At 46.5% G+C, this 69,018-nt stretch overlaps 2 protein-coding genes across 3 annotated transcripts; one reads left to right on the top strand and one right to left on the bottom strand.

The window, feature by feature from the left end:
• The first annotated feature begins 43,753 nt into the window (after positions 1 to 43,753).
• On the top strand, positions 43,754 to 53,995 carry LOC137097217 (zinc finger protein 436-like). 2 transcript variants are annotated; one of them, XM_067469444.1, is made up of 2 exons: positions 43,754 to 43,861; positions 47,769 to 53,995. In XM_067469444.1, the coding sequence occupies exon 2, from the start codon at positions 47,991 to 47,993 to the stop codon at positions 48,927 to 48,929; it is 939 nt and encodes a 312-aa protein (XP_067325545.1). In that variant the 5' UTR covers positions 43,754 to 43,861; positions 47,769 to 47,990; the 3' UTR covers positions 48,930 to 53,995. The 2 variants fall into 2 exon arrangements, with proteins under 2 accessions (XP_067325545.1, XP_067325546.1); XM_067469445.1 differs by having other exon boundaries at positions 43,762 to 43,855.
• Positions 53,996 to 59,489: 5,494 nt separating this feature from the next.
• Positions 59,490 to 66,566, bottom strand: LOC132775584 (zinc finger protein 135-like). The gene is made up of 2 exons (XM_060776300.2): positions 66,442 to 66,566; positions 59,490 to 61,914 (listed from the first exon to the last, which is right to left on the bottom strand). The coding sequence occupies exon 2, from the start codon at positions 61,761 to 61,763 to the stop codon at positions 60,648 to 60,650; it is 1,116 nt and encodes a 371-aa protein (XP_060632283.2). The 5' UTR covers positions 61,764 to 61,914; positions 66,442 to 66,566; the 3' UTR covers positions 59,490 to 60,647.
• Between the last annotated feature and the right edge of the window lie 2,452 nt (positions 66,567 to 69,018).

Genomic DNA, 69,018 nt, shown 5'->3' with positions numbered 1-69,018 from the left:
TACTCTGTGCTGGGAAATCATCTCCCATATATTGGCACCTTTATAGCATAGTAGTAATATTGTGATGAGAACTAACCGTGACAGTTCTGAGCTACACTTTTATAGTCAACACTCACAAAAGTAACAGAAAAAGTACTATTTGGGTCAGTTAATGATGATCTATGTGGTCTCTTCCAACTCTGTTATCCTAGGATTCCAATATCACCCCTCCTAGTCACTTTTGCCATCAACTTCTGGTCGATAAACATCCCATTTTATCATACAGTCTTTCACTTGCTCATCTTCCAACTGAAATGTAAATATATCATATATATGTATTTTACCAATATTACCAATTATCTGTTCACAATATGTGCGTAACCGACCCTTTTGGATTAGTGAGAGAGTGCTTCATGTTAAACTCTTCTACACCAATTATGTAACTTCCAATAAAGAACACCCCAGGCGCCATCATGCATTCTGCCATACGTAGCTTCATAGAATGCAGTTCAAAGCAGTTCAATGATATTCTACAGTATTGCAGATGGGGCCTGGTTGCAAGGGTTGCCTAAACTGTTGTTGACATGGAGGCAGCCTCAGCTGATCACAAACACTCTGATGCCATGAATGATGATGATGATGATGTCACTATCGGGATGACCTTCAGGTCTGAGCAGAGGTGGCAGCTGGGAGGGAGAGAGGCTGGCCACTTGCCAGGCAGCCAACTCCTGTCCAGTTGTTTCTTTGGATCTGTTACAGATGTGGTTATATGCGGCTTGACTACACTACATAGAAAACCCAGATGTACCTTGAATTCAACATATCTGCTATGCACATGTATTTTTGGTGAGTATTCTAGGTTTTCCCGGTTGAATGCTACTTTGCCCCATTTAGGCAAAGTCTGGGGATGCTCCTTCTTCCCTATGGCATGGGAGTCTCATTCTGACATTAGCAGACTCGATTGGTGACAGACAGGCAGTCGCGCAGAGCTCCATGGCCCCCAAGAAATGGTGGTGGTGGTGGTGGTGACACAAAGGATGATGATGTCCCAGTGTGGCCAAATTGGAAATATGACATTTCCTTTGTGACGTTTCTGATCCGTTCCTGGTTAATTGACCCGCGATTGGGGAAAGAAGGAACCTTTCCCAAAGTTTTTAGTGCTGTATATTTTAGTAAAGTGGAAACATTTGGCATCTTTTACATTAATTGTTATTTAAAAGAACAGAAATACAAACATGCAAGCAAGCAGAATAAAGACTCTACAAAGGAAGAGGAAGAGACAAAAATGTTTTTCTATATGCAAAACTAAATGACAGCCAGGAACAGAACTCTAAGGCGATCATCCTAATCTATCCACACTGCTCAGAAGTCCCATAGAATGACTCTGTGAGACGGAGCCCCCAGCCAGTGGCGCAAAGGGTGAAACCCTCGTGTCAGCAGCAGGACTGCTCTTTGGGAACCAGACGCCTTGTGCCGTGGACTCAAGCCCTTCCTTCCTTCCTTCCTTCCTTCCTTCCTTCCTTCCTTCCTTCCTTTCTTTCTTTCTTTCTTTCTTTCTTTCTTTCTTTCTTTCCTTCTGCAGGAGCACAGCTTGGACTACAAGCCCCACAAGCGTCACCAAGGGTGAGGCAAAGCTTTCAGGCAAAGCTCCAGGCACATCAACACCCACCCCGCCCCCCATGGGACAAGTATGTCTGGATAAGTGGTACCATGAAGATCTGTATCATGAAGAAATGCTCACACGTATGGCTGAGAAAGACCCAGGCCTGTTTGGCTGCCAACGATGCAAGGAGAAGGATGCTGCAAGTGGCTTCCAACTGACACCAGAGCTCTTGGGTTGCCCCGTTCCTCCTCAGGTGAGTCAAAGGCAGCACAGGACAAAGGTTGTTCTAGTAGTCTTTGGTAGTCTTTGCATTTCCTTCTCTGGTTCATTAAAGCAGTTTGAACTGGTCTGGCTGGCTTCCCGGCATGGGGTCTCCACTCCTCTTCCCTGCTGGACTTCTGATCTGGGAAGGGAGCCAGGTGGGGGGCAACAGGCATCCTCATATTTTAGATCTGGGCCCAAAATTGGGTCCTTCACCAAGTTGGTGAAGCTGCCGTGTGTCATGTGATGTCCTTCTTCTCATTCTCCTCAGGTGAAAAGCCTCACAAGTGTTGGGATATGGCAGAGATATCAGCCAGGCTTTCAGCCGGATCAAGCCCGGTCGGAAACATACTCTGTGCCAAAGACTTGGAGAGTCTTGGTGAATTTGCGGAGACAACAGGAGACAACAGCACCAGGAGTGAGAGCCAGGTGGAATCCGAGGAAAGCAAGAGAACCACGACTACGATGCCAAGGCGTTTGGCCTTTTTCTTCTTCTTCCTGATGGGTTGCCCAATGCCCAATGTTCCTCTCCTCAACCGCCTGGATGTTGGATCCCCTTCTGGCTAGATTTCAACTCAACAGGAAATCACAGCATTGACCAGTCGTGAACAGAACTGAACCCAAAACATCTTGAGATGAGAGTAGAAGGCCATGGTTGAAGGAAGACAGGCTGAACCGTCCTCTTTTTTCTGCTTTTTAATTCTTCCCACCAGTTTGAAATCCCAAAGACTTGAGATGTGTGTTCAGTTGTGGCAAAAGTCTGACTGTTCAATCCCCCTCCCTCCCACCCTTTCCCCTCCCCCCTCCCCCTCCCTCCCTCCCTCCCCTCCCCTTCCCTCCCCTCCCCCTCCCCTCCCTCCCCCTCCCTTCCCCTCCCTCCCTCCCTCCCCCTCCCTCCCTCCCCTCCCCTTCCTTCTCTCCTCCCCACACCTGACACACCACACACATCACACAGAACACTTCATCACACAGAACACACACATCAGGTCATACATAATACACACGCCTCATACACCAGACAAACCACACACATCACACATCACACATCACACACCACACACATGTCACACAACATGCTATATTCCTGCTTCTTGGCAGAATGGGGTTGGACTGGATGGCCCATGAGGCCTCTTCCAACTCTTTGATTCTAGGATTCTATGAACATGCCCATTTCATATCACCCATTTCATATCATATGCAACACACAGAATACGAACATCGCACAGAACACATACCACACGCATAGTACACACAGTTCATACACCACACAAATTGTGCACATTATACTGCACACTCATCACATACACCATGCACATCTCACACACGTTGCCCATCTCAGATCACCCATCACTCTTTTCTCCCTTTTTCTTTTTATATTTTGCTTTTTTTCTGGTTTTTTCCCTCTCTTTTACCTTTTTTCTTCTCACACACTATACACATCTCACATACCTCACATTCTCACTCATCTGCCTCCTTTCCCTCCTTTCTGTCTCTTCTCCCTCCTTTCCTCTCTCTCCTCTCCCTCTTCCCTTTGCCCTTCTCTCTTCACTTTTTCTTTTCTCCTTCTCTTTTGGCCTTCTCCTTTCTTTTCTCAGGCCCCTCTCACGCCTCAGTCTACCTCTTCTTCACCTCAGTTTCATACTTTGATCCAATTCTCGCCTAGGTCGTTAGAGTTGGTAGATTTCACTTTCTTGCTCCAAATTCTTTTCCCAATCAGTCATTTATGTAGTGTGTCCAATATTTGCTGCTCACTTTGTGAAGCAATCTTCTGTTGTTTGGGTTCACTGTCTCTCTTTGTCTCTGAGCCACCTTTCCCACCCTCGATCTCTCCTCTGTACCGCTTCCACGGTGGGTATTCAGAGGTTTTTTTTAAAATGAAATCTGCTTTTCTACTTTCCCCAAATTCTTATCAAGGAGGATCTTACAAATCGGTATATTGTTATATACCGATTTTATGGCATTTATGAAGTAGTGCCCCATATCGAATTCTTGCATGAGTTAGATGAAGGACTTCCAATTTATGTTGTTGAAGGCCTTCTCCGCGTCTAGCGCTAAGAACGCACATTCTTCATCGTTGTTCTTTTCAGAATGACGTTTGTCATGGTTCTGACGTTATCATTCATTCTTCGTTATGGGAGGAAGCCCCATTGTTCTTCCTTTATCCATTAGAAAGTGCTTTAGTCTTTCTACCAAGATATTAGCAAATAATTTATCATCAATATTCAATACTGAAATTGAGCGGTAGGTTTCTTTTACATCCATCTTCTCTTTTGTTTTCTCTTTCTGTTTCTCTTTTCTCTTTCTCTTTTTCCGTATCCTTTGCTTTCTATTTTTTCCCCTTTCCTTTCTTTCTTTCTTTCTTTCTTTCTTTCTTTCCTTCCTTCTGTTTCTCCTTTCCCCACCCTTCCCCTTCCCCCTCCCCTCCCCTCCCCTCCCCTCCCTTCCCCCTCCCCTCCCTTCCCCTTCCCCTCCCCTTCCGGTCCCCCCCCCTTCTCCTCTCCCTTCCCCTTCCCTTTTCCTGCCACTCTTCAGCTGCCTACTTGCAGAATTCAAGTTATAGATTCTTCTTCGAAGAAATATAAGAGCAGCTGAAAAGGAAGAGACTAAAAACAAAGAAATAAACTGAGTATTTTGCTATTAAGAACTGATGTTGTGTGATGTTGTGTCAAAATGGGAGCAACCCATGCGCAGAAACAGACCTTCCTTCTGAAATGGTGGTTGGTGCTTGAAGTGTGGAGGGATTGACATCGAGGGCTGCAGAGACCCCCGCCTTCAAATTGGTATAAAAACCGCAGCGGAGAGTTCCACAGTTCCTGGGCTCCGCAATTGCAATCCACTGATGAAATGTGCCTCCAGCAGCCAGCCCAGGCAGGGACGAACAAGCCTCCATGCCTTTCCTTTCCTTTCCCCAAGCCCTGACATTGTATCTTATCCCCCAATAAAAGATCCAAAATTGCAACTTCTAAACTTTCCCGCTTGCCACTTTGTGTCCTTGGCTTGACTGAAGTGTCTAATGCATGAAATGAACCCTTTCTAGGCTCCGGGGAACCGCCAGCCTGCCTGGGGCGCCTTTCTGGTGTCCCAGGGATGCAGAATCTATACTCACAAAAATCGTGGAGACAGGGTTTTCCCTTCCAGATCTCTGTATCCGCCAAAACTTTAACATAGCGGATCGGGTCCATTTTAGTCTCATATTTTTCTGCACGAAATTCCAAACATAACTGCTATCTCGTTTTTCCCTCTATGGATCCCTACGCCTGAGTAACAACCTTTAAAGTTCCAGGAATATTTTCCAGCTCAAAACAGCTGATTGTCAAAATCAGCTGGCTCCCTCCGCTCCATTGCCGATCGGCTGGGCTTCTCCTCGTCTTTGCCGGCCTCCCACCCGGGGACTCGGTGTGGATACCCCATGGGACTTCGGAGAGGGTCTGGCCAGGAAGGCCCCCTCCCTTCGGGTGAGTTCTAGTTCACCAAGGACTCTCAAGGAAGCCAATCGCAGCATGGCAGGGGGGAGGGGCTGTTTCTGCGGGCTCCAAGGACTCCAGCCTCCCCCCCCCTTGTGCCCCCGCCGATCATGAACTCTCTGGCGCTTACCCTTTTGGGGCATCAACGAGCCCTTTTCCTCCCCATGAACTTTCCGAGAAACACAGGACTAAAAATATTCATTTTCATAATAAAATTGCTTTATTAACTTTTGGGGAAGGGATGGGAATAAGTTTAATCAATGTACTATGTATGGAATGCTTATGAATGTGTACCCCTTGCATTACCCTCTGCCCCTCCAACTTTGCCCCACTAAGGGAATTCAGAAGCGGAAAGGCCTGAGAGCGCCCAGCGGCCCAAAAGGGGCCATTTCGCCCCACAATGAACCCCCCCCACACTATTCAATCATTTTTTGCATGGAACAATAGGTCAGGAAGTTTCTCTATTTGTCCTCGGAGCATGGCCCACAGATAGATCTCTTCCTCCGGTCAAGGCTTAATTTGCCAATCACAATAGGGGCCAGGCTGCCCACAAGGGAGTCCGTGCCCAGCCTAGATCATATCTCTTGGAAATCATTAAAACAACATATTTGCTCAGTTTCGGCCAGGAAAGCTCAGATTGATTCAATCCCCCTTTATCCCCCAGACAATAGATTGGCTTCCCTGCTGGCCGAAATTGCCCCCGGACGCGTAAAGACCCCTTTGTCAAGCAATCATTTTTCCTCCTCCATTGTTCCATCTCTCCTGATTTGCCGGCTCCACGAAGCGAGGATCGCTGTGATTGGCCGAGAGCAGGGGCGGACCGGCAAACCTCTCCCAGCTGTTCGGCCATCAACCAATCACAGCGAAGCCGGGTGAGGGAGGGCGGGCGGGGATTTCAAAGTTGCGGAACTTACTGAATGTATAAAGATGCCTCCAAACTTTGTATTTTCATGCTTGTGGTGGAATAATTCCCACAATTGCATCCGATATCAGCTGAATCGCTAATCAAAGCCTCGGTCGCCGCTTCTTCAACCTCTTGGTCGGGAAAATCATTTTCTATCTGTCGCTTGGATTGGCTTCCTGAAAGTCTGGCCGAGAAAGTAGCGGATCCTCTTTGGTGTGATCCAGGGGTACCCTCCTCACGAGGAGACCCATCTAAAATTGCTGACTTCCAGATGGGTATGTTGTTTTTGTGATGTCTGTTGACAAAAGCATTTCCTTTTATTGTACAATGTACAGTGACAATAAAGTTATTCTATCATTCTAAAGACTTTAAGGTTTCTGTGGTTATTGGACCATTAAGTGAGAGGCAGCCAATGTGCTTCTGATACTCTGGTGTAGGTATGTGGGGGATTTGCTCTGAAATGTCCCTGTTTCTGGAATGACTGAGGACTTTGTGTCTATGGAAAGAACAGTAGGACACCCGTGTGATAAATCACTAAGGAGACCCAGCCCAAGCCCTTTCGGCTAGGAAGGAAGACCAGGGAAAGCCCCCTCAGAAGACGGCCATCCAGCCTGTTTATGTAGCTCCAGGGAATGAGATGCCAGAGACCCCCAAAGGGAATTTGGTCCAGCCCCCTCCAGCCAGCAGAGAAACTTACTCCCTACAGAAGAGGAAAGCTGGAATTCTTGTTCCAGTGGAGATGATACTATCAGAATGTTTATAACTTGCACAAAGTGTAGGTTGATTTGAATTAAATAACACTAACATGGATCCTATTTCTCAAATTAATTGGCGTAATTTGGCACAAATAACCGATATGCCCAAATCTGAATACTGCTGGAGTTGCAGTGGGATAGATTTTGTCATTTGGGAGTTGTAGTTGCTGGTATTTCACTACAAACAAAGAGCACTCTGAACTCCGCCAATGATGCAATTGAACCAAACTGGGCACACAGAACTCCCATAACCAACAATATATAATGGAAGGGTTTGGTAGGCATTGACCTTGAGGTTTTGGAGTTGTTGTGCTGTCGCACGCTGGGCCTGCGCATAAGACTGTAGGCAGGACATAAATTCTGTGTGCCCAACGGGATGCCGGAGATCCAAATACATTGTATTGTCATATCTGTTCTCTGTGGCTGGAAAATCAGCTCCCATATATTGGCACCTTTATAGCATAGTCGTAATATTGTGATGAGAAACTAACCGTGACAGTTCTGAGCTACACTTTTATAGTCAACACTCACAAAAGTCACAGAAAAAGTACTATTTGGGTCAGTTAATGATGATCTATGTGGTCTCTTCCAACTCTGTTATCCTAGGATTCCAATATCACCCTCCTAGTCACTTTTGCCATCAACTTCTGGTCGATAAACATCCCATTTTATCATACAGTCTTTCACTTGCTCATCTTCCAACTGAAATGTAAATATATATATATGTATTTTACCAATATTACCAATTATCTGTTCACAATATGTGCGTAACCGACCCTTGTGGATTAGTGAGAGAGTGCTTCATGTTAAACTCTTCTACACCAATTATGTAACTTCCAATAAAGAACACCCGAGGCGCCATCATGCATTCTGCCATACGTAGCTTCATAGAATGCAGTTCAAAGCAGTTCAATGATATTCTACAGTATTGCAGATGGGGCCTGGTTGCAAGGGTTGCCTAAACTGTTGTTGACATGGAGGCAGCCTCAGCTGATCACAAACACTCTGATGCCATGGGTGATGATGATGATGAGGTCACTATGGGGATGACCTTCAGGTCTGAGCAGAGGTGGCAGCTGGGAGGGAGAGAGGCTGGCCACTTGCCAGACAGCCAACTCCTGTCCAGTTGTTTCTTTGGATCTGTTACAGATGTGGTTATATGCGGCTTGACTACACTACATAGAAAACCCAGATGTACCTTGAATTCAACATATCTGCTATGCACATGTATTTTTGGTGAGTTCTAGGTTTTCCCGGTTGAATGCTACTTTGCCCCATTTAGGCCAAGTCTGGGGATGCTCCTTCTTCCCTATGGCATGGGAGTCTCCTTCTGACATTAGCAGACTCGATTGGTGACAGACAGGCAGTCGCGCAGAGCTCCATGGCCCCCAAGAAATGGTGGTGGTGGTGGTGGTGGTGACACAAAGGATGATGATGTCCCAGTGTGGCCAAATTGGAAATATGACATTTCCTTTGATCCGTTCCTGGTTAATTGACCCACGATTGGGGAAAGAAGGAACCTTTCCCAAAGTTTTTAGTGCTGTATATTTTAGCAAAGTGGAAACATTTGGCATCTTTTACATTAATTGTTATTTAAAAGAACAGAAATACAAACACGCAAGCAAGCAGAATCAAGACTCTACAAAGGAAGAGGAAGAGACAAAAAAGTGTTTCTTTCTATGTGCAAAACTAAATGACAGCCAGGAACAGAACTCTAAGGCGATCATGCTAATCGATGCGACCCACACTGCTCAGAAGTCCCATAGAATGACTCTGTGAGACGGAGCCCCCAGCCAGTGGCGCAAAGGGTGAAACCCTCGTGTCAGCAGCAGGACTGCTCTTTGGGAACCAGACGCCTTGTGCCGTGGACTCAAGCCCTTCCTTCCTTCCTTCCTTCCTTCCTTTCTTTCTTTCTTTCTTTCTTTCTTCCTTTCTTTCTGCAGGAGCACAGCTTGGACTACAAGCCCCACAAGAAGCACCAAGGGTGAGGGAAAGCTTTCAGACAAAGCTCCAGGCACATCAACACCCACCCCGCCTCCCATGGGACAAGTATGTCTGGATAAGTGGTACCACGAAGATCTGTATCATGAAGAAATGCTCACACGTATGGCTGAGAAAGACCCAGGCCTGTTTGGTTGCCAACGATGCAAGGAGAAGGATGCTGCAAGTGGCTTCCAACTGACACCAGAGCTCTTGGGTGGCCCCGTTCCTCCTCCTCAGGTGAGTCAAAGGCAGCACAGGACAAAGTTTGTTCTAGAAGTCTTGGGTAGTCTTTGCATTTCCTTCTCTGGTTCATTAAAGCAGTTTGAACTGGTCTGGCTGGGTTCCCGGCATGGGGTCTCCACTCCTCTTCCCTGCTGGACTTCTGGTCTGGGAAGGGAGCCAGGTGGGGGGCAACAGGCATCCTCATATTTTAGATCTGGGCCCAAAATCTAAAGTTGGTGAAGCTGCCGTGTGTCATGTGATGTCCTTCTTCTCATTCTCCTCAGGTGAAAAGCCTTACAAGTGTTGGGATACGGCAGAGATATCAGCCAGGGTTTCAGCCAGATCAAGCCCGGTCGGAAACATACTCTGTGCCAAAGACTTGGAGAGAAAGGTGAATTTGCGGAGACAACAGGAGACAACAGCACCAGGAGTGAGAGCCAGGTGGAATCCGAGGAAAGCAAGGGAACCACGACTACGCCAAGCCGACATTTGGCCTTCTTCTTCTTCTTCCTGATGGGTTGCCCAATGCCCAATGTTCCTCTCCTCAACCGTCTGGATGTTGGATCCAATTCTGGCTAGATTTCAACTCAACAGGAAATCACAGCATTGACCAGTCGTGAACAGAACTGAACCCAAAACATCTTGAGATGAGAGTAGAAGGCCATGGTTGAAGGAAGACAGGCTGAACCGTCCTCTTTTTTTCTGCTTTTTTATACTTCCCACCAGTTTGAAATCCCAAAGACTTGAGATGTGTGTTCAGTTGTGGCAAAAGTCTGACTGTTCAATCCCCCTCCCTCCCACCCTTTCCCCTCCCCCTCCCTCCCCTCTCCCTCCCCTCCCCTCCCCTCCCCCTCCCCTCCCTCCCCCTCCCTCCCTCCCCTCCCCTTCCTTCTCCCCTCCCCACACCTGACACACCACACACATCACACAGAACACTTCATCACACAGAACACACACATCAGGTCATACATAATACACACGCCTCATACACCAGACAAACCACACACATCACACATCACACACCACACACATGTCACACAACATGCTATATTCTTGCTTCTTGGCAGAATGGGGTTGGACTGGATGGCCCATGAGGCCTCTTCCAACTCTTTGATTCTAGGATTCTATGAACATGCCCATTTCATATCACCCATTTCATATCATATGCAACACACAGAATACGAACATCGCACAGAACACATACCACACGCATAGTACACACAGTTCATACACCACACAAATTGTGCACATTATACTGCACACACATCACATACACCATGCACATCTCACACACGTTACCCATCTCAGATCACCCATCACTCTTTTCTCCCTTTTTCTTTTTATATTTTGCTTTTTTTCTGGTTTTTTCCCTCTCTTTTACCTTTTTCTTCTCACACACTATACACATCTCACATACCTCACACATCTCACTCATCTGCCTCCTTTCCCTTCTTTCTGTCTCTTCTCCCTCCTTTCGTCTCTCTCCTCTCCCTCTTCCCTTTGCCCTTCTCTGTTCACTTTTTCTTTCCTCCTTCTCCTTTGGCCTTCTCCTTTCTTTTCTCAGGCCCCTCTCACGCCTCCGTCTACCTCTTCTTCACCTCAGTTTCATACTTTGATCCAATTCTCGCCTAGGTCGTAAGAGTTGGTAGATTTCACTTTCTTGCTCCAAATTCTTTTCCCAATCAGTCATTCATGTAGTGTGTCCAATATTTGCTGCTCACTTTGTGAAGCAATCTTCTGTTGTTTGGGTTCACTGTCTCTCTTTGTCTCTGAGCCACCTTTCCCACCCTAGATCTCTCCTCTGTACCGCTTCCACGGTGGGTGTTCAGAGGTTTTTTAAAAAAATGAAATCTGCTTTTCTACTTTCCCCAAATTCTTATCAAGGAGGATCTTACAAATCGGTATATTATTATATACCGATTTTATGGCATTTATGAAGTAGTGCCCCATATCGAATTCTTGCATGAGTTAGATGAAGGACTTCCAATTTATGTTGTTGAAGGCCTTCTCCGCGTCTAGCGCTAAGAACGCACATTCTTCATCGTTGTTCTTTTCAGAATGACGTTTGTCATGGTTCTGACGTTATCATTCATTCTTCGTTATGGGAGGAAGCCCCATTGTTCTTCCTTTATCCATTAGAAAGTGCTTTAGTCTTTCTACCAAGATATTAGCAAATAATTTATCATCAATATTCAATACTGAAATTGAGCGGTAGGTTTCTTTACATCCATCTTCTCTTTTGTTTTCTCTTTCTGTTTCTCTTTTCTCTCTCTCTTTTTCCGTATCCTTTGCTTTCTATTTTTCTTTTTCCCTTTCCTTTCTTCCTTCCTTTCTTTCTTTCTTTCCTTCTGTTTCTCCTTTCCCCACCCTTCCCCTTCCCCCTCCCCTCCCCTCCCTTCCCCCTCCCCTTCCGCTCCCCCCCTTTCTCCTCTCCATTTCCCTTCCCCTTCCCTTTTCCTGCCACTCTTCAGCTGCCTACTTGCAGAATTCAAGTTATATCTTCTTCTTCGAAGAAATGTAAGAGCAGCTGAAAAGGAAGAGACTAAAAACAAAGAAATAAACTGAGTATTTTGCTATTAAGAACTGATGTTGTGTGATGTTGTGTCAAAATGGGAGCAACCCATGCACAGAAACAGACCTTCCTTCTGAAATGGTGGTTGGTGCTTGAAGTGTGGAGGGATGGGTATGTCGTTTTTGTGATGTCTGTTGGGGAATTCATTTCCTTTTATTGTACAATGTACAGTGACAATAACGTTATTCTATCATTCTAAAGACTTTAAGGTTTCTATGGACCATTAAGTGCTACCTTATGGGACCATTAAGTGAGAGGTAGCCAATGTGCTTCTGATACTCTGGTGTCTCTATGTGGGGGATTGGCTCTGAAATGTCCCTGTTTCTGGAATGACTGAGGACTTTGTGTCTATGGAAAGAACAGTAGGACACCCGTGTGATAAATCACTAAGGCCACCCAGCCCAAGCCCTTTCGGCTAGGAAGGAAAACCAGGGAAAGCCCTCCCAGAAGACGGCCATCCAGCCTGTTTATGTAGCTCCAGGGAATGAGATGCCAGAGACCCCCAAAGGGAATTGGGTCCAGCCCCCTCCAGCCAGCAGAGAAACTTACTCCCTACAGAAGTGGAAAGCTGGAATTCTTGTTCCAGTGGAGATGAGACTATTAGAACGTTTATCACTTGCACAAAGTGTAGGTTGATTTGAGTTAAATAACACTAACATGGATCCTATTTTTCAAATTAATTGGCGTAATTTGGCACAAATAACCGATATGCCCAAATCTGAATACTGCTGGAGTTGCAGTGGGATAGATTTTGTCATTTGGGAGTTGTAGTTGCTGGTATTTCACCTACAAACAAAGAGCACTCTGAACTCCGCCAATGATGCAATTGAACCAAACTGGGCACACAGAACTCCCATAAGCAACAATAAATAATGGAAGGGTTTGGTAGGCATTGACCTTGAGGTTTTGGAGTTGTTGTGCTGTTGCACGCCTGTGCATAAGACTGTAGACAGGACATAAATTCCGTGTGCCCAACGGGATGCCCAACGGGGCTGCCTCAGGTGAAAGGCCCTTGGATTTCCTTAAACAAAGTTCTGTAGAGGCTTAAAGTAAGTCCAGCAAAGTTCTTTATTGATGAAAACAAAGAGGGACTTTATAGCTTTCTTCACAGTCTATTGGCTCTTGCAATCTTGTTCACTGGGAACAGGCACTATCTTCATAACTGTATACAGCAGCGGAGCAGTAGCAGCAATTCCTAGAACACACAGCCGGACGAGATCCCTTCCAGTCCGGCTTCCGTGCGGGGCACGGGACAGAGACTGTGCTGGTCTCCATCACGGATCACCTTCGATGCCAGCTTGACCAGGGCGGGTCAGCGCTGCTCGTGCTATTGGATCTCACAGCAGCATTGGACACAGTCGACCACAACCTCTTGACCCACCGCCTTGCTGTTGCTGGAATCAGGGGGAGAGCTTTAAACTGGCTGTCCTCCTTTCTTCACAACCGTGGACAGCGAGTGGAGAGGGGAGGCCTGGTCTCTGAGAGGTCCCCCCTCTCTCTCTCTCTTGTGGGGTTCCTCCTCAGGGGGCCATTTTCTCCCCTCTCTTGTTTCACATCTCTATGCGACCACTTGCTCAGCTGGTTCGAGGTTTTGGGCTGGAGTGTTATCAGTATGCCGATGACACTCAGCTGGTGCTGAAGATGGAAGGCCGACCGGACTCTGTACCCGATTGTTTCCATCAGTGCCTCATTGAGGGCGTGACTGGATGGCTGCGTGCCAGCAGGTTGAGGGTGAATCCAGCAAAGACGGAGATCCTATGGCTGGGTGGACCGGGCAGTGGGGACATCCATCTGCCCACCCTGGATGGCGAGGCATTACTCCCGTCATCATTGGTCAAGAGTCTGGGAGTCCTTTTGGACCCTCTGCTGAGGATGGAGGCCCAGGTCTCTCTCCGCCGTGAGCAGAACCGCCTTCTTTCTTCCACCTGCGGCAGGCTAGACGGCTGACCCCTCCCTGTCCAGGGACGACCTAGCTACGGTGATCCAGGCCACGGTCATCTCAAGACTGGACTACTGTAATGCCCTCTACATTGGCCTCCCTCTGTCGGTGATTCAGAAGCTCAAGTTGGTACAAAACGCAGCTGCTCGGCTTCTTGCAGGAACTCCGATGAGATGCCGCATAACACCAATCTTACTACAGCTGCATTGGTTACCAATTGAGCCCCGGATCACGTTCAAAGGGATGGGACTCACCTTGAAGGCCTTGCATGGTCTGGGTCCAATGGACCTGAGGGACCGCCTCACCCCCTCCCAATCCCAGAGATCCCTCCGTTCTGAGGACCAAGATCTATTGGAAGTCCCCAGTGTCAAGACCTTGCGTCTAACGGCAACCAGGCACAGAGCCTTCACAGCAGTGGCACCATCAGTCTGGAATGCTCTGCCACCTGAAGTTCGTGCCCTGCGGGACTTGCCAGCTGTCCGCAGGGCATGGAAGACATACGTGTTTCGACAGGCTTTTAATGTTTGATACTGTTGTTTTTAAATTGTTTTAAATGGCTTTTAAACTTTGTTAGATTTTAGCTATTCTTGTAAGCCGCTCCGAGCCCCAGGGAAGGGAGTGGCGGGATAGAAGTTTAAATAATAAATAAATAAATAAATAAAAATACTAACGAATGGGGAAATGCTTAACTTCTAATCTGGGCAGTCTGTACATGCCTCTGTTGGCGTGGAGCCCCTGCACCCGGTACCAACTGCGTCCGGCTTTCGCGAGCAACCCTTGCCAAGCAGAGATTTGTAGACTTCCAGGGCAAAAGATCAGGGTGCTGTGATGGCTGACTGAAGTCCCTCAGCAAAGGAGCTGTAAGGTGGTAAAATCCTCAGCCAAGCTGTAGGCTGTGTATCTCCCCGCCCAAGCCGTAGAAGACGAAGCTTTCGACAGGAGCTCTTGGTTTCGTGTCCTGTATGGAAAGCTGCTCTGTGTGGACTGACTCAAAAAGCCTCCTATTCCCTCCAAAAACCCAAAGGGGGCGGGACCAGGGAACCTAACTCTAATTGACAGGTGGCTTGCCCTATGATTGCAGCCAAAAGAAGCCACCTATCTGCAGAGTCCCTGAAACTTAGGACTGCAAACAAACATTCAATGCAAAGCAAACAAAATTGGAGCTTCTGGCACAGCTGTTCCAGAACAGTTGTAGTTCACCTACATGCAGGGAGCAGTGTGGACGCAAACAATGATGGATCTGGGCCAAACTTGGCATGAACACTCAATATGCCCAAATTTGAACGCAGGTGAGGTTTGGGGAAAATAGACCTTTACATTTGGGACTTGCAGTTGTTCAAATTTCTGCTCCTGCTCCTCCTCCTCCTCCTCTTTTTGAAAAATAATCTTTATTACATATTTTCAGTTTCTCAAGTCACTCCTGACATGAAAAAAATGGATTCCCAGGTGCAAGCCTTTGTCTGTCCTTGCTTTGGCTCCCCTGCCTGTGCGTGTGCCCCACGCTGCCATGCGCCGAACGTGTCTTCCCTCCCCTCCCCAACTGCAGCTGCTCTACTCCGAACTCAAGAACGGAAAACGCAACGTTGGAGGACAGGAAAAGAGATTGAAAGATGGGCTCAAAGCCAACCTTAAAAAGTTCTCTGGCATAGACACTGAGAACTGGGAAGCCCTGGCCCTTGACCGCTCCAGCTGGAGGTCAGCTGTGACCAGCAGTGCTGCAGAATTTGAGGAGGCACGAGTGGAGGGTGAAAGAGAGAAACGTGCCAAGAGGAAGGCGCGTCAAGCCAACCCCGGCCGAGACCGCCTTCCACCTGGAAACCAATGCCCTCCTCACTGCGGAAGAAGATGCAGAGCAAAAATAGGGCTCCACAGCCACATACGGACCCACGGGAAGACAATCATCCTCGGAAAGTGAGGGATCGCCTAAGTAAGTAAGTAAGTAAGTAACTAGTCTCCTGTAACAGCGACTGAGATCTCTATTAAGTAACAGATCCGAATACAGAACAGAAGCATAGAGTTGTCGTTGTTGTTGTTGCTGTGTGTGTACAAATCACACAGAGAAATGAATGAAATGCGCCTTCTGTCTCTCTTTCCGGAGGAACGTCCTTGGGACACAATGTCCTTTATGGAAGGAGATGGAGCCCTTCCTTCCTTCCACAGGCAGGCAGGAAGGCCACTCTGGATCCAAGAGCTCTAGCTTCATGACATGGATGCTGGGTCCAGGGCTCCTCCTCAGGGTCAGATAGGCATCAGAGTCACCTAGCCAGGGTTGACATATCTCGGAAGGCGTATCGTAAATGTCATCAGAGGATAGGTATTTAGCACCCATTTGCTTATTGGTTTATCTACCCATAACCCATCCATGTTTAGGTCAGTTAATACAAGTTCCCAATGTTACCTGACTAAATGTAGACCAATGGTTCTCAACCTGTGGATCCTCAGGAGTTTTGGCCTACAACTCCCAGAAATTTCAGCCAGTAGACCAGCTGTTGAAGGCCAAAACACCTGGGGACTTGCAGGTTGAGAACCACTGATGTAGACCTTGCATATACCAAAAAAACATATTGGAGATCCAAATACATTGTATTGTGGTATCTCTACTCTGTGGCTGGGAAATCATCTCCCATATATTGGCACCTTTATAGCATAGTAGTAATATTGTGATGAGAAACTAACCGTGACAGTTCTGAGCTACACTTTTATAGTCAACACTCACAAAAGTAACAGAAAAAGTACTATTTGGGTCAGTTAATGATGATCTATGTGGTCTCTTCCAACTCTGTTATCCTAGGATTCCAATATCACCCTCCTAGTCACTTTTGCCATCAACTTCTGGTCGATAAACATCCCATTTTATCATACAGTCTTTCACTTGCTCATCTTCCAACTGAAATGTAAAAAGATAATAATATGTATTTTACCAATATTACCAATTATCTGTTCACAATATGTGCGTAACAGACCCTTTTGGATTAGTGAGGGAGTGCTTCATGTTAAACTCTTCTACACCAATTATGTAACTTCCAATAAAGAACACCCGAGGCGCCATCATGCATTCTGCCATACGTAGCTTCATAGAATGCAGTTCAAAGCAGTTCAATGATATTCTACAGTATTGCAGATGGGGCCTGGTTGCAAGGGTTGCCTAAACTGTTGTTGACATGGAGGCAGCCTCAGCTGATCACAAACACTCTGATGCCATGAATGGTGATGATGATGTCACTATGGGGATGACCTTCAGGTCTGAGCAGAGGTGGCAGCTGGGAGGGAGAGAGGCTGGCCACTTGCCAGGCAGCCAACTCCTGTCCAGTTGTTTCTTTGGATCTGTTACAGATGTGGTTATATGCGGCTTGACTACACTACATAGAAAACCCAGATGTACCTTGAATTCAACATAGAGTTCATCTGCTATGCACATGTATTTTTGGTGAGTATTCTAGGTTTTCCCGGTTGGATGCTACTTTGCCCCATTTAGGCAAAGTCTGGGGATGCTCCTTCTTCCCTATGGCATGGGAGTCTCATTCTGACATTAGCAGACTCGATTGGTGACAGACAGGCAGTCGCGCAGAGCTCCATGGCCCCCAAGAGATGGTGGTGGTGGTGGTGGTGACGCAAAGGATGATGATGTCCCAGTGTGGCCAAATTGGAAGTATGACATTTCCTTTGTGACGTTTCTGATCCGTTCCTGGTTAATTGACCCACGATTGGGGAAAGAAGGAACCTTTCCCAAAGTTTTTAGTGCTGTATATTTTAGCAAAGTGGAAACATTTGGCATCTTTTACATTAATTGTTATTTAAAAGAACAGAAATACAAACATGCAAGCAAGCAGAATCAAGACTCTACAAAGGAAGAGGAAGAGACAAAAATGTTTTTCTATATGCAAAACTAAATGACAGCCAGGAACAGAACTCTAAGGCGATCATCCTAATCGATGCACCCCACACTGCTCAGAAGAAGTCCCATAGAATGACTCTGTGAGACGGAGCCCCCAGCCAGTGGCGCAAAGGGTGAAACCCTCGTGTCAGCAGCAGGACTGCTCTTTGGGAACCATATGCCTTGTGCCGTGGACTCAAGCCCTTCCTTCCTTCCTTCCTTCCTTCCTTCCTTCCTTCCTTCCTTTCTTTCTTTCTTTCTTTCTTTCTTTCTTTCTTTCTTTCTTTCTTTCTGCAGGAGCACAGCTTGGACTACAAGCCCCACAAGCCTCACCAAGGGTGAGGCCAAGCTTTCAGGCAAATCTCCAGACACATCAAAACCCACCCCGCCTCCCATGGGACAAGTATGTCTGGATAAGTGGTACCATGAAGCTCTGTATCATGAAGAAATGCTCACACGTATGGCTGAGAAAGACCCAGGCCTGTTTGGTTGCCAACGATGCAAGGAGAAGGATGCTGCAAGTGGCTTCCAACTGACACCAGAGCTCTTGGGTTGCCCCGTTCCTCCTCCTCAGGTGAGTAAATGCAGCACAGGACAAAGTTTGTTCTAGAAGTCTTGGGTAGTCTTTGCATTTCGTTCTCTGGTTCATTAAAGCAGTTTGAACTGGTCTGGCTGGCTTCCCGGCATGGGGTCTCCACTCCTCTTCCCTGCTGGACTTCTGATCTGGGAAGGGAGCCAGGTGGGGGGCAACAGGCATCCTCATATTTTAGATCTGGGCCCAAAATTGGGTCCTTCACCAAGCTGGTGAAGCTGCCTTGTGTCATGGGATGTCCTTCTTCTCATTCTCCTCAGGTGAAAAGCCTCACAAGTGTTGGGATACGGCAGAGATATCAGCCAGGCTTTCAGCCGGATCAAGCCTGGTCGGAAACATACTCTGTGCCAAAGACTTGGAGAGTCTTGGTGAATTTGCGGAGACAACAGGAGACAACAGCACCAGGAGTGAGAGCCAGGTGGAATCCGAGGAAAGCAAGAGAACCACGACTACGCCAAGGCGGCGTTTGGCCTTCTTCTTCTTCTTCCTGATGGGTTGCCCAATGCCCAATGTTCCTCTCCTCAACCGCCTGGATGTTGGATCCACTTCTGGCTAGATTTGAACTCAACAGGAAATCACAGCATTGACCAGTCGTGAACAGAACTGAACCCAAAACATCTTGAGATGAGAGTAGAAGGCCATGCTTGAAGGAAAGCAGACTGAACCGTCCTCTTTTTTTCTGCTTTTTTATACTTCCCACCAGTTTGAAATCCCAAAGACTTGAGATGTGTGTTCAGTTGTGGCAAAAGTCTGACTGTTCAATCCCCCTCTCTCCCACCCTTTCCCCTCCCCCTCCCTCCCTCCCCTCCCCTTCCCTCCCCTCCCCTCCCCCTCCCCTCCCTCCCCCTCCCTCCCTCCCCTCCCCTTCCTTCTCCCCTCCCCACACCTGACACACCACACACATCACACAGAACACTTCATCACACAGAACACACACATCAGGTCATACATAATACACACGCCTCATACGCCAGACAAACCACACACATCACACATCACACACCACACACCACACACATGTCACACAACATGCTATATTCCTGCTTCTTGGCGGAATGGGGTTGGACTGGATGGCCCATGAGGCCTCTTCCAACTCTTTGATTCTATGATTCTATGAACATGCCCATTTCATATCACCCATTTCATATCATATGCAACACACAGAATACGAACATCGCACGGAACACATACCACACGCATAGTACACACAGTTCATACACCACACAAATTGTGCACATTATACTGCACACACATCACATACACCATGCACATCTCACACACGTTGCCCATCTCAGATCACCCATCACTCTTTTCTCCCTTTTTCTTTTTATATTTTGCTTTTTTCTGTTTTTTTCCCTCTCTTTTACCTTTTTCTTCTCACACACTATACACATCTCACATACCTCACATTCTCACTCATCTGCCTCCTTTCTCTTAACTCTTTCCCTTCTTTCTGTCTCTTCTCCCTCCTTTCGTCTCTCTCCTCTCCCTCTTCCCTTTGCCCTTCTCTGTTCACTTTTTCTTTTCTCCTTCTCTTTTGGCCTTCTCCTTTCTTTTCTCAGGCCCCTCTCACGCCTCAGTCTACCTCTTCTTCACCTCAGTTTCATACTTTGATCCAATTCTCGCCTAGGTCGTAAGAGTTGGTAGATTTCACTTTCTTGTTCCAAATTCTTTTCCCAATCAGTCATTCATGTAGTGTGTCCAATATTTGCTGCTCACTTTGTGAAGCAATCTTCTATTGTTTGGGTTCACTGTCTCTCTTTGTCTCTGAGCCACCTTTCCCACCCTCGATCTCTCCTCTGTACCGCTTCCACGGTGGGTATTCAGAGGTTTTTTAAAAAATGAAATCTGCTTTTCTACTTCCCCCAAATTCTTATCAAGGAGGATCTTACAAATCGGTATATTGTTATATACCGATTTTATGGCATTTATGAAGTAGTGCCCCATATCGAATTCTTGCATGAGTTAGATGAAGGACTTCCAATTTATGTTGTTGAAGGCCTTCTCCGCGTCTAGCGCTAAGAACGCACATTCTTCATCGTTGTTCTTTTCAGAATGACGTTTGTCATGGTTCTGACGTTATCATTCATTCTTCGTTACGGGAGGAAGCCCCATTGTTCTTCCTTTATCCATTAGAAAGTGCTTTAGTCTTTCTACCAAGATATTAGCAAATAATTTATAATCAATATTCAATACTGAAATTGAGCGGTAGGTTTCTTTACATCCATCTTCTCTTTTGTTTTCTCTTTCTGATTCTCTTTTCTCTTTCTCTTTTTCCGTATCCTTTGCTTTCTATCTTTCTTTTTCCCTTTCCTTTCTTTCTTTCTTTCTTTCTTTCTTTCCTTCTGTTTCTCCTTTCCCCACCCTTCCCCTCCCCTCCCCTCCCCTCCCCTCCCTTCCCCCTCCCCTTCCGCTCCCCCCCTTTCTCCTCTCCATTTCCCTTCCCCTTCCCTTTTCCTGCCACTCTTCAGCTGCCTACTTGCAGAATTCAAGTTATAGATTCTTCTTCGAAGAAATGTAAGAGCAGCTGAAAAGGAAGAGACTAAAAACAAAGAAATAAACTGAGTATTTTGCTATTAAGAACTGATGTTGTGTGATGTTGTGTCAAAATGGGAGCAACCCATGCACAGAAACAGACCTTCCTTCTGCAATGGTGGTTGGTGCTTGAAGTGTGGAGGGATGGGTATGTTGTTTTTGTGACGTCTGTTGGGGAATTCATTTCCTTTTATTGTACAATGTAGAGTGACAATAACGTTATTCTATCATTCTAAAGACTTTAAGGTTTCTATGGACCATTAAGTGCTACCTTATTGGACCATTAAGTGAGAGGTAGCCAATGTGCTTCTGATACTCTGGTGTCTCTATGTGGGGGATTGGCTCTGAAATGTCCCTGTTTCTGGAATGACTGAGGACTTTGTGTCTATGGAAAGAACAGTAGGACACCCGTGTGATAAATCACGAAGGCCACCCAGCCCAAGCCCTTTCGGCTAGGAAGGAAGACCAGGGAAAGCCCTCCCAGAAGAAGGCCATCCAGCCTGTTTATGTAGCTCCAGGGAATGAGATGCCAGAGACCCCCAAAGGGAATTGGGTCCAGCCCCCTCCAGCCAGCAGAGAAACTTACTCCCTACAGAAGTGGAAAGCTGGTCTTGTTCCAGTGGAGATGATACTATTAGAACGTTTATCACTTGCACAAAGTGTAGGTTGATTTGAGAGAAATAACACTAACATGGATCCTATTTTTCAAATTAATTGGCGTAATTTGGCACAAATAACCGATATGCCCAAATCTGAATACTGCTGGAGTTGCAGTGGGATAGATTTTGTCATTTGGGAGTTGTAGTTGCTGGTATTTCACCTACAAACAAAGAGCACTCTGAACTCCGCCAATGATGCAATTGAACCAAACTGGGCACACAGAACTCCCATAAGCAACAATAAATAATGGAAGGGTTTGGTAGGCATTGACCTTGAGGTTTTGGAGTTGTTGTGCTGTTGCACGCCTGTGCATAAGACTGTAGACAGGACATAAATTCCGTGTGCCCAACGGGATGCCCAACGGGGCTGCCTCAGGTGAAAGGCCCTTGGATTTCCTTAAACAAAGTTCTGTAGAGGCTTAAAGTAAGTCCAGCAAAGTTCTTTATTGATGAAAACAAAGAGGGACTTTATAGCTTTCTTAACAGTCTATTGGCTCTTGCAATCTTGTTCACTGGGAACAGGCACTATCTTCATAACTGTATACTAACTAATGGGGAAATGCTCAACTTCTAATCTGGGCAGTCTGTACATGCCTCTGTTGGCGTGGAGCCCCTGCACCCGGTACCAACTGCGTCCGGCTTCCGCGAGTGACCCTTGCCAAGCAGAGATTTGTAGACTTCCAGGGCAAAAGAAGGAGTTCAGGGTGCTGTGATGGCTGACTGAAGTCCCTCAGAAAAGGAGCTGTAAGGTGGTAAAATCCTCGGTCAAGCTGTGGGGCCTTTTTCTCCCCGGCCAAGCCATAGAAGACGAAGCTTTCTACAGGAGCTCTTGGTTTCGTGTCCTGTATGGAAAGCTGCTCTGTGTGGATTGACTCAAAAGGCTCCTATTCCCTCCAAAAATTCCAAAGCGGGCGGGACTAGGGAACCTAACTCTAATTGACAGGTGGCTTGCCCTATGATTGCAGCCAAAAGAAGCCACCTATCCGCAGAGTCCCTGAAACTTAGGACTGCAAACAAACATTCAATGCAAAGCAAACAAAATTGGAGCTTCTGGAACAGCTGTTCCAGAACAGTTGTAGTTCACCTACATGCAGGGAGCAGTGTGGACGCAAACAATGATGGATCTGGGCCAAACTTGGCATGAACACTCAATATGCCCAAATTTGAACGCAGGTGAGGTTTGGGGAAAATAGACCTTTACATTTGGGACTTGCTGTTGTTCAAATTTCTGCTCCTGCTCCTCCTCCTCCTCCTCTTTTTGAAAAATAATCTTTATTGCATATTTTCAGTTTCCCAAGTCACTCCTGACATGAAAAAAATGGATTCACAGGTGCAAGCCTTCGTCCGTCCTTGCTTTGGCTCCCCTGCCTGTGCGTGTGCCCCACGCTGCCATGCGCCGAACGTGTCTTCCCTCCCCTCCCCAACCGGAGTCTCAGAAACAACCTTCCCCTTGGCTGAGGGGACGTGTGAGAGGCCCGCCAATCACAGTGGAGGAGGGGGGCTTTTGGTGGGAGGATTGCCGCCTTGTTCCAAAACGGAAGAGAAGAAGAGACGGAGAGATCTTCAGCCTCATGGTTTTCTCATGGTCTTTGGTGACCCCTCTGAAATGCCCATTCGACTCCCCCCAAGGAAGGGGTGGTGACCCCCAGGTTGAGAAACGCTGCTCTAGCTTCAGGGCTCTATTGATGAGGGGGCTCCAAGGCCTTAAAAAATCCTAGCATTCTTCAAACTTATTATGTACATTTTCCCCTGTAATGCTGTGATGCCTTTTTAACCTCGTCACTAGTCTCCTCCCCCTCAATGGACTGTCACCTTGTCATGGTGAGGGGGCTTGCGTGTTCCGATGAACCTGTAGGCACAACAACTGGAGCTCCTTTCTCCCTCAATTTTAAAGCGATTGGAGTGAAGCTTGATACAATGGTAGAACATATTTACCACTGTTAGCCCACCAAATTTTAGAATGTTCCACTTATCCACAGATTTTTGGGGAAATTTCATTACTATTTTGTTATAGTAATTGCGCATAATTACCCCCCCCCCCCCTCGATGGACTGTCACCTTGTTGTGGTGAAGGGGCTTGCGCGTTCCAATGAACCTGTAGGCACAACAACTGGAGTCGTGCACTCCCAGGAGTGGCCGCGGGGGAGGTTCCAGACCAAGCACAGTCCGAAGACCCAAAGACCTCAACGGCGGAGCAGGCGGAGGATAACATGGCACATGTTACAACAGCTGCGAAGGCGGAAGAAGGCTGCAACAGACTGAGAAGCCACGGTCATTGTGTTAAACTACATCACCAGTGGAACCTCACTCTGTGAAGACTGTGTGTTGATCAGTTGTGCACTGACCTCCACACATTAAAAAAACCCACGCACAGGCGTCTTCCAAAGAAAATAAAAACAAACCAACCAAAGCCCCATGGTGATCAGTGAGTGGCGACGGGGGCAGGACTGTGAAATCTGGAAGCCCCTAGTCACAGACTGGCACATGGGCGGTGGGTACGGACTCAGTCGTTCTACCTCAAGGTACGAGGCAGTTGAGTAATTTGGCAGCTGTATCCGTGACTGAGCAGCCCTATTGAGGACCCACTCTGCTCACCCCACACGGGGAGGGGGCTAGAAAAGGTGCCCTAAAAGGTGCACCTAAAAGGTGTCTGCCTCTCTCATCCCTGACTGGACTGCCGCGTCCAGTGGGGTCACCACCCTGCGGCCAAAAAAGAAATATGAACTTCAGTACATGGAATGTACGAACACTGATGGACAACAGTGACAGCGAACGTCCTGAACGCAGAACTGCCATCATTGCAAGGGAGCTGGGACGCTTCAACATCGACATAGCAGCCCTTCAAGAGACCCGGAGAGCAGGAGAGGGACAGCTAAAGGAAGAAAAAGGAGGCTACACCTTCTTCTGGAAGGGACAGCCTGAAGAAGACCAAAGACTGCACGGAGTTGGCTTTGCCATCAGGAATGATCTGATGAAACATCTGTCCGAAGCACCCACTGGCATCAACGAACGACTCTCAACCCTCCGAATTGATCTTGCCAAAAACCAACGGGCAACCATCATAAGTGCCTATGCACCAACACTAGATGCTGATGAAGACATCAAGGAGAAATTCTACTGTCAGCTGGACACCGTCCTATCGGGGATACCTAAGGAGGACAAAACCATCCTCCTGGGGGACTTCAATGCAAGAGTCGGGCGAGACTTCGACCTGTGGCCAGGGACCATCGGAAAAGACGGGGTTGGAAACAGCAACTCAAATGGCATCCTGCTTCTCACCAAATGTGCGGAGCACAACCTTGTCATCACCAACACGCTCTTCTGCCAGAAAACAAGTTCAAGACATCATGGAAGCACCCCCGATCAAAGCATTGGCACCTCTTAGACTATGTAATCACACGTGCCAGAGACCGCCGTGAGGTGCTCCTCACAAGAGCCATGACAGGTGCTGACGACTGCTGGACTGACCACAGGCTAATTCGATCCTCGATGGCTCTCAAGATCGCTCCCAAGCGCAGACTCCAAGGAAGAAAGACAAGGCGCAAAATGAACACCCAAGCCCTTCAGGAGCCCCCCAGACGAGCCCATCTCCAAACAGCACTCAAGGACCATCTACCCACAGTACACCCCGAAAATGTCGAGGAACATTGGAACAAACTGAAGACCTCCATCATCCAAGCCTGTGAAGAAACTATTGGATATCAAACCAAGAAACATCAAGATTGGTTTGACGAAAATGACATCGAGATCCAACAGCTAATTGACAAGAAAAGGAAAGCCTTCCACACATGGCAGAGAGACATCAACTGTGCTGCTAAGGAAAAGATCTACGGGTGGACGGCATGGCGGCAGGTCGAGTGTTCTGAGAGCTCCTGGAACACTTCGCTCTCTCTGACCGGGTAGAGCCGGAAAGGCTCCCTCTTCCTGGTGGATTTATGACCGGGTAGACTGCCAAGCCCAAGGGGCAAACCGCCGATGGTCCAAGAGTGCCTCCCCCCTCAAGGGAGAGACACAAAGGACCCGGCAAGGTAGCCCAAAGGGTCAGCGGGTCGGAGAGTAGCCGAAGCGGAGGAAATCTCCGCCCAACTGCTGGCTCGTCCGCTTTCAAGAATGATCAACAGCATAAATGTAAGTGTAAACAATATAGAACAACAAAGAATCCACACTTGAGGATTTAGAAAACCTTTCTTCATATCTTAAACTAGAGAGTATTTACTATTGTGATTGAAATTTGACACGGAAAAGTACTGGAAGATAGCCAGAGCAAACTGTATCTTTTTACTTGATATTCAAACTGTACCTTTGCATTGTAAACTGTATTAGATAAATGAACTACTCCCCCCTTAAGGAACGCCGACCACATTAGAGTAAAGGTCAACGGGCCTTAATACACCCTAACAAAAGGAGGGTGTAAGGGGAGTAAGGGGAAGAGCAACGAGGATACGAACACTCAACACCTGAGGGAAAGAAACAACTAGCAATGAGCAAAACTTCACAATCCCTACAACGCACGCTGCTAGGTACACACCCAGCAAATTAGCAGGAAAACACATCAACAATCAGCCAACAATCAGCCAGAGACACATCCCACCAATTAACCAATTTGACAACTGAGTACTGTAACAACCAACTAAATATTTAGAGTAATTTAGTCGACCAAGGGACGGCAACCAGTTGGCCGGGCAGCGCCGTGGGAAACAACAAACACCGCACGCGGGGATCCCAAAGCTCGCTTCGAGAAGCCCCAAGAATCCCCTCAGGACATAGTGGGCTCGTCGGCCCCGCTGCACCCCGGGGTGAAAGGGGGCAAAAGGAGCGAGAGGAGACCCCATAGGAAGGTGATACAGCGGCGCAATAAAAACTGCGAGGCAATTCAAGACCCGGCGAGGAAGGCCATAGGGAGCAACTTACCCGATCGACGCGAGGACGGAGAGAGAGACGACGAACAGTGGGAAAGCCGGAGGAGTGGAGGCGGCGTCGGGACAGCGAACGGACAGGGAGAAACAAGGAGAAACGAAGAGGGAGACCCCCAGGACGAGATAACGCGGAGCAAACATGGCGGCATGACAAAACAAAGCAGACAAAACAGAGCAGCGCAAAGTGGAGGGGCAGAGACCAAGAGACAGGAAGCAGGAAGCAGGAAGTAAATAAAATATACCATAGAGCCTGCCACCTAGCTCCTAGACAACAAGGAAGACAAGAAGATGGATAGGTGCCACACTTGAACGGACAAAAAAGATTAAGAAGTAAGAAATTAGGATAACAGAAGGGGAATTTAAAGGGGGGGAGAGAGACTTGGGGAGTAGCAGCCTAGAAAGAATTAAGAAATAAGCCCCCAGAACAGCCCTCAGAAGGGAGCAAGAAAGCAAAACAAACATAATTAAAATATATATATATACATATATAAGAACAATAAGGAATACCCCCTCCAAAAGAAAGAAAGGGCAAGAGAGTGAAATGGGAAGTGTCTGAAGGGGCTCCAGTGATACCAGGAGAAAGATAAAAGAGAAGGAAAAGGGGGGAAGGGGAAAGCAAGTGGAACGTTCTAGGATCCACCCTATTTATTAAAAACCTAAAATAGACCCTCCCCATCCAACCCTTCCCAAAGGAGTTTATATTAAGCTGCTAACACAAAAATCCCCAAACCAGGGAGAAAAGCCCACGGGGGCAAGCACAGCGACAACAGATCGTATTAATAATTCAGCACTAGCAAAATTAGCAAATTAGCAATAGCAAATTAGTACTAGCAAACCACCATCTGCAGGTGAGCAATGAGAGTTAGAATTCTTTGAAATACCAAACTATTAGTACTAGCAAAGTAAACTACCAATCTCCCACCCCAACAACCCCCACAATAACCCTTCCACCCAACGAAAAGGGAGGCAAAATCCTGCACCATCTATGAAATAGATTTCTTTGCACAATCCCTACCCCCCCCCCTGGAAGAAGGAAAATTATAACAGGAAGGGCTGGAGACAGAACACGAGGAACAAAATCGGCAAGGAGTGGAGAAAACAAAAATGGCTACACCAAAATTAAAAACAGATAAAGAAGAGCCAAAAGTCCAGCAAAGGAAACAATCTCTACCGGACAACCCAAGCTCAAAAGACATTCTGAGGGAACTATTAAAACTGGCAGAAAATCAAAAAGCATCCCAGGAATCACAGAAAGCTTTCCAGGAAAAGATGCTAGAAATGAAAGGAGAGCTAGCAGGGGAAATAAGTGGTATTAAAGAAAAACTACATTCACTCCAACAAGATGTAAATGATATCAAACTAGACAAAAAGAAAATTGAACAAACACAAGACAACCTGAAGACGAGGATTGACAAATTGGAAAGCATGAGCAGAAATCTAGACATAAGACAAGAAAAGCTTGAAATAAAGGAGGCGGAATTCCAGCTCAGATATAGAAATATTGAAGAGGATTCCAACGAGAACATCAACAAAATAATATGTAAAATAACAGCAGACCTACTAGAGCGCTCAGAGGAAGAAATATCAGAAAATATTGAAAAATCTTACAGAATTATGACCAATTACGCGAGAAAAAATAAAGTGGCTCGGGACGTTATAGTCCATTTTACAAAAAGAAACATCCGAGAGCAAGTATTAAGAGAAAATAACAAAAAACCGCAATACTTCAAAGGAAAAAGAATCTCCATCTTGAAAGAACACCCTCCAAGCATCCTTAATAGGAGAAAGAAATACATGTTTTTAGCAGAGTTCCTAAGAAAACATCAAACCCGTTTTAGATGGGAAAAAATAGAGGGAATGATGATTACCTACAAGGAGGAGAAAATATGGATCAAAACGGAAGAAAAAGCAAAAGAATTCCACAAAAGAATGTTGAAAGACCTGGAAAGAGAGAGATCACCTGACGACCAAGACGGTAGAGAGAACAAAAGAGCAAGACTCCTATCTCCGACCCATACAGAGACGACGACCTTGAATACCCCCCTATTGGATCTAGACGCACCCGATATAACAACACAATAAAATAATATAATGCAATTAAAAGTCTGGAGTAATAATATTAACGGTCTAAACTCGGCATGGAAAAGGAGGAGGGTAGTTAATCAATTAAAACAAGGTAAATATGATCTAATTGCCATACAAGAAACCCACATAAACAATAAACAATCATCTAATCTAGTTCAAAGCACACTAGGCAAGGAATTCATCTCATCATCACAGGAAAAAAAAAGGGGAGTAGTCATATATGCAAACCCAAGGATAGCGACAAGCCTGGCCTTTAAAGATCAAGAAGGTAGAATGATAGGCATCAACATAAATCAAAACGGTCAGAAGTTGCTTTTTTGCAACATATACGCCCCCAATGGCCCTAAGACGAAATTTGTTAAAGAGCTAAGGGAAAACTTGTCTAAACAAACTTTTGATAATCTAATCATAACCGGGGACTTCAATGGGGTTATAGATGCTAAACTAGACAAACTAACACCAGGGAGAAAATCAGACCCTAAAACTAACCAACTACCAAAAACATTTCTAAAACTGAAAGAGGAATTCAACCTGAAAGATCTGTGGAGGACGATGCACCCTAGAGACAAAGACTTCACATTCCTATCAAACCGCCACCAATCCTGGTCTAGGATTGATATGGTTTGGGTATCCAATTCAGTCATCACAAAGAACTCAAACATAAAAATTTTACCAAGATCCCTATCAGACCATTGCCCCATTGAATTTACTCTAATGCAGACAAAAAAGACATTCAGATGGAGATTAAACGACAATCTCCTTAGATTAGAGGAGGACATAAGTAAAAACAAAGAATTTCTAAGGGAATACTTCACAATCAACGCAGCAAAAGAAACCCCACCGCACATTGTCTGGGATGCTAGCAAGGCAGTGATGCGAGGTCATTTCATTAAACAAAACTCACTGAAGGTAAAACTGAAAAAACAAAGGATGGAAGAGGTGACCGGCCAAATCTCCCGAATAGAGAGTAAACTAAAACAAACCCCTCTAGACAAGACACTAAAACAAGAACTCAAAACCTGGACCTCTCAAAAGGAAAAATTGGAAACAGACCAACTAGCCAACCAACTCAAATTCATGAAACAAAAAAATTTCCAACACGCAAACAGGCCAGGCAGGTGGCTAGCCAGGAAAACCTGGCAGAAAAAACAGTCACAAATTATAACAGAAATTGAAAAAGAGGGGAAACTCTACACCAAAGAACAAGATATAATAGGCCAATTCTTCAAATATTATCAAAAACTCTATGCCAGGGATAATATAAAAAAAGAAGATATAGCATCCTTCCTGAGTAAACAAAAGCTACAGAAGATAACCGATCAACAAAGATTACATTTAAATAGGGAAATAACAAGGGAAGAAATCAGTGACGCAATTAAAAGGATGGATAACAACAAAGCCCCAGGGCCGGATGGGTTCACGGCGGTCTATTATAAAGTAATGTTAGAAGAAATAACACCCCATCTTCTGGAAATAATGAATGGAATTCTCAACGGAAAAAATCCACCACCTAACACCTGGAAATCAGCCTATATTACAATGTTACACAAAGAAAATCAAGATCCGAGGGACGTCAAAAATTATAGGCCCATATCCCTCCTTAATGTGGACTATAAGATCTTCGCCAGCATACTCGCCGAGAGGCTCAAACAGTTTCTAAAAAAATGGGTAAAAGAGGAACAAGCAGGCTTTTTGCCCAATAGGCAATTAAAAGACAACATCAGAATTATTCTAAATATCATAGAACATCTAGAGAAGAACAACCAAGAAGAACTAGCACTATTGAGCCTCGACGCCGAAAAGGCGTTTGATAATCTCAATTGGGATTATTTGAAATTACTAATTAAAGAACTCGACTTGGGATACCAGTTTCAAAACGCCATAAACTCAATCTACAGCTCCCAAGAAGCCAAAATGATAATCAACATGCAAGAATCTAACACCCTGAGAATCGGCAAAGGCACGAGACAAGGATGCCCGTTGTCGCCTCTATTATTCATCCTGAGCCTGGAAACTCTTCTCAATTCCATCAGAGAGGACCCCGATTTAAGAGGCATCAATATAAACAAGGAAAGGTACAAATTAAGGGCGTTTGCGGACGACTTAATATGCATCATCACTAACCCTATAGAAACAATCCCCAAATGGATTACCAAAATCCAAGAATACGGGTCTGTAGCGGGCCTAAAAATAAACAAAAAAAAAACGGAGATACTTACTAAAAACATGTCCAAAAAAAGAAAGAAAGAACTTTCCACTTTAACAGAATTTAAGGTAGTAGAGAAAATACGATATCTGGGAATAATATTAACAACCAAGAACTCCCAACTAATTAAAAACAACTATGAAAAGACATGGAAAGAAGTAAGAGAAAACTTGGACAACTGGGGAAAGCTGAAGCTGTCTCTACTAGGGAGAATCTCATTAATAAAGATGTCAATCCTGCCCAAGATGTTATTTTTGTTTCAGTCCCTTCCAGTTATTAGAAACACAAACATCTTTAAGGAATGGAACAAAGCTATATCTAAATTTATTTGGCAGGGGAGAAAGCCCAGGATCAAGCGTTTGACACTTATCGACGACAAAAGAAGAGGCGGCCTCGGCCTCCCGGACTTGAGGTGCTATTATGAAGCCTGCGGCTTGATATGGATCAAAGATTGGGCCTTACTAACAAATAGAAATTTACTCACCTTAGAAGGCGCAGACCTCAGGAGAGGCTGGCATGCCTACCTCCACTACGAAAAAACAAAAATAGAGCGGAACTTTAACAATCACTACATAAGGGCAGGTCTTATGAAGATCTGGGAGAGACACAAAAAAAATCTTTACAACAAAACTCCATTGTGGCTCTCGTCACTAGAAGCCCTCCACCGCAGAGAAATGGGCTGGCAAAGATGGCCTACGTACCGAGACATCCTTGAGAAAACTGAAGGAAAATATGTACTCAAAGACGAAAAAAAATAAAAGAAAACTTCCCTAACCTTTCTTGGCTACACTATAGACAACTGGTGGACATCTATAAGATAGACAAAATTGCTGACTTCGCAGATCAAAACGGATTCTGGGATGACATATTGAGGACAAATAATAAACTGATTACAAAACTTTACAAAAAATTATTAGAGTGGACCACCGAAACGGAACAAATAAAAGAATCAATGATCAAGTGGGCCCAAGACATAGGCCACCAAATTGAACTGAACAAGTGGGAGAAAGTTTGGAACCAAAGAATGAAGGCAATATATTCATACGAACTAAAAGAAAATCTTGTCAAAATGATCCATCGGTGGTACCTGACCCCCCAAATCATTTCAAAGTGCAACAAAGGCGCTTCAGATAAATGCTGGAAGTGCGAGCAGAAGATTGGAACCTTCTTTCATATCTGGTGGTCTTGCCCAACGGCCAAAAGCTACTGGACAACGATTCGAAAAGACATCCAAAAGATTCTAGGAATAAAAGTAGAAAAGAAACCAGAATTCTTTCTGCTAGGAATGTATGACATCAAGGAGGAAAAAAACAACGACAAGTTATTCCAGTACCTAACCTTAGCAGCACGGATTGCATTTGCCAAAAAATGGAAACAGAAAGAAGCCCCTCAAAGAGAAGACTGGTTCAACAAAATCCTCGACATAATGACCATGGACGAACTGACCTATTGGATAACACCAAACCATGGCATTCCAAGTAAACCCACAAACTGGGGCTTGGTGAAAGCCTTCCTTAAAAAAAGGAAAATAGATATCAGATACTAAAAATAAGAACTAACCATTAAAAAATAATAATAATAAAAAAAAAATCATCAAATCACAATAAAGAAAAAACAACAATAACAACAACTAAAATTAACGACAACATAAAACAAAATAAAAACAAGAACAGAACAGAGTAAATCACAAAACTAAAGCAAAAAGGAAGAAAGAAGCATTAAAGAATTTAAATTGAAAATATCTACAGAAAATCCTCACGGACTGGATGGAAGCCCAAAGCTTTTTCTTTCCCTTTTAACCACCCCCCTTCCCTAGTCTATCCTTACCCTCTCTCTACCCTATCCCCCACCCCTTCCTCTCCCTACCCAACCCCCCCCCCCTATAGTATACCCTCTGGGAGCCTTTCCAACAAATAGGGTATTTTAGTACCTTTCTATCTGCACTATCCACATCAAAATGTTCTCCCTCTATCCTTGTATTTAAATTTTGTATGTGTTTAATAAAATTTAATTAAAAAAAAGAAAAAAAGAAAAAAAAAAAAGCTGAAGTCCAAAGAAGGACAAGAGAACTCAAAAACATCTGGTGGACAAAGAAGGCTGAAGAAATCCAACACCTGGCAGATACCCATGATGCTCAGGGATTCTTCAAAGCCACAAAGGTCATCTATGGACCAAGAAATCATGGCATACAGCCTCTCCGCTCATCAGATGGAACCAAACTCCTGAAGGACCAAAACTCAATTGCACTACGTTGGAAAGAACACTACCAAAGCCTCCTGAACCGCAGCTCCAATGTGGCAGAAGAGGTCCTCTCACAAATCCCGCAACAACAAAACAGGGATGAGCTTGCAGCACTGCCTAGTTTGGAAGAAGTCAGCAATGCCATCAGCCAACAAAAGAATAACAAAGCCAGCGGACCGGATGGGATCCCTGCTGAAATCTTTAAAGAGGGAGGACCTGAGCTGACACAACAACTCCACCAGCTCATAGAAAAAGTGTGGGTGACCGAGAAAATCCCAGCAGATTTTAAGGATGCCACCATCATCACCCTCTTCAAAAAAGGGGAAAGAATAGACTGCGGAAACTATCGAGGTATCTCCCTTCTAACCTCTGCTGGAAAAATCCTCGCAAGAATCCTTGCAAACCGCCTTCTGCCCCTCTCAGAAGACACCCTCCCAGAATCCCAGAATGGCTTCCACCCCTCCAGAGGAACCGTGGACATGATCTTCACTGCACGACAGCTCCAAGAAAAATGCAGAGAACAAAACCAACCTCTGTACATGGCATTCATCAACCTTGCAAAGGCATTCGACACAGTGAATCGCAGCGCTCTCTGGACCATCCTCCAAAAAATTGGGTGCCCAAACAAATTTGTGAACATCCTGCGGCTCCTCCATGATGACATGATGGCAACAGTTTTAGACAGCAGTGGCTCCCAAAGTGACCCATTTAAGGTGGAATCTGGTGTTATTGCTCCAACTCTATTCTCCATCTTCATCGCTATGATACTTCACCTTGTTGATGGGAAGCTTCCCACCGGAGTGGAAATCGGACAGATGGCAAGCTGTTTATCCTCAGCAGACTGAAAGCCAAAACCAAGGTTACAACAACATCTGTTATAGAACTCCAGTATGCTGATGACAACGTCGTCTGCACATATTCAGAAGAAGATCTACAAGCCACTCTAAACACCTTTGCAGAAGCATACACGAAGCTCGGCCTGTCATTGAACATTGAAAAAACCAAGGTGCTTTTCCAGCAGTCACCAGCCAACCCCTCTCCAATGCCAGAGATACAGCTTAATGGTGTAACATTAGAAAATGTTGATCATTTCCGCTACCTTGGCAGTCACCTCTCCACCAAAGTCAACATCGACACCGAGATACAACACCGGCTGAGCTCTGCAAGCGCAGCATTTTTCCGAACGAAGCAGAGAGTGTTTGAGGACCGGGACATCCGTAGGGATACCCAGGTGCTTGTTTATAAAGCTATTGGCCTCCCAACCCTGCTATACGCCTGCGAGACGTGGACTGTCTATAGATGTCACATGCAACTCCTGGAACGATTCCATCAGCGCTGCCTCCGGAAAATCCTGCAAATCTCTTGGGAAGACAAGCGGACAAACGTCAGCGTGCTGGAAGAAGCAAAGACCACCAGCATTGAAGTTGATGGTCCTCCGCCACCAACTCCGCTGGACCGGCCATGTTGTCCGGATGCCCGACCACTGTCTCCCAAAGCAGTTGCTCTACTCCGAACTCAAGAACAGAAAACGGAATGTTGGTGGGCAGGAAAAGAGATTTAAAGATGGGCTCAAAGCCAACCTTAAAAACTCTGGCATAGACACTGAGAACTGGGAAGCCCTGGCCCTTGACCGCTCCAGCTGGAGGTCAGCTGGCACCAGCAGTGCTGCAGAATTTGAGGAGGCACGAGTGGAGGGTGAAAGGGAGAAACGTGCCAAGAGGAAGGCGCGTCAAGCCAACCCCGGCCGAGACCGCCTTCCACCTGGAAACCAATGCCCTCACTGCGGAAGAAGATGCAGAGCAAGAATAGGGCTCCACAGTCACATACGGACCCACAAGGACACTGGAAGACAATCATCCTCGGAAAGTGAGGGATCGCCTAAGTAAGTAAGTAAGTAACCAGTCTCCTGTAACAGCGACTGAGATCTCTATTAAGTAACAGATCCGAATACAGAACAGAAGCATAGAGTTGTTGTTGTTGTTGTTGCTGTGTGTGTACAAGTCACACAGAGAAATGAATGAAATGCACCTTCTGTCTCTCTTTCCGGAGGAACGTCCTTGGGACACAATGTCCTTTATGGAAGGAGATGGAGCCCTTCCTTCCTTCCACAGGCAGGAAGGAAGGCCACTCTGAATCGAACTCTAAGGCAACAGCTCTAGCTTCATGACATCGATGCTGGGTCCAGGGCTCCTCCTCAGGGTCAGATAGACATCAGAGGAACCTAGCCAGGGTTGACATATCTCGGAAGGCGTATCGTAAATGTCACCAGAGGATAGGTATTTAGCACCCATTTGCTTATTGGTTTATCTACCCATAACCCATCCATGTTTAGGTCAGTTAATACAAGTTCCCAATGTTAGCTGACTAAATGTAGACCAATGGTTCTCAACCTGTGGATCCTCAGGAGTTTTGGCCTACAACTCCCAGAAATTTCAGCCAGTTGACCAGCTGTTGGGATTTCTGGGAGTTGAAGGCCAAAACACCTGGGGACTTGCAGGTTGAGAACCACTGATGTAGACCTTGCATATACCAAAAAAACATATTGGAGATCCAAATACATTGTATTGTCATATCTGTGGCTGGAAAATCAGCTCCCATATATTGGCACTTTTCTAGCATAGTCGTAATATTGTGATGAGAAACTAACCGTGACAGTTCTGAGCTACACTTTTATAGTCAACACTCACAAAAGTCACAGAAAAAGTACTATTTGGGTCAGTTAATGATGATCTATGTGGTCTCTTCCAACTCTGTTATCCTAGGATTCCAATATCACCCTCCTAGTCACTTTTGCCATCAACTTCTGGTCGATAAACATCCCATTTTATCATACAGTCTTTCACTTGCTCATCTTCCAACTGAAATGTAAATATATATATATGTATTGTACCAATATTACCAATTATCTGTTCACAATATGTGCGTAACCGACCCTTTTGGATTAGTGAGAGAGTGCTTCATGTTAAACTCTTCTACACCAATTATGTAACTTCCAATAAAGAAACACCCGAGGCGCCATCATGCATTCTGCCATACGTAGCTTCATAGAATGCAGTTCAAAGCAGTTCAATGATATCCTATAGTATTGCAGATGGGGCCTGGTGTCAAGGGTTGCCTCAACTGTTGTTGACATGGAGGCAGCCTCAGCTGATCACAAACACTCTGATGCCATGAATGATGATGATGAGGTCACTATGGGGATGACCTTCAGGTCTGAGCAGAGGTGGCAGCTGGGAGGGAGAGAGGCTGGCCACTTGCCAGGCAGCCAACTCCTGTCCAGTTGTGTCTTTGGATCTGTTACAGATGCGGTTATATGCGGCTTGACTACACTACCTAGAAAACCCAGATGTACCTTGAATTCAACATAGAGTTTATCTGCTATGCACATGTATTTTTGGTGAGTATTCTAGGTTTTCCCGGTTGAATGCTACTTTGCCCCATTTAGGCAAAGTCTGGGGATGCTCCTTCTTCCCTATGGCATGGGAGTCTCATTCTGACATTAGCAGACTCGATTGGTGACAGACAGGCAGTCGCGCAGAGCTCCATGGCCCCCAAGAAATGGTGGTGGTGGTGGTGGTGGTGACTCAAAGGATGATGATGTCCCACTGTGGCCAAATTGGAAATATGACATTTCCTTTGTGATGTTTGTGATCCGTTCCTAGTTAATTGACCCGCAATTGGGGAAAGAAGGAACCTTTCCCAAAGTTTTTAGTGCTGTATATTTTAGTAAAGTGGAAACATTTGGCATCTTTTACATTAATTGTTATTTAAAAGAACAGAAATACACTCATGCAAGCAAGCAGAATAAGGACTCTACAAAGGAAGAGGAAGAGACAAAAATGTTTTTCGATATGCAAAACTAAATGACAGCCAGGAACAGAACTCTAAGGCGATCATGCTAATCGATGCAACCCACACTGCTCAGAAGTCCCATAGAATGACTCTGTGAGACGGAGCCCCCAGCCAGTGGCGCAAAGGGTGAAACCCTCGTGTCAGCAGCAGGACTGCTCTTTGGGAACCATATGCCTTGTGCCGTGTCCTCAAGCCCTTCCTTCCTTCCTTCCTTCCTTCCTTCCTTCCTTTCTTCCTTCCTTCCTTTCTTTCTCTCTTTCTTTCTTTCTTTTTTTCTTTCTTTCTGCAGGAGCACAGCTTGGACTACAAGCCCCACAAGACACACCAAGGGTGAGGCCAAGCTTTCAGGCAAAGCTCCAGGCACATCAACACCCCCCCCCCCCCAATGGTACAAGTATGTCTGGATAAGTGGTACCATGAAGATCTGTATCATGAAGAGATGCTCACACGTATGGCTGAGAAAGACCCCGGCCTGTTTGGCTGCCAACGATGCAAGGAGAAGGATGCTGCAAGTGGCTTCCAACTGACACCAGAGCTCTTGGGTTGCCCCTTTCCTCCTCCTCAGGTGAGTCCAATGCAGCACAGGACAAAATTTGTTCTAGAAGTCTTTGGTAGTCTTTGCATTTCCTTCTCTGGTTCATTAAAGCAGTTTGAACTGGTCTGGCTGGCTTCCCGGCATGGGGTCTCCACTCCTCTTCCCTGCTGGACTTCTGATCTGGGAAGGGAGCCAGGTGGGGGGCAACAGGCATCCTCATATTTCAGATCTGGGCCCAAAATTGGGTCCTTCACCAAGCTGGTGAAGCTGCCTTGTGTCATGTGATGTCCTTCTTCTCATTCTCCTCAGGTGAAAAGCCTCACAAGTGTTGGGATACGGCAGAGATATCAGCCAGGGTTTCAGCCGGATCCAGCCCAGTCGGAAACATACTCTGTGCCAAAGACTTGGAGAGAAAGGTGAATTTGCGGAGACAACAGGAGACAACAGCACCAGGAGTGAGAGCCAGGTGGCATCCGAGGAAAGCAAGAGAACCACGACTACGCCAAGGCGGCGTTTGGCCTTCTTCTTCTTCTTCCTGATGGGTTGCCCAATGCCCAATGTTCCTCTCCTCAACCGCCTGGATGTTGGATCCACTTCTGGCTAGATTTGAACTCAACAGGAAATCACAGCATTGACCAGTCGTGAACAGAACTGAGCCCAAAACATCTTGAGATGAGAGTAGAAGGCCATGGTTGAAGGAAGACAGGCTGAACCGTCCTCTTTTTTTCTGCTTTTTTATACTTCCCACCAGTTTGAAATCCCAAAGACTTGAGATGTGTGTTCAGTTGTGGCAAAAGTCTGACTGTTCAATCCCCCCCTCCCATCCTTTCCCCTCCCCCCTCCCTCCCCTCCCCTTTTCCCTCCCCTTCTCCCTCCCCTCCCCTCCCTCTCCTTCCCTCCCCCTCCCTCCCTCCCTCCCCTCCCCTTCCTTCTCCCCTCCCCACACCTGACACACCACACACATCACACAGAACACTTCATCACACAGAACACACACATCAGGTCATACATAATACACACGCCTCATACACCAGACAAACCACACACATCACACATCACACATCACACACCACACACATGTCACACAACATGCTATATTCCTGCTTCTTGGCAGAATGGGGTTGGACTGGATGGCCCATGAGGTCTCTTCCAACTCTTTGATTCCATGATTCTATGAACATGCCCATTTCATATCACCCATTTCATATCACATGCAACACACAGAATACGAACATCGCACGGAACACATACCACACGCATAGTACACACAGTTCATACACCACACAAATTGTGCACATTATACTGCACACACATCACATACACCATGCACATCTCACACACGTTGCCCATCTCAGATCACCCATCACTCTTTTCTCCCTTTTTCTTTTTATATTTTGCTTTTTTTCTGGTTTTTCCCCTCTCTTTTACCTTTTTCTTCTCACACACTATACATATCTCACATACCTCACATTCTCACTCATCTGCCTCCTTTCTCTTAACTCTTTCCCTTCTTTCTGTCTCTTCTCCCTCCTTTCGTCTCTCTCCTCTCCCTCTTCCCTTTGCCCTTCTCTGTTCACTTTTCCTTTTCTCCTTCTCCTTTGGCCTTCTCCTTTCTTTTCTCAGGCCCCTCTCACGCCTCCGTCTACCTCTTCTTCACCTCAGTTTCATACTTTGATCCGATTCTCGCCTAGGTCGTAAGAGTTGGTAGATTTCACTTTCTTGCTCCAAATTCTTTTCCCAATCAGTCATTCATGTAGTGTGTCCAATATTTGCTGCTCACTTTGTGAAGCAATCTTTAATTCCTTCCTTTTCAGTTGACCATGTTAGAAGGGCTTTATATATTTTAGTCATCACTTTTGTCTGTCATACCATTATCTTGTCCCATAGTTTTCCTCCTTCTTCAAATCCTAATTTCTTGTCCTTGTTGAAGGCCTCCTTCAGCTGTCTGTATTGGAACCATGAGAGATTTCCATCTAGTTTTCACTGTCTCTCTTTGTCTCTGAGCCACCTTTCCCACCCTAGATCTCTCCTCTGTTCCGCTTCCACGGTGGGTATTCAGAGGTTTTTAAAAAAATTCTTATCAAGGAGGATCTTACAAATCGGTATATTATTATATACCGATTTTATGGCATTTATGAAGTAGTGCCCCATATCGAATTCTTGCATGAGTTAGATGAAGAACTTCCAATTTATGTTGTTGAAGGCCTTCTCCGCGTCTAGCGCTAAGAACGCACATTCTTCATCGTTGTTCTTTTCAGAATGACGTTTGTCATGGTTCTGACGTTATCATTCATTCTTCGTTACGGGAGGAAGCCCCATTGTTCTTCCTTTATCCATTAGAAAGTGCTTTAGTCTTTCTACCAAGATATTAGCAAATAATTTATCATCAATATTCAATACTGAAATTGAGCGGTAGGTTTCTTTACATCCATCTTCTCCTTTGTTTTCTCTTTCTGATTCTCTTTTCTCTTTTCTTTTTCTCCGTATCCTTTGCTTTCTATTTTTCTTTTTCTCTTTCCTTTCTTTCTTTCTTTCTTTCTTTCTTTCCTTCTGTTTCTCCTGTCCCTCCTTTCCCCTCCCCTCCCCTCCCTTCCCCCTCCCCTCCCTTCCCCTTCCCCTTCCCCTCCCCTTCCGGTCCCCCTCCTTCTCCTCTCCCTTCCCCTTCCCTTTTCCACAGCATCATCCTGCCACTCTTCAGCTGCCTACTTGCAGAATTCAAGTTATAGATTCTTCTTCAAAGAAATTTAAGAGCAGCTGAAAAGGAAGAGTCTAAAAACCAAGAAATAAACTCAGTATTTTGCTATTAAGCACTGATGTTGTATGATGTTGTGTCAGAATGGGAGCAACCCGTGCACAGAAACAGACCTTCCTTCTGAAATGGTGGCTGGTGCTTGAAGTGTGGAGGGATTGACATCGAGGGCTGCAGAGACCCCCGCCTTCAAATTGGCATAAAAACCGCAGCGGAGAGTTCCACAGTCCCTGGGCTCCGCAATTGCAATCCACTGATGAAATGTGCCTCCAGCAGCCAGCCCAGGCAGGGACGAGCAAGCCTCAATGCCTTTCCTTTCCTTTCCCCAAGCCCTGACATTGTATCTTATCCCCCAATAAAAGATCCAAAATTGCAACATCTAAACTTTCCCGCTTGCTACTTTGTGTCCTTGGCTTTCCTGAAGTGTCTAATGCATGAAATGAACCCTTTCTGGGCTCCGGGGAACCGCCAGCCTGCCTGGGGCGCCTTTCTGGTGTCCCAGGGATGCGGAATCTAGACTCACAAAAATCGTGGAGACAGAGTTTTCCCTTCCAGATCTCTGTATCCGCCAAAACTTTAACATGGCGGATCAGGTCCATTTTAGTCTCATATTTTTCTGCACGAAATTCCAAACATAACTGCTATCTCGTTTTTCCCTCTATGGATCCCTACGCCCGAGTAACAACCTTTACAGTTCCAGGAATATTTTCCAGCTCAAAACAGTTGATTGTCAAAATCAACTGGCTCCCTCCGCTCCATTGCCGATCGGCTGGGCTTCTCCTCGTCTTTGCCGGGCTCCGACCCGGGGACTCGGTGTGGATACCCCATGGGACTTCAGAGAGGGTGTGGCCAGGAAGGCCCCCTCCCTTCGGGTGAGTTCTAGTTCACCAAGGACTCTCAAGGAAGCCGATCGCAGCACGGCAGGGGGGAGGGGCTGTTTCTGCCGGCTCCAAGGACTCCAGCCTCCCCCCCCCTTGTGCCCCCGCCGATCGTGAACTCTCTGCCACTTACCCTTTTTGGGCATCAATGAGCCCTTTTCCTCCCCATGAACTTTCCGAGAAACCCAGGACTAAAAATATTCATTTTCATAATAAAATGGCTTTATTAATTTTGTTTGGGGAAGGGATGGGAATAAGTTTAATCAATGTGCTATGTATGGAATGCTTATGAATGTGTACCCCTTGCATTACCCTCTGCCCCTCCAACTTTGCCCCACTAAGGGAATTCAGGAGCGGAAAGGCCTGAGAGCGCCCAGCTGCCCAAAAGGGGCCATTTCGCCCCACAATGAACCCCCCCCCCCCCCACTATTCAATCATTTTTTGCATGGAACAATAGGTCAGGAAGTTTCTCTATTTGTCCTCGGAGCATGGCCCACAGATAGATCTCCTCCTCCGGTCAAGGCTTAATTTGCCAATCACAATAGGGGCCAGGCTGCCCACAAGGGAGTCTGTGCCCAGCCTAGATCATCTCTCTTGGAAATCATTAAAACAACATATTTGCTCAGTTTCGGCCAGGAAAGCTCAGATTGATTCAATCACCCTTTATCCCCCAGACAACAGATTGACTTCCCTGCTGGCCGAAATTGCCCCCGGACGCGTGAAGACCCCTTTGTCAAGCAATCATTTTTCCTCCTCCATTGTTCCATCCCTTCCGTCCCGCCTCCTCACTCCTGATTCGCCGGCTCCACGAAGCGAGGATCGCTGTGATTGGCCGAGAGCAGGGGCGGACCGGCAAACCTCTCCCAGCTGTTCGGCCATCAACCAATCACAGCGAAGCCGGGTGAGGGAGGGCGGGCGGGAATTTCAAAGTTGCGGAACTTACTGAATGTATAAAGATGCCTCCAAACTTTGGGTTTTCATGCTTGTGGTGGAATAATTCCCACAATTGCACCCAATATCAGCTGAATCGCTAATCAAAGCCTCGGTCGCCGCTTCTTCAACCTCTTGGTCGGGAAAATCATTTTCTATCGGTCGCTTGGATTGGGTTCCTGAAAGTCTCGCCGAGAAGGTAGCGGATCCTCTTTGGTGTGATCCAGGGGTACCCTCCTCACAAGGAGACCCATCTAAAATTGCTGACTTCAGGATGGGTATGTTGTTTTTGTGATGTCTGTTGACAAAAGCATTTCCTTTTATTGTACAATGTACAGTGACAATAAAGTTATTCTATCATTCTAAAGACTTTAAGGTTTCTGTGGTTATTGGACCATTCAGTGAGAGGTAGCCAATGTGCTTCTGATACTCTGGTGTCTCTATGTGGGGGATTGGCTCTGAAATGTCCCTGTTTCTGGAATGACTGAGGACTTTGTGTCTATGGAAAGAAGAGTAGGACACCCGTGTGATAAATCACTAAGGCCACCCAGCCCAAGCCCTTTCGGCTAGGAAGGAAGACCGGGAGGGAAAGCCCTCCCAGAAGACGGCCATCCGGCCTGTTTATGTAGCTCCGGGGAATGAGATGCCAGAGACCCCCAAAGGGAATTGGGTCCAGCCCCCTCCAGCCAGCAGAGAAACTTACTCCCTACAGAAGTGGAAAGCTGGTCTTGTTCCAGTGGAGATGATACTATTAGAACGTTTATCACTTGCACAAAGTGGAGATCGATTTGAATTAAATAACACTAACATGGATCCTATTTTTCAAATTAATGGGCGTAATTTGGCACAAATAACCGATATGCCCAAATCTGAATACTGCTGGAGTTGCAGTGGGATAGATTTGGTCATTTGGGAGTTGTAGTTGCTGGTATTTCACCTACAAACAAAGAGCACTCTGAACTCCGCCAATGATGCAATTGAACCAAACTTGGCACACAGAACTCCCATAAGCAACAATAAATAATGGAAGTGATGTCGAGCATCCCCCCCCCCCCCCCAAAATAAGGGATAGTGACTTATAGTTCTCTAAGGACAAGGGCATAATAATAATAATAATGAGATCCTCTCACTTCTGCAGGAGTCTACCGTATACTATGCAGCTGTGGACAAGTCTACATAGGGACCACCAAACACAGCAGCATTGCCCAAACACGAATCAAGGAACATGAAAGGCACTGCAGACTCCTTCAAGCAGAGAAGTCAGCCATAGCAGAACACCTGATGAACCAGTCTGGACACAGCAGATTACTATTGGAGAACACAGAGATGCTGGACCACTCTCACAACCACCGTGTCAGGCTACACAGAGAAGCCATTGAAATCCACAAGAAGCAGGTGGACAATGTCAACAGAAAGGAAGAAACCATGAAAATGAACAAAATCTGGCTACCAGTATTAAAAAAACTCTAAAATCACAACAGCACAACAACAGAGAGGAAACAACCAGGCACACCTAATCACCTCTCAACAGGAGATTTTCCCAGGCTCAGGCAGGCCTTCAAATGCTAATGAAGGTGGTCAGTTGAAACATTCACACCTAGCTCCAGCAGAGAAGAGCTCTTTGCCCCACCCCAGCCATTCCACAGATATATAAACCCATTGTCCTACTTCCAACAGACCTCTCTACCTCTGAGGATGCTTGCCATAGATGCAGGCGAAACGTCAGGAGAGAATGCCTCTAGAACATGGCCATATAGCCCGAAAAAACCCAGAAGACCCGAGTGATTCCGGCCATGAAAGCCTTGGACAATACACTTATGTATTATTATTATTTCCTGTCCTGCCGGAGGGAGGAATTCTGGCCGGGAAAGAGCCACGCCCCCCCCCTCTCTCTTCTCCGAGAAGCCCCGCCCCCTCTGCAGGCCAGCGCTCTCCCCCTCCCCCTCCCCTCCTCCCCCTCCCCCTCCCCCTCCTCCCCCTCCCCTTCCTCCTCTTCCGCGGGCCAGGCCAGCGCGGTGACGTCAGCGCGCCCTTGCTGCCGAGGCTCGGAGACCCCGCAGGCAGACCCTGTCCACGTTTCAGGAAGAAGGAGAAGAAGGAAGGAAGGAGGAGAAGGTGGAGGTGGAGGTGAGGAAGGGCGCTGCGGGTGGTGTTTGGGTGGGGGCCCCGCCTGCCCGCCTGCCTTCGGGGGTCCTTCCTTCCCTCGCCGCCCCGGCCCCCCTTTGCCCCCTTTGCCTCGCAGGCAGGCTTCGCGGCGCCGGCTGCCTTCCATATTCATTATTATGATTACCATGTGAGCTTATAGAGTAGAGTATACGTGTTGTTATGGCTTTAGTCACGCCAATCATATATCAACGGGTTGCTGTGCGTTTTCCGGGCTGCCAGGAAACGCCCCCAGCAGCATTCTCTCCTGACGTTTCGCCCACAACTATGGCAGGCCTCCTCACAGCTTGAGGGCTCCCTGGGAAACTAGGCCAGGGGGGCTTGTTTGTGTATATATATATCTATCTATATCCCTGCGGAATACTGTCCAGGCTGGGAGGGAGAAAGAGCTCTTCTCTGCCTGAGGCAAGGGGAAAGGATTCAATGGGCCAGCCCCAGTAGCATTGAATGGCCTTGCCCACAATCCCAGAGTTGGAAGAGGCCTCCTGGGCCATCATCCAGTCCAACCCCATTCTGCCAAGAAGCAGGAATATTGCATTCAAAGCACCCCCGACAGGTGGCCGTCCCGCTGCACAGTCAGCCAGGGAGGGTCTCGGCAGAGAGGTAGCCTGGCCTTTGTTGCCTGGAGACACCCTCTGTGGAATACTGTCCAGGCTGGGAGGGAGAAAGAACTCTTCTCTGCCTGAGGCAAGGGGAAAGGATTCAATGGGCCAGCCCATCCAGTCCAACCCCATTCTGCCTAGAAGCAGGAATTGCATTCAAAGCACTCCTGACAGGTGGCCACCCAGCTGCACAGTCAGCCAGGGAGGGTCTCGGCCTAGAGGTAGCCTGGCCTTCACAATTTAAAACGGGTGAAGGGGCCACCCCCCCCCCCCCGTTGTTCCTGCTTCCCCGGCCCTTTTCGGGCGAGAGGCCTAAATGTGGGGGCAGTTAGGACAAATATATAGAACATTAAAATCACAATAGGATTTAGAAAGATAAATGCTTTAAACTCTCTGATTCTTCCTAAAAGTGTTTCTTTCTTTGTGGAAGATTCCAAGAGAACGGCCTGTCTTGATTTTCCCCTGAAATGTCAAGGTCCTGTTTGAATTGCCAGTGTTTACAGCAGTGGTTCTCCACCTGGGGTCCCCAGATGTTTTTGGCCTACAACTCCCAGAAATCCCAGCTAGTTTACCAGCTGTTAGGATTTCTGGGAGTTGTAGGCCAAAAACATCTGGGGACCCCAGGTTGAGAACCACTGGTTTACAGAGTTGATTTGGCCGGGCAGAGCAAACCCACAAACTTGAGTGATTGATATATCATCGATTCCGCTTTGTCAACAGAACTTAGAACATCTACGGTTATATGGTGAGAGAGAGAGAGAGAGAGAGAGAGAGCGCCACCTCCCGGCCACTTCATGGAAACAGCAGGCACTTCCTGTTATCGAGAAAGCATCATTTTTACTGGTTTTCATATTAAGAAATAAGTTATGATGAAGTTTTAAAAAGTGAATTGTTGAGGGAGATTGTCTTGATGAAATCTGCTTTTAAATCTTATGTTTTTAAATTACTATAAGCGTATGAGAGTTATAATCCAATTAGAGATTTAAGGATCAAAACTTCAAAATCACCTCATGGTTTAAAGTACATGAAAATCATACAACCAGCAGAAGACGAGTCTCACGAAATGTTTGTCTGACCTGATAAGATGTCCTTGGTTAGAGAGTTTGAAGGCAACTGTGCATGTGAACGCCTGTTTTTCATGTGTTAATGATTATACTGAGTAAATTTCTAAATGTCAGGCTTGTCTTGCAGAAAAGGCATAATCAAAGCACCCCTGACAGATGGCCATCCAGCCTCTCAATAACAACAATAATAATAATAACATCATCCCCTGTGCCTTTAAGGGATTCACTGGCATGAGCCTCCCTCCAGCCTTGCGTGCTCTCCCTCGCCTGCGCACCATGTGCCGAGCACACCTGCTCTCCCCTCACCAGTCTCAGAAAAAGCCCCCCCCCCCCCCTTTAGCTGAGAGGAAGGCCAATCACAGCAGGAGGAAGGCTTTTGCAGGGAGGATTCACTGTCTGTTTCCAAAAAGGAAGAGGACGGGTGGAGGGGTTTTCAGCCTTCTCTGCCAAAGGGGCTCCTAAGACCATCAGAAATACGTGTTTTCTGATGGTCTTTGGTGACCCCCTTCGCGACACCCCCGGGGTCCCGACTCCCAGGTTGAGAAACGCTGGTCTCATGACTTCTGCCTTTCTAAAATGGAGTCAGAGCCCTGAACAAGCGCAGACCTGATCACATGATCTGCAGCCCCTCCCACTGCAAGGAGGTAAGGTAAAATTGCAAACCAATATAGGTAAAGGTAAAGGTAGTCCCCTGACATTAAGTCCAGTCATGTCTGACTCTGGGGTGTGGTGCTCATCTCCATTTCTAAGCCGAAGAGCCGGCGTTGTCTGTAGACACCTCCAAGGTCATGTGGCGTTACCTTCCCGCCGGAGCGGTACCTATTGATCTACTCACATTTGCATGTTTTCAAACTGCTAGGTTGGCAGAAGCTAGGGCTGACATCGGAAGCTCACCCCGCTCCCCGGAATCGAACCTGCGACCTTTCGATCAACAAGCTCAGCAGCTCAGCGCTTTAACTCACTGCGCCATCGGGGGCTCCTGCAAACCAATATACACATCTACAATACAGCAAGCAATTGGATACACAACAAACATATCATATATTACTGGAAATAGCACCCTTCTCAAGCCTCCACTAGTTGTTTGTTGTGCAAACCAATATACACTTTTACAATACAGCAAGCCATTGGATACACAACAAACATATCATATATTACTGGAAATAGCACCCTTCTGAAGCCTCCACTAGTTGTTTGTTGTGCAAACCAATATACACATCTACAATACAGCAAGCCATTGGATACACAACAAACAACTAGTGGAGGCTTGAGAAGGGGGCTATTTCCAATAATATATGATAGAGCAATATTTATATTTCAGACAGATAGATCGAGGATAGTTTTCCCCACGCTCAGGAAGACATTTGTACGGCCTCTTCTAGGAGAGGATTGGATAGAGTAGATGCCATTCTTCCCCAGGCTGGGATTTAATGGCTTAAATTGCTGCAAATACATCCCTACAACTCCGCATACATAACGAGTGTTTCTCTCGATCGGCGTCACCTGCTGAAAACCCTTTCCCCATAACAGAGGGCAGGGAATAAGAGAGGGGAGTGGACGGGGTGAAAAAGGCGGAGAGGAAGGAGGCTTTCCCGATTAAACTGTGCCTGGATTGGATTTGCCAGGCAGAAAGGCAACTTCTTTGGGAATTTGGGATTCTTTTGGGAAATGTAGGAAATTTGGTGGCAGCAGGGGTCTTTTATGGGATGAATAGGAAGCGGACCTGAGATCCCTTGTGACCTGAAAAGTGACCCAGATATTCATGAAATAATTAATAAAGGAATCGTTGTGTCTCATAGTATTCAACTTATACTGGCAATTCATGGAAACGCATCATTCAGAGTGAACGATGCCCTGTCTATGGTCTGCCTGACTGTCAGCCTTAGGTTTCTTTAGCCGTTCTTAGGGTCAAGCCAACAAAATCAGTGTGGCTCCTTATTATTGGACAAAGGTCCCTTTTTACCTTCCACCCACCCTTCCTTCTACAATTCATTCTTTTCACCCCCACCCCCTTCTTTCCTTCTGAAGTAATCTTTTCCTGTTTATGAATCTGTGATCACCTTTGCTGGTTTCTGTGTATATCCTTGAGACCTTCTAGGCATTTCCATTTTCAACATGAGCCATGAAGGAAAAAGAGGATAATTTTGGAAATGAAGGAGGTTTGTGGCTTCATGTTTAATCTTTCGCTTCTTCTTTCTTGACCAGGGAAATGAAGACCCTATGAAGTCTCCTCTGACATGATAAGAAAATATCAGTATCTAGTGCAGATTTGGGGATTTGGAAACCAAACTACAATACTGAAAGAAAACCTATAGGAAGAAGAAGTCCTCTCTAGGTGCTGATCTTGTGGTACTCACTTTTGATTAGAAAGAAAAAGGGAAGATTCAAGTGTCCATATTGCAATTAATCATATACATAGCTGTCAACATGGAGGAGAAACCCTATAAATGCCTGGAGTGTGGAAAGAGCTTCCCTCATAGTTCAGCTCTACAGTTACATCAAAGGACCCACACAGGGGAGAAACCCTATAAATGCCTGGAGTGTGGAAAGAGCTTCCCTCATAGTTCAGCTCTACAGTTACATCAAAGGACCCACACAGGGGAGAAACCCTATAAATGCCTGGAGTGTGGAAAGAGCTTTGCTCAAAATAGAAATCTATATGCACATCAAAGGACCCACACAGGGGGGAAACCCTATAAATGCCTGGAGTGTGGAAAGAGCTTCCCTCATAGTTCAGCTCTACAGTTACACCAAAGGACCCACACAGGGGAGAAGCCCTATAAATGCCTGGAGTGTGGAAAGAGATTTGCTCAAAATGGAAATCTATATGCACATCAAAGGATTCACACTGGGGAGAAACCCTATAAATGCCTGGAGTGTGGACAGAGCTTCACTGAAAATGGAAGTCTACATAAACATAAAAGGATTCACACTGGGGAGAAACCCTATAAATGCCTGGAGTGTGGACAGAGCTTCAGTACGAGTGGAATTCTCCGTTTACATAAAAGGATTCACTCTGGAGAGAAATCCTATAAATGCCAGGAGTGTGGTCAGAGCTTCTCTCGGAGTGGAACTCTACGTTTACATCAAAGAACACACACTGGGGAGAAACCCTATAAATGTCTGGAGTGTGGCCAGAGCTTCGCTCGGAAAGGACATCTAGAGCCACATCAAAGGATCCACACTGGGGAGAAACCCTATAAATGCCTGGAGTGTGGACAGAGCTTCACTGAAAGTGGAAGTCTACATAAACATAAAAGAACTCACACTGGGGAGAAACCCTATAAATGCCTTGAGTGTGGACAGAGCTTCACTCAGAGTTCAGGTCTACATTCACATCACGCCCGGCAAAATTGTTCAAAATAATTCGATCTCTTAACGACGGTTCCTACCGTCCCAAAAAGTGGTGATCAGGCCCCTTCAGCCGATGTTTTTCAGAGCTATTTTGCAGACAAGATCTTGCTACTTCGCCGGGACCTCCCCACCACAATTGATACAGTGAGAGAACTTGAGACTCTGTGGCCACTTGCTGGGCTCATCCTCGACCGGTTAATCCCGCTGGACGCAGGGGCTGTCAATAGGCTCATCGCTGCAGCTAGACCAACCACTTGCTCCCTCGATCCATGTCCCTCCTGGTCGGTGAAATCCTGCTTGGAGGGATTACGTGACCCTCTGTTGAAGATTATAAGCAGCTCTTTTGAGCAAGGAGTTTTCCCAGAGGGTTTAAAAGAGGCGATGGCCTCTCCCCTGCTGAAGAAGCCAGACTTAGATCGTTCGGTTCCCTCCAGTTACCGCCCAGTTTCAAATCTCTCGTTCCTGGGCAAGGTGATGGAGAGGGCAGCAGCGGAGCAGTTGCAGCAATTCCTAGACAACACAGCCGGTCTAGATCCCTTCCAATCCGGCTTCCATGCGGGGCACGGGACAGAGGCTGTGCTGGTCTCCATCACGGATCACCTTCGATGCCAGCTTGACCAGGGTGGGTCAGCCCTGCTTGTGTTATTGGATCTCACAGCAGCATTGGACACAGTCGACCACCATCTTTTGACCCACTGCCTTGCTGCTGTTGGGGTGAGTCAGGGGGAGAGCTTTGAACTGGCTGTCCTCCTTTCTTCACAACCGTGGACAGCGAGTGAGAGGGGAGGCCTGGTCTCTGAGAGGTCCCCCCCCCTCTCTCTCTCTTGTGGGGTACCTCCTCAGGGGGCCATTCTCTCCCCTCTGTTGTTTAACATCTATATGCGACCACTTGCTCAGCTGGTTCAAGGTTTTGGGCTTGAGTGTTACCAGTGCGCTGATGACACTCAGCTGGTGCTGAGGATGGAAGGCCGACCGGACTCTGTACCCGATAGTTTCCATCCGTGCCTCGAGGCCGTGACTGGATGGCTGCGTGCCAGCAGGTTGAGGGTGAATCCAGCAAAGACGGAGATCCTATGGCTGGGTCAACCGGGCAGTGGGGATGTCCAGCTGCCTATTGGAAATTCCCAGTGTCAAGACTTTGCGTCTAACAGCAACCAGACGCAGAGCCTTCACAGCAGTGGCACCCTCACTCTGGAACACTCTGCCACCTGAAGTCCATGCCTTGCGGGACTTATCAGCTTTCCGGAGGGCGTGTCAGACATATCTGTTTCGACAGGCCTTTGATTTGTGATATTGCTGTTTTTAAATTGTGTTAGATTTTAGCCATTCTTGTAAGCTGCTCCGAGCCCCAGGGGAGTGGCGGCATATAAGTTTGAACAATTAATCAATAAAATAAATAAAGACTCACACTGGGGAGAAACCCTATAAATGCCTAGAGTGTGGACACAGCTTTGCTGAGATTTCCAGTCTACGTTCACATCAAAAGACTCACATTGGGGAGAAAGCCTAGAATTGCCTGTAGTGTGGACAGAACTTTACACAGAGTGGAAGTCTATGTTCACATCAAAGGATTCACTCTGGGGAGAAACCCTATAAATGCCCGAAGTCTGAAAAGAATTCCACAAACTGTGCAAGTCTATGTTCACAACACAGGACTCGCAGTGGGGAGAAGCTCTATACTGGCCTGGAAAGAAATGGTTAAGGTTACATTTACAATGACACCGAGTTTTGTTCATCTAGAAAGAAAATTTGAAAGATTACAAAAATATATGGTAATTGCAACTAAAATCCTGTATCTTCAGAGATGATGGAAGGAAGAAGTTACCCCAACTCAAGTGAATTGACCGATGAAGATCTGCAAACGAGCAGAGATGGAGAAACTAACACTGCTGATTAAGGAAAAAAATTGATCACTTTCAACAAACATTGGAACTGTACAATCACTTTTTTATGGCAGCAATAGGGACATATGTCAAGTGTAAGATTTATGAATTAAACTAGTGGTATTTAAGGTGTCATAAATCATAAATGGGTAAAATAAAACTACTGTATGTTTGTGGGATTAACGTAATTCAAAAATCACTGGAAGAATTGACACCAAATTTGGACAGAAACACCAAGTGACCATCACTTTAAAAAAAACTGAAAGGGACTTTAAAACCCTATAAATTATTAAATAAGGTGCAGCACATGCACGGAAAGGGCTCCCTGGCCCCCTCCTGTGCAAGGGGGGGGGAGAAACAGCTGCAGGAAGTGTGGAAGGCTCCGGTGGGCTGGGCAGGCAGACCCTCAGCTTCCCCAGCCCCTCGATTTGGGGTCACACCCACCACCCCGCAGGCCCCTTCTGTCCTTCCCTTTGGGTCTACCCACCTCTGCCACGCTGGGGTCTCGTGAGGGCCCTCTTCACCTCCCTTTCAGTCTCCGTCCTCTCTTTGTCGGCCACAACAAGCAGGTCATTCATAAGGATGTTGAACTGCATTGGGCCTTGCAAGAAGGTCGTGGAGGACTTTGTCAAAGGAAGGCGTTACTGGAATCAAGATCTGCTCCATCCGTAGCATTCCCTTCATTTACCAAGCTTGTTACTCTTATCAAAAAATAGATAAGAGTCTGGCATGACTTGTTTTTGAGAAATCCATGCTGACTTTTAGTGATCACAGCATTTTTTTCTAAGTAAATCTGGTTTTAATGTCCCTTGTCTTTGTTTAACCAACCTCATTCTTGATACTGGGAGATTCTCAGGCCATGGGCCCATCCCTTCTGCTTTGTGTATATTTAACTCTGCTTAGTGTGAACCTCTGTAGTAACTGGAGTTGTTTGATCATTATTTTTGCCTATATTTTAAAGATTATTTTTGTGAATATTTCAATCAATATTTTAATATTTCTGCAAATATTTTAATGAATATTTTCAAAAATATTTTTGTAAAAATTTCTATACTTTCTGTGAATGAATTTAGGAATTTCTGTGTATATATTATTTGAGTATTTTGTGAATATTTCTGGAAATATTTTTCTGAACATTTATTGTGATTATTTCTATTAATATTGCTGCAATTTTGTATGATTATTTTTGTTAATATTTCCAGATTTTTTTTGATAATATTTCTATGAATATATTATTTATGAATATTTTAATGATTTTCTGTGAATATAAGGCAAAGGTTTTCCCCTGACAGTAAGTCCAGTCGTGTCTGACTCTAGGACTCTGGTGCTCATCTCCATTTCTAAGCCAAAGAGCCGGCGTTGTCCATAGACACCTTCAAGGTCATGTGGCCAGTATGACTGTATGGCGCGCCGTTACCTTCCTGCTGGAGCAGTACCTATTGATCTACTCACATTTGCCTGTTTTCGAACCTTTGCAGAAGCTGGGGCTGACAGCAGAAGCTCACGCCGCTCCCTGGATTCAAACCTTCAAATATTTTTGTGAATATTTCTGTAAATATGTATATAGTTATTTCTTGTGAATGTTTCTGCAAATATTAGCATATACAGCATCTCTCCCTAACAGCAGAATGAAAGACAAAGAACAATGATAACGTATTGTCGAAGGCTTTCATGGCTAGAATCAGTAGGTTGCTGTAAGTTTTTTCGGGCTATATGGCCATGTTCTAGAGGCATTCTCTCTTGTTCTAGAGGCATTCTCTCTTGTTCTAGAGGCATTCTCTAACAATGATAACGGCTGATGAAGATTAAGGAATTTGTTGAGATGGATATATTAAGTGAACTGTAATAATAATAGAATAATATAAACATACGCATATATATATATATATATATATGACATAGTATAATTATAGAAATAATATGTATATATAGAATATAATTGTAATATTATAATTAATATATAATATTAATATAATACTGATATATTTAGTACTAATGCCTGTCTTCCTCTTACTGCCTATACAATAATGCTCTCTACGTGGGGTTGCCTCTGAAGACTGCCCGGAAGCTGCAATTAGTCCAGCGCTAGGCAGCCAGGCTACTGACGGGAGCGGGGTACAGGGAACGCACAACTCCCTTCCTGCACCAACTCCACTGGCTGTCAATTAGCTTCCGAGCACAATTCAAAGTCCTGTTTTTAACCTATAAATCCCTATACAGTTCCAGCCCAGTTTACTTGTCCGAGTGTATTCTCCCCTATGAACCATCAAGGACATTAAGATCTTCTGGAGAGGCCCTGCTCTCAGTCCCACCACCTTTGCAAGCGCATTTGTTGAGAACGAGAGACAGGGCCTTCTCTGTGGTGGCCCCTCGGCTATGGAACTCTCTCCTGAGTGAGATTAGATCTGCCCCCTCCCTCTTGTCCTTCAGGAGGCTAGTGAAATCTTGGTTATGGAACGAAGCATTCCCAGAATAATAGCTGAGACTGGTTACAGACCAAAGTGAGTGACCACATATGCGGACCGAGTTGAACATGATTTTACCTTGGTGATTTGGTATCTATGCATTTTATCTATATGTATTTTAATCTTATATTGTTCTATGATGTTTTAACTTGTATTAGTGTGAAGTCTCGGCCTAGTTTTACCCCTCTGTTTTTTCCCCCTGTTTGCTCTCTGGAGGTGGACTGTTCCATTCTGCTAAGTCTTAGAGTCGGAGCTTAGGATCCCCAGAGACCGAGCTCGGTTGGTTCAGCCCATTCTGGCTCAGAGCTTGGTGGAAGGACTTTTCCCCTCCATTCTTCTTTTTGGACAGAGCTTTTAGTAGTTAGCCAGAACGTGTCTGGTCTGGCTTAGCGGTCTGGAACAGGCAATCCTTAGCACGTATTTGCCTGATAGATTAGATAGTACATGTACATGCCATAGATCAGAGCAGTACATGCCTTATAGAACATAGATAGTACATGCCTCAGAGTTTATAGAGTGCTTACCTCATAGAAAATATAGTTGTTGTTACTTCAGAGCACATACCACCCTTATATCTCATAGCCTCCTGTTGCCTATATTTACCTCAGAGTTATACCTTATACCTGTTCCTTACTATTCTAATTCTATACCATCAAAAATCAAACTGCACCTTTGTATACCTTGTTTTGATTCACCTTGATTGTTCAGTAAACTTTATTGGTTAAATTTAGTCTTGTCTCTAGAGTATTATTTTGGGAGAATTAAAGTATATACAGGGCATACCGATGGTTCCTGGGGAAATAGCCGGACACGTATAGTTTTCTCTTCATTTTCCCGGCGTGCCATCACAATTAGTAACATTGAATCCTTGTTGTAAGCCGGTCTGAGTCCCTCTACGGAGGTGAGAAGATCGGGATACAAAAGTTTTAAATAAATAATAAATTGTGTGTGTGTGTGTATAGTGTGTGTGTTTATGTATCAGTTGACTTTCAAATACCTGGCTAACGCTGGGTACCCAAGCTTATGTGCGTACGTGTGTGTGTGTGTGTATGCACGCTAGCTAAACCTGGACACACTTTGCTGTGGTGCTGCATGAAGTTACCTGGAAATAGGAATTGTAATTCCTGGTGTTTATGAGGTAATGTTTTGAATAATCAGTAATTCCATTTTTATCAGGGGCTCTTTTGGCTGCTCAAGTCCAGGCAGCTTCACTTTTCTGCTCGCGCAGCACATTTCTGGGGTTTCTCCTTTAAATTTCCTTCCTTTGCAGTACAGACAAACTGAGTCAATTTCTCGGAATTGAACAAATTTACACAAATATAAATATTGAATATTCGGTTTGTATGAGAGAGCATCCAGCCTCTGTTTAAAAGCTTCCAAAGAAGGAGCCTCCACCACACCCCGAGGCAGAGAGTTCCACTGCTGAACGGCTCTCACAGTCAGGAAGTTCTTCCTCATGTTCAGATGGAATCTTCTTTCCTGTCGTTTGAAGCCATTGTTCCATTGCATCCTAGTCTCCAAGGAAGCAGAAAACAAGCTTGCTCCCTCCTCCTCCCTGTGACTTCATCTCGCATATTTATACATGGCCCTCATCATGCCTCCTCTCAGCCTTCTCTTCTTCAGGCTAAACATGCCCAGCTCCTTAAGCTGCTCCTCATAGGGCTTGTTCTCCAGACCCATGATCATTTGAGTCGCCCTCCTCTGGACACATTCCAGCTTGTCAACATCTCTCTTCAATTGTGGTGCCCAGAATTGGACACAATATTCCAGGTGTGGTCTAAACAAAGCGGAATAGAGCACTATGCTCCTCTTGATGCAGGCCAAAATCCCATTGGCTTTTTTGCCACCACATCACATTCCTGGCTCATGTTTAACTTGCTGTCCACGAGGACTCCCAAGATCTTTTCCACACGTACTGCTCTCGAGCCAGGCATTGTCCCCCATTCTGTATCTTTGCATTTCTTTTTTCCTGCCAAAGTGGAGTCTCTTGCATTTGTCCCTGTTGAATTTTATTTTGTTAGTTGACCTGGTTTTTACTGTGGACAGTGGAGTGGTCAGGGTGGAAGAGCAAAATATTCTTTCATTGTCATGGTCTCACCATCACCTGATCAGTTGTAGGCTCACGGCGACCTCTAACCTCCGCAGGGGTGGGGGACCCGCTAAGATGGTCCGCCCCAGGAGACTGATAGATCCGGATGGACTTCTGAGGACTCTTGGGGTTCTTTCTGTCATGGAGCCTGATCCTGTTGATGTCCTGGTTGACCACTATCATAGCGCGATGGCTAGGGCAATTTACACGATCACCCCCGAACGTCCTCTCTCATTGCATAGAGTCAGGCCAACTCCTTGGTTCACTGAGGATTTGGCTGAGATGAAGCTCACGAGAAGGAGTCTAGAGGGCATCTGGAGGAAATCTCGGGGTGCCTCTGACTGAGAGCGGGCTAGAGCCTCCACTAGGGCTTATTCCGCAGCTTTGCAGGCAGCCAGGAAGACCTTCTCGACCGCCCGCATAGCATCTGCATCCAATAGACCTAAGGAGTTGTTTCAGGTTGTCGGAGAGCCCCTCCACTCTCCTGAGGTGGAGGGGGGCTCCTCAAGGACTCGGCAACTTGGTGCTGCGAGTTCGTGCACCATTTTGCAGATAAAGTCGCTCAGATTCACCTTGAGCTGGACTCCAGTTTAAATGCAATGTCAGAAGAGGTAACCAAGGCATCTGTCGGTCTGATCTTGTGGGATTCTTTCCGGCTTGTTCGTCCTGATGATGTGGATGGGAGCTGTGAGGGAGACCTTGGAGCTGTGAGGAAGACCACATCAGCCCTAGATCCTTGCCCGTCTTGGCTAATTAAATCATCCAGGGGTGGGTTATTAGATCGGTTTGTGTCGATTCTTAATGCATCATTGGCTCGAGGGAAATTTCCATCTGGTTTGAAGCAGGCTGTGGTGAGACCAACCCTGAAGAAGACCTCCCTTGACCCTACAGTTTTGAACAACTACAGGCCAATCTCTAACCTTCCCTTTTTGGGCAAGGTGCTGGAGCGGGTGGTGACCTCACAGCTCCAGGGATTCCTTGAAGACACTGATTTTCTAGACCAGTCGCAGTCTGGGTTCAGGCCTGGTCATGGCACCAAGACGGCTTTGGTCGCCTTGGTGGATGATCTCTGTAGGGAGCTGGACAGGGGGAGTATGACTCTGCTGGTTCTCTTGGACATCTCAGCGGCTTTCAATACCATCGACCATGGTATCCTTCTTGACCGGCTCTCCGGGATGGGTCTGTCGTGGCTCCGGTCCTTCCTGGAGGGTTGTCCCCAGATGGTGAAGCTGGGGGACACCTGCTCGGACCCCTGGCCTTTGACCTGTGGGGTCCCGCAAGGTTTCATTCTGTCCCCCATTCTTTTTAATATCTACATGAAACTGCTGGGAGAGGTCATCCGGAGTTTTGGAGTTGGGTGCCATCTCTACACAGATGACACCCAATTCTACTACTCTTTTCCACCTAATTCCAAGGAAGCCCCTTGAGTGCTGGACGAGTGCCTGACCACTGTAATGGTCTGGATGAGGACGAATAAGCTAAGGATCAATCCTGACAAGGCAGAGGTCCTTCTGATCAATTGTAGGCCGGATCGAGGTATAGGGTAGCAACCTGTGCTTGACGGGGTTGCACTCCCCCTGAAATCGCAGGTCCACAGCTTGGGTGTCCTCCTAGATTTGGCGCTGATGCTTGAAGCTCAGGTGTCGGCGGTGGCTGAGAGGGCATTCGCACATTTGAAGCTCGTGTGCCAGCTGCGACCGTACCTCGTGAAGTCGGATTTGGCCACGGTGGTCCACGCCTTAGTTACCTCTAGATTGGACTATTGCAATGCTCTCTACGTGGGGCTGCCCTTGAAGATGGCCTGGAAACTCCAGCTGGTTCAATGGGCGGCAGCCAGACTATTAACTGGAGTGAATTACAGAGAGCGGTCAACCCTTCTGTTTAAGGAGCTCCACTGGCTGCCGTTTATCTACCGGACCCAATTCAAGGTGCAGATCTTAGAATCATAGAATCAAAGAGTTGGAAGAGACCTCATGGGCCATCCAGTCCAACCCCCTGCCAAGAAGCAGGAATAGTGCATTCAAATCACCCCTGACAGATGGCCATCCAGCCTCTGTTTAAAAGTTTCCAAAGAAGGAGCCTCTTCCACACAACCTACCACCTACAAAGCCCTGAACAGTTTGGGACCCTCCTACCTGCGCAACCGTATTTCCATCTATGAACCCACACGATCCCTTCTATCTTCCGGAGAGGCCCTTCTTTCGCTCCCGCCCGCATCGCAAGTGCGACTTGTGGGGACGAGAGAGAGGGCCTTTTGTGTGGTGGCCCCCTGGTTCTGGAACTCACTCCCCAGAGATATTAGGCAAGCTCCCACACTGGCAATCTTCAGGAGGAATTTGAAAACCTGGTTATTCCAATGTGCCTTCAGTAATTGAATGTAAGACTCTCCCTGACCACAATTTGCACAAAATGTCCTTAGACGCACTTTATTTTATGGTTTGTGCAGTGAAATCCTTCCTCATTCCCGGAGCCTCCTCCTTATAATATGCACTGTCCTATCTCCCAGAGTTTTTTAAAAAAATTATCCTTGCATCTGGCCCTGCCTAGTGAAATTTCCTGTGTTTTTAATGCTTGATTTTATATTGTTGTGTTGTATATTATTTGGACTTTGCATTTTATGTATTTTGCTTGTTTTATTGTGTTTTGTGTTATATTGCTTGTATTGTATTGATGGGCGTGGGCTCATGTAAGCCGCACCGAGTCCCCCTGGGGAAGATGGAGTGGGTATAAATAAAGCATTATTATTGTTATTGTTATTGTTGTTATTATTATTATTATTATTATTATTATTATTATTATTATTCCACCGCAAGCTGGTTTAAGGAAGGGCAAAAGCTGCACATCACAAGTGTTGAACCTGACTCAGCACATAGAAGATGGTTTTGACAAGCAGCGGAGTTGCTTTCATAGGCCTGTCTATACACCAAACTAATATATAACCACAAGTACAACAGTATGCATTAGTCAATAATCAATAAACAGTTATGAAATAGAAACTTATATTGAATAAACAAGTACACAATTTACAATTATAATGTTGATGCTCCGTACATCAAAATGAATATCAAACTAAACATAAATTAGACATTTGTGAAGTCAGTCAGTTGAACTGAAAAGTCTTTAGAACACACAACCGGTTTCAACTTTTTTAGTCTTCCTCAGGTGACTATTGTAATGAATTAACTGGAGCTTATAACATTTTCACATAAATAGTTATAAGTCAGGTATAAGTACTCACAATTGTACATTCCCGTGACAACACTTTACATTCCTCTCTCAAGTAGTATTCTTAGATCTTTTTTTCAATTTATATCAATGGTGGGTACGAAAAAGGAACAAACAGTTGCAGTGATCTTTCGGCAGTCCATTGCTCTGGTCAGCTGCAAACCCTCAATCCTCCGGGTTTGAGTGTGTCTACCTGAAGGTGGGAACCCAAGACAGGTTGGGGATTCTGCTGGTGTACCACCCACCCCGCGACTCAGCAGTTTCCCTGCCTGAACTAGAAGTGGTCTCCAATCTGGCCTTAGTCTCCCAGCAACTGGTAGTTCTGGGAGATTTCAACATTCACACAGAGACTATATTAACAGGTACAGCTCAGGATTTCATGGTTGCCATGACAACCATGGGGCTGACTCAAGTAATTAATATCTGTCCACATGCATCAGGCCAGTCACACACTTGATCTAGTTTTCATTGCGGACGGTAGTCAGAGTGGAAGAGCAAAACATTCTTCCATTGTCATGGTCTGACCACCATCTGATCACTTTAAGACTCACGGTGACCTCTAACTTCCACAGGAGTGGTGGACCCATTAAAATGGTCCACCCCAGGAGACTTGTGGATCCAGAAGGACTCCTGACCTCTTGGGGATCTTCCTGTCCTGGAGTCTAACAATCCTGTCAACACTCTGGTTGATCGTTATAATAGTGAGATGTCTAGGGCAATTGAAACGATCGCTCCCAAACGTCCCCTCTCGTTGCATAGAGTTAGGTGCTGTTACTGCCTATTACAGGGATGTGTGTTTTGCATCTTAAGAACAGACAAGCACCTCAAGCCCTGAGGAAGACCTGAGAAGGAATCCCACTGGAGCATTACAGTGCACCCAAATACCTGGGAGTCACTCTGGACTGGGCTCTGACTTACAAGAAGCACTGCCTGAATACCAAGCAAAAAGTGGGTGCTAGAAATAATATCATACGAAAGCTGACTGGCACAACCTGGGGATCACAACCAGACACAGTGAAGGCATCTGCCCTTGCGCTTGGCTACTCTGCTGCTGAGTACGCATGCCCAGTGTGGAACACATCTCACCATGCTAAAACAGTGGATGGGGCTCTTAATGAGACCTGCATTATCACAGGCTGTCTGCACCTTACACTGTTGGAGAAATTATACTGTCTAGCCAGTATTGCACCACCTGACATCCATCGGGAAGTAGCAACCAATAATGAAAGGACCAAGGCAGTGACATCTCCAGCCCATCCCGTTTGGATATTGGCCAGCATGCCAACGCCTTAAATCAAGAAATAGTTCTCTTAGATCTACAGAGACACTTGCTGGAACACCTCAGCAAGCGAGAGTCCAAAAGTGGCAGGCTCAAACCCAGAACCTCAATCAATGGCTGACACCAAATGAGAGATTCCCTCCGGGGCATACAGAAGACTGGGCGACTTGGGAGGCGCTGAGCAGACTGCGCTCTGGTACCACGAAATGCAGAGCTGACCTTAAGAAATGGGTCTACAAAGTGGAGTCCATGACATGCGAGTGTGGAGAAGACCAAACAACAGGCCACCTATCAGAGTTAGGGTTAGGGATGGCCATCTGTTGGGGGTGCTTTGAACACGATTGTCCTGTTTCTTGGAGGGGGTTGGAGTGGATGGCCCATGAGGTCTCTTCCAACTCTATGATTCTATTATAATGCAGCCTGAGTTCTGCCACATGCGCAGTGGAGGACCTTCTTATAGCAACACCTGAGGCACCAAGTGGCCAGCTACTGGTCAAAGGACATTTAATAGAATGTCGAGTTTTTAAACTTTGTTTTTTCTCAAATACAGTGGTTCATTCCTGATAAGATAAATAAAAAAATTAATTCTACAGAACAGCTAAGGGGTGATTGCCAAATTGCAAAAATGGAGTACCACACCTGACTGTCATGCATTATGGGTTTTATAGTCTCAAATTTGAGACTATCTCGTTCTATCAGGGCCATTCTGCAAGACCACAATATGATTACATAGCCCAACAACGTATTTATGAGAATTGCCTTTTTACGTCTTAGAGAGTCTCTCTGGTGTCAAATACCACCTTTCACTCCAGTGTGAATTCTACAATGTCTCTGTAGACCTCCGCTCACAGGGAAGCTCTTTCCACACTCCAGACATTTATAGGGATTATCCCTCGTGTGAATTCTTTGATGTTGATACAGATATCCACTGTAAGCAAAGCTCTTTCCACACTCCAGGCATTTATAGGGCTTCTTCCCGGTGTGGATTCTATGATGTTTATCTAGATTTCCACTGTCAGCAAAGATCTTTCCACACTCCAGGCATGAAAAGGGTTTCTCCCCGGTGTGGGTTCTATGATGTCTACGTAGACTCCCACTGTGAGTGAACTTCTTTCCACACTCCAGGCATGTATAGGGTTTCTCTCCAGTGTGGGTTCTATGATGTCTATGTAGAGTTCCACTGTGAGCGAAGCTCTTTTCACATTCCAGGCATGTATAGAGTTTTTCTCCAGTGTGGATTCTATGGTGTTTATGTAGACTTCCACGGTCACTGAAGCTCTTTCCACACTCAAGGCATGAAAAGGGTTTCTCCCCAGTGTGGGTTCTATAATGTAAATGTAGATGTCCACTGTGAGTGAAGCTCTTTCCGCACTCCAGGCATTTATATGGTTTCTCCCCAGTGTGAATCCTATAATGGCTTTGTAGATTGCCACTCCCACTGAAGCTCTTTCCACACTCCAGGCATGTATAGGGTTTCTCCCCAGTGTGGGTTTTTTGATGTGAACGTAGGCCACCCTTGCGAGCAAAGCTCTTTTCACACACCAGGCATTTATAGGGTTTCTCCCCAGTGTGAGTCCTCTGATGTGAACGTAGACTTCCACTCTGAGTGAAGCTCTTTCTACATGTCGTGCATTGATAGGGCTTCTCCCCAGTGTGAGTCCGTTGATGTGAACGTAGACTTCTAATCTTACTGAAGCTTTTTCCACACTCGAGACATGTATAGGGTTTCTCCCTAGTGTGGGTTCTTTGATGTTGATATAGATTTCCACGCTTACTGAAGCTCTTTCCACACTCCAGACATTTATAGGGTTTCTCTCCAGTGTGTGTTCTTTGATGTGAACGTAGACTTCCACTCGCAGTGAAGCTCTTCCTGCACTCAAGGCATTTATAGGGCTTCTCCTCCATGTCAGAAGACCTAAGAAGGACTTCCTCCTCTTATAAGACTCCCTTCTTTACTACACTTTTTGTTTCCAAATTCCTCAGTATACGGTAGATGCTGTTTTCTTTCTCCTCTTTCTCCTCATGCCAGAAGCGGGTCCACAGAATCCTCACTTCCCTGGTTAAGGAAGAAGAAGCAAAAGATTAAACACCTCATAAATCTCTGTCACGAATACTTCCATCAGTGATGTAACAACTTTTCTTGATCTCCACAAGATTCCAAACATGCTGTTCTCAATGTTTCTTGATTTCATATCATAGAATTCTAGAGTTGGAGAGACCTGGTGAGCCATCCAGTCCAACCCCCGTCCGCCAAGAAGCAGAAAATCGCATTCAAAGCACCCCTGACAGATGGCCATCTAGCCTCTATTTAAAAGCCACCAAAGAAGGAGCCTCCACCACAGTCGAGGACAGAGAGTTCCACAGCTCTCTTACACAGTTAGGAAGTTCTTCCTAATGTTCAGATAGAATCTCCTTTCCTGTAGTTTGAATTCATTGTTCCGCATCCTAGTCTCCAGGGAAGCAGAAAACAAGCCTGCTCCCTCTTCCCTATGACTTCCTCTCACATATTTATACATGGCTATCACGTTTTCTCTTCTGCAGGCTAAAAATGCCCAGCTCTTTAAGCCGCTCCTCATAGGGCTTGTTCTCCAAATCCTTGATCTTTTCTCTGGACATATTCCAGCGTAGAGTCAACATCTCCCTTCAAATGTGATGCCCAAAATTTACTTAAAACATTTATATTCTGCCCTTCGTACTCCGAAGGGGACTCAGGGCAGAGCACAGCCTATAGACAGCATGCATTCCATGACAGAACATAAAGTAACTATAAATATACACAAACACTAAAAGCAGTGACATCTACTTTTGGACACAGTATTCCAGACGTGGTCTGATCAAGGCAGAAGAGAGCATGGGGAGCATGACTTCCCTGGATCTAGACACTAGGCTCCTGTTTATGCAGGCCAACATCCCATGGGTTTTTTTTGCCGCCATGCGGCATTCCTGGCTCATGTTTCCCTTCCTCCCGTGAGGACTCCAAGACCTTTTACAGGCTCCCCCCCCCCACCCCCCATTCTTTCTCTTTGTGTTTCCTATTCACTGTAGTTTATTAATCTGTCTAATTATGATGTGCAGTGTGTGCTATCTGTTTATGTGGTTTATGATGTTTTGTTCAATTTTTATATTATGTTTATTTTGCTGTTTTTGTTTTTTGCCATGTATGCCACTTTGAATCCCACCCAGGGGAGACAAGTGGGATAAAACACATACATACATACATACATACATACATACATACATACATACATAATACTGGCATCACTGATTGCAGCTTCATGAGGAGCAGGCATGAGAGCCATGTATAAATATGTGGAAGGGTGTCCTAAGGAAGAAGGAGAGGCTTCCTTTCTGCTGCCCTGGAAACGAGGACTCAATGGAGCCATAGGTTCAAGTGACAGGAAAGCAGATTCCACCTGAACCTTAGGGAGAACTTCCTGATTGTACAAGCCATTCAACAGTGGAACTCTCTGCCTTGGAGTCCAGCGGAAGCTCCTTCCTTGGAAGCTTTTAAGCAGAGACTGGATGACCATCTGTCAGCGATATTTTGACTGTGCTTTTCCTACATGGAACAGAGGGGTTGGGCTGTGGTCTCTCCCACCTCTATCATTCTATGATTCCATTGGCTCTGCGTAGCCTCTTCGGAATGACCAGATTCACCATGGGATGCTTTCCTGGGCGGACATGCTGCGAGGCCCAAGACACACCTTTGTTATTATCATGCAATAAATCTTTGTTGGAATCCTAAAGTCAATGGGAATTCATCTCAGGAAACAGGAAGAAATTTCACAAGGGTTTGTCATGCTGGGGTCACGAAAAGGTGGCTTCCCTTATTATTTTTATACACAGGTACATACATGGGGTTGATAAGGTATACATGCTGCAAGTCGCTTCTGCTTCTGCTTCTGCTGAGTATGCATGCCCAGTGTGGAACACATCTCACCACACTAAAACAGTGGATGTGGCTCTGCGCCCTACACCACTGGAGAAATTACACTGTTTAGCCGGCATTGCACCACCTGACATCCGCTGGGAAGTAGCAGCCAATAGTGAAAGGACCAAGGCTGAGACATCTCCAGCTCATCCCTTGTTTGGGTCTCAGCCAGCATGTCAACGACTTAAATCAAGAAATAGTTTTCTAAGATCTACAGAGACACTCGCTGGAACACCTCAGCAAGCGAGAGTCCAAAAGTGGCAGGCTCAAATCCAGAACCTCAATCAATGGCTGATACCAAATGAGAGACTCCCCCCTGGGCACACAGAGAACTGGGCAACTTGGAAGGCGCTGAACAGACTACGCTCTGGCCCCACGAGATGCAGAGCCAACCTTCAGAAATGGGGCCACAAAGTGGAATCCACAACATGCGAGTGCGGAGAAGAGCAAACCACTGACCACCTGCTGCAATGCAACCTGAGCCCTGCCACATGATGCACAAGGGAGGACCTTCTTGCGGCAACACCAGAGGCACTCCCAGTGGCCAGGTACTGGTCAAAGGACATTTAATCAACCACCAAGCTTGTAAACTCTGTTTTGTCTGTTTGTTAAAATTTTGTTAAAATGTAATACAATTGTCTGGTTGCTACTGACACGATAAATAAATAAATAAGGTATACATGGGGAAAAGGGAAAGGGAGATTCATATTGGCCCACCCCACCCACCAGAGTTCATAGAGAGTTTAAAGTTATGAAACCATAAAACCCTATAATCGTAGAAAGGGAGTCCATGGGGCGTGAAAGAAGAAAAAGTTCCAAAAAGTTTTTCAAAGTCCTTATGAGTTGACAAAAGTCGTTTAAAGTTGTAGAATCCATGGGGGCAAGTTGGGGAAGGTGCCCCGGAGTCCACTGAGTCCTTACGAGATGACTGCCAGTGCTGGAGGTTGAGCTCCACGTTGGAAAATGGAGAAAACTATAGATCCCATCTCATCAAGGACCGGGATGACCCGTCGGCTTCCTGGAGGTCCCAAGGAGTGGACGCAGCAGGTTCCCCAGGTCAACAGGCTCTTCAGGCATCAACGAGATGGCGGCAGCGATGTTGTAGCAGCGGGGAGCCAGAAGGGCTCCATCATGTTAAGTTTTGGGGGGCAAAGGGGGTTATTCCAGGGGCGGAGAGGTTGGCCATTAGTCTTAGAATCTGCCCGGGAGAAGAATTTTGGAGCGATCCATTGACTCGTGGATATGGGGACCCAAAGGGTTTTGGTATCCACAGTTCAAAGGAGCGCAGTTTCGGCCTCCCGGGATGCCAGGAAAGCCTCCTGGGCGAGCTTGCAGCGGGCCGTGGCTCGGGAAAGGAAAGGTTCATGCTTGAGAAAGTCGGAGCCAGTGAACAGACTCAGTGTATCACTCTGGAGAGTGAAAGGGTTACCATTAATTGATACTTTATTGGGGGATTGGTTACAATGTGAGGTTGAGGGGAAGAACGCAAGGCAGGAAAAAAGGAGTCTTTGGTTGAAGCTGCTCCCGTGGCCACATTCCCAATGATGTTGGCCCAAGCGCGCAATGGAGAACTACGGAACTCCCTGCTGCAGGTCAGATCGGCTTCAAGGCAGGGGCCATTAATCCAGCTTCTGTTTCCAAAGAAGGAGCCTCCACCACACGTCAGGGCAGAGAGTTCCACTGCTGAACAGCTTGTATGGATGGCTCTTGGGGGTCCTTTTCAAATTATGATTATTATTACTGGGTTGTTGTAGGTTTTTCCGGGCTATATGGCCATGTTCTAGAGGCATTTTCTTCTGACGTTTCGCCTGCATCTATGGCAAGCATCCTCAGAGGTAGTGAGGTCTGCTGGAAGTAGGAAAATGGATTTATATATCTGTGGAATGACCAGGGTGGGACAAAGGACTCTTGTCTGCTGGAGCTAGGTGTGAATGTTTCAGCTGACCACCTTGATTAGCATTGGATGGCTTGGAAGTGCCTGGGGGAATGTTTTGTTGAGAGGTGATTTGATGTGCCTGATTGTTTACTCTCTGCTATTTTGCTGTTGTAATTTTTGAGTTTTTTAATACTGGTAACTGTATTTTGTTCATTTTCATGGTCTCTTCCTTTCTGTTGAAATTCCCCACCTGCTTCTTGTGGATTTCAGTGGCTTCTCTGTGTAGCCTGACGTGGTGGTTGTGAGAGTGGTCCAGCATTCCTGTGTTCTCCAATAATAATCTGCTGTGTCCAGGTGGGTTCCTCAGGTGCTCTGCTAGGGCTGACTTCTCTGGTTGAAGGAGTCTGCCCTGCCTTTCAATAATAATAAATTATTATTATTATTAGTAGTAGTAGTAGTATTGATATTATTGAGGATGGGTGGCCATCTGCGGGGGGGGGGGGGCTTTAATGGTGCTTTTTCTGCCTGGCAGAATAAGGGAGGGGGGTTGGGCTGGGTGGCCTTTGGGGTCCCTTCCAACTACTATTACTATTGTGCAGAGACTGGGTGGCCATCTGCCCGGGGGGCTCTGCTGGTGCTTTTCCTGCCTGGCAGAATCAGGGCTGGGTGTCCTCTGGGGTCCCCTCCCACTCTTTCTTGTATTGTGACGATGCCGAGGGAGGGGGGGGAGGGGGGCGCTTCCCTTGGGCCCCTTCCCGCCCCCCTCCCCACCTCACCGTCTCTTCGCTGACTTCCTTCCTTCCTTCCTTCCTTCCTTGCCTCTTCCTTCCGAAATGGAGGGGCGGGGACTGCGGTGACGTCATGCCTCCCTCCCACCTTCCCGCTGGAGACGTAGTGGGGGCGGGGCCAAGGGAGCTCCTCTCTTCAGCCCCCCCTCCCCCCCCCGAAATTCTCATGGTGGTCCACGAGAAGGCCTTCCTGGTGCATTACTTAAACTGTTCTGTTTATTCCTATCATGATCTGATCACCCTACTCAATAGATCCCATCTGCATGGAGGGGGGATTATTGGGGTAACGGTACAAAAGGTTTGCTAGGCTACACCCTCTTTCACTCAGACTCAGCCCCCCCTGAAACTCCCCCCTGAAAAATATTCAGCCCCCCCCCCCCCCCCCAAACGAAATCCTGGCTACGGGCCTGGGCCCAGCCAATGGGAGGGCGCGGGAGGGCTGCCTGGGGGTCCGCAGCGCTCCCATTGGAGCAGGAGGGGCAGGCGGGGAGGAAAGGGGCGGGGCAGAGGGGAGGCCCCAAGGGACGCCAGAGGGCACCCAGCCGGACCCTGCTCCGGCCAGGAGGGAAGCGGGGCACAGTCCGAGCCCTCCCGGGAGATGGCCTCGCAGTCAGCAAGGGGGCTCCTCAGAAGAGCCTCAGGCGGCGCGAGCGAGAGGGGGGGCGGCTTCCATCAGAAGGGAAACCCGCCGCCGCCCGGGATTCCGGCCAGGAAGGCTTCGGCCGGACGCGGAACCCGAGGGGGCCCCCCTGAGCCCGCCCCAGAGTCCTCTCTCCCTCCCTCCCTCCCTGGGAAGCCTCGCCTTTGACGTCAACACAGAGAGAGAGGGAGACCGTGGGGGGGGGGGCTGGGGGGGGGGTCCGGGCAGAGCCCTCTTCGCCCATCTTCCAACTATGATTAATATATGAAGCAAAGCATCCCTTTCGAGCAGTCACAGGCGAACTTTAGCCCTCCCTCCCTCCAGGTGTTTTGGACTTCAACTCCCACAATTCCTAGCAGCCGGTAGACTGTTCGGAATCGTGGGTGTTGGAGGCCCAAACCCCTGAAGGGAGGGCCAAAGTTGGCCCGTGCCTGCTCTAGAGGCCTCGATCCGGAGCAGGCTTGTAAGGGGCCCGCAAAGGCCATGCAGCCCAACCCCCTTCTTCCATAGAGGGAGGGATAGAGGGGAATATCGGGTCAAGGCCTCCCGCCAGATGGCCATCCGACCTAAGAGACTCCAGAGACAAGGCTCCGCTGGATTGGCAGGAAGCAGCACGTTCCCCTGTTGAACAGCTCTAAGGGTCCCAGGGTTGTTATTCCAGGTGAAAAGGTTTGGCCAAAGCACAACATGGTGAGACTGTGACTTCTGTCGATGCCCCGGGTTGGATGGCACTGGCTTTTTCAACTGCTGCTGCATCATCCCACTGCTGGCTCATGTTCAGCTTGCGCTCTCCAAATGATCTCGAACACGATTTTGGGAGGCCCTGCCAGACCCAAAAAGAGGATCCGGAACACCTGGCAAGACAGCAAGCACCAAGGAAGATTTCCCCCTCAAATTTTCCAAATAAAGTCTCACCAAGTTGAAGCAAAAGCCACCGAGGTTTTATTCATTCCAACTGGAACGGAGGACGACCGCAGTTATCTGCCCGAGGAGGCAACATGCTGGCTGGGCAGGGAATATTATTATAATAATATAATAATAAAATAATAATAATAAATAATAATAATATTATTATGTATAGGGCTGTCAGGTCCAAACGTTCCCATGTCCAACCCCCCCCCCCCCCCCCCCCGAGCTGGCTTCGTTGTGATTGGCTGTAACGTCAGCAAGCCAAATAGGAAATCCAGTGAGAGCCTGAGCCCCGTTTGGCCGCTCAGCCAATGAGGTGGAAGGAGGTGGGCAACAGGGAAACAATCAAAAATGTCATGATGATGGGTTATGAATGGCCATAGATTCCATTGTCCTGGATAGTCCAGGAAGAGGGGCCATTCACTTATTGTCCATGCAAATGAGTTTCTGTCAAGACCTTTGTTAAGGGGATTATTGGCTCAGGAAGTTTGGAAATTCCTGAGCCTTGAGTTGGTAGTAAACTTCATGAAAGCATTATCTTACTTCATATTTCCATACAGACATATAATGGATGGGGGCATGGGCATATACAGAGTCCATATGGGAAGGGGGAGGCATGCAGGGTCAAGGGAAGATTCATCTTGGTCACCCAGAGTTTATGTAAGATGATGCAAAGCTCACTGAAGCACTGAGCCATTCATAAAACAGGAGATTTGATGTCAGGCACCAACCCTCCCCTCATAATTAAGGGATAGGGATTTATAGTTCTGCAAAGGGCAAGGGCACCAGACTACACAACAAGGGTTAAGCCTTGGCCACATTGCCAAGGCACTGACAACAACGAGGACCCCATGAGGCTTTTTTGGGAAATGGCTGGATCCTGGGGCTTCTGCCCTTTTGTGAGAGATCTAGTTCGCCAAGGGCCGGACAATGGATTCTGTTGCTGCCTGACCCAGCGCTCACAACTGGGTTCCTGTTTCCTTTTTTTGTGACTCTCTGACTTATGCACTGGACTA

This window comes from Anolis sagrei, chromosome 5 (assembly GCF_037176765.1).
Source record: "Anolis sagrei isolate rAnoSag1 chromosome 5, rAnoSag1.mat, whole genome shotgun sequence".
NCBI lineage: Eukaryota > Metazoa > Chordata > Lepidosauria > Squamata > Dactyloidae > Anolis > Anolis sagrei.
This window is presented reverse-complemented; position numbering and strand designations above follow the sequence as displayed.

Bases quoted from the DNA above. Each gene is read 5' to 3' on its own strand.
- LOC137097217 (XM_067469444.1), top strand. From the start codon at position 47,991: ATGGAGGAGAAACCCTATAAATGCCTGGAGTGTGGAAAGAGCTTCCCT.
- LOC132775584 (XM_060776300.2), bottom strand. From the start codon at position 61,763: ATGGAGGAGAAGCCCTATAAATGCCTTGAGTGCAGGAAGAGCTTCACT.